This window comes from Humulus lupulus, chromosome 6, assembly GCF_963169125.1.
Source record: "Humulus lupulus chromosome 6, drHumLupu1.1, whole genome shotgun sequence".
Taxonomy (NCBI): domain Eukaryota; kingdom Viridiplantae; phylum Streptophyta; class Magnoliopsida; order Rosales; family Cannabaceae; genus Humulus; species Humulus lupulus.
In genome coordinates this window covers 221,040,558-221,112,646 of record NC_084798.1, presented here as the reverse complement: position 1 = coordinate 221,112,646, position 72,089 = coordinate 221,040,558, and the positions used below count along the sequence as shown (strand labels likewise).

Below are 72,089 nucleotides of genomic sequence, written 5' to 3'. Positions count from 1 at the left end.
CGACCATGATCAGCATCAGAGTATGCACGCAGCTCCAAGGAAGAAGTGGAGGGAAACAAAAGGCTTTGAAAGATAGTACCCCGAAGATACCTCAAAATGCGAAGAACAGCTGCCCAGTGAACAGTAGTAGGAGAGGCAACAAATTGACTAACAATGTGAACAGCATATGCAATGTCGGGGCGAGTGATAGTGAGATAAACCAAACTGCCAACAATAGTGCGATACAAAGTAGGATCATGCAAGGGAGTGCCATCAGAAGGAGAATACTGAACATTGAGCTCAAAAGGAGTGGCAACTACTTTTGTATCTGTAAGACGAGCACGGTCAATAATGTCAGAAGTGTATTTTGACTGAGAAAGAAGATAGCCTTTTGGGGAGAAGGCAACTTCAATACCCAGAAAATACCGAAGAGGCCCCAAATCCTTCATCTCAAACTGAGAAGCTAATTGAGACTTTAACACTGCAATTCCATCTAAATCATCACCAGTAATGATCATATCATCAACATATAAGGAAAGGAGAATACGACCTGCATTGGTACACTTAACAAATAGTGCTGAGTCATGATTACTTGAGAGAAACCCAAGAGAAGTAACAACATTGGAGAACTTCTCAAACCATGCTCGAGGAGCCTGTTTGAGACCATACAGAGCTTTCTTAAGCTTACAAACTTCTCCATGATTGTGAGGGACCCCAGGAGGAGGAACCATGTAGACCTCTTCATGTAAATCGCCATTCAAGAAAGCATTCTTAACATCCAACTGAGATATATTCCACTGACGAGCAGATGCAACTGCTATAAGAGCACGGACAGTAGTCATTTTTGCAACAGGAGCAAAAGTTTCCTCAAAATCCATACCATACTGTTGAGAAAATCCCTTAGCTACCAATCTAGCTTTGTAGCGTTCAACAGACCCATCAGACTTGGTCTTGATTTTATAGACCCAACGAGAACCAATTGTATGTTTACCAGGAGGTAAAGATACCAAATCCCAAGTATCTATCTTGTGCAAAGCTGAAAGTTCCTCATTCATAGCATGCTGCCAAAGAGGGTCAGTAACTGCTTCTTTATAGGATAAAGGCTCAGAGAGACAATGAATAGACGCTAAAAACGAAGTGAAAGGGATAGAATAAGACGAATAAACAAAATGTGGTAGTTTAGTAGACTTACGAGTGCGCTGAGGATAGCGAGGAGGATCTACAGTATCAGAAGGATCTAGAACAGCTGTAGGCGGAGGTGTTTCAGAAATGTCAGCCTGCGAAATACCAGTATCAATAGCTCGAGACCTGCGAGAGTAATGACGTGGAAAGGGGACTATAGGACCAGGAGAAGATTCAGACTCTACAATTTGAGGAACTTGAGGAGAAGAGGTACTTGTATGCTCACAAAAAGGATCAATATGAATAAGATCTGATTTGGTCAAGTTGTGAGTAGTGCCAGGAATAGAAAAGAAGGGTATATGCTCAAGAAAAACAACATGGCGAGATACATATAATTTTTGAGAAGTTGGATCAAAACAACGATATCCTTTTTGGCCATCACCATAACCAAGGAACACACAAAGTGCAGAGCGTGATGACAGTTTTGTACGCTCTACACTAGGACGAAGAACAAAGCAAGTAGAACCAAAGACTCTCAAAGAAGAATAATCAGGAATATGTCCATATAGTTTTTCAAAAGGGGACAAACCTGAAGTGATTGAAGATGGAATCTTATTAATAAGGTTGACTGCAGTGAGAACTGCTTCTCCCCAAAACTGACTAGGCACAGATGAGGACAACAAAAGAGAACGAGCAGTTTCAATAATGTGTCTATGCTTTCTTTCAGCAACACCATTTTGTTCAGGGGTATCTGTACAAGAAGTTTGATACACAGTTCCATCTAAAGCAAGCAAATTACAGAATTTATTTGAAGTATATTCACCACCTTGATCACATCTAAAACATTTAATAACAGAAGCATGTTGAGTTTTTACATAAGCTCGAAAACGATCATAAATATCATAGAAATCAGAACGACATTTCATTAGAAAAACCCAACAAAATCGAGTGTGATCATCAACAAAAGAGACATAATATCTAGACCCTCCTTTTGTAGCAATAGGAGAGGGTCCCCACACATCAGAATGAACTAAGTCAAAAGGTGCAACAGAACATGAAGTACTTTTACTGAAAGGTAAAGCAGAAAATTTTGCAAGTTTACAACCACTACAATCAGAAATATCATGAACTTGCAAATCTCCTAAGGTTCCTGTAGAAGCTAAGAATCTTAAACGGGAAGCTGAAACATGACCAAGGCGAGAGTGCCATAAATAAAAACTAGACGATGATGGAGACAATCGAAAGGAAGACAGATCAACACTAGGAGCTGCAAATACTGGTAATTTCAGCTCATCCAAAACATATAAACCCCCCCGCCTACGGCCGGTCCCAATCAGCTTCTGAGACTGCGGATCCTGCACATGACAAGAAGTAGAAGAAAAAGACACTGAGTAACCAGAATCACACAATTGACCAACAGATACAAGGTTTAGTGAAAGCTTAGGAATATGGTAAACATTAGGAAGCGATAAATGATGACTGACAACAGAACCAACACCTGCTAATGGCATAGGAGTACCATCAGCAGTCATGACAGGCACAGATGATGCAGGACACAAGGAAACAAAAGATTTCGAATGTGGAGACATATGGTGCGAGGCTCCAGAATCTAAAATCCATGTAGAGGATGTCATACCTGAAGAGCTAGTAAGGGGCTGACCTACCGAAGAAGAGGCGGACATGGCATGTGGCTGCATGGTAAGAAACTTCTGAAACTGTTATGAGAGGGCAGCAAGAACAGGATTGGAAGATGAGGCCCCAAAATCATACGAGTCAGATGGAGGTACAGTAGCAGCGGCATTAAATTGCGGAGGACGGTATGGTCGAGGTTGTGAGTGGTTGCCAAACTGTGGTTGGCTACCATAATGAGGCGGTTGATTACCGAATTGAGGAGGTCTGAGTTGATGTCTTTGTTGCTGAGGTGCACGATTTACTAATTTAGGACACTGAGCCTTCCAGTGACCTTTTTGTTTGCAAAAGCTGCATTCATCAACTCCAACCTTTGTGTGAGGTTTATTCTCATGGTGAGTAAAGTGTCGAGGAGGAACTACCAAAACAGAGGGACTGGGTGCTGGGAGGATGCCTTTTCCTGCTTGAGACTTAAGACGAATTTCATCTGCCAATAGTTCACTAACTACTGAATCAACCGAAGGAAGTGGAGAACGATGCAAAATAGAGCCACGGAGTCCCTCAAAGTCATCACGAAGTGCCATCAAAAACTGAACCAATCGTTGTTCCTCCCTACGAGCAATATATGGTGCAAAAGCTCGTAATTCTGCAGATTCAGTAAGGGCCAATTGATCCCATAGATCTGTCATAACTGAATAGAACTCTTGAATACTCATATCTTTCTGTTCAAGAGCTCTAATATCTGATTCTAATTGATATTGCTTTGCAAAGTTAGACTGAGTATACAGCCTTGCAAGATGGTCCCAAACTTCCTTCGCTGTTTCATACTTGGCTAGTTGGGTACCTATGGAGTGTTCTACAGAGTTGTTTATCCAAGTAATAATTTTTGAATTATCCACTTCCCAATTTTCTAGCAAAGTTGCATAATCCGCTTTGTCATTTGTTGGTTTAACCAAAGTTCCAGAAACATAACCCCACATCTTTTTCCCTTTCAAATTTTTTTTCATCACATAGTTCCAATAAGAATAATTCTTTCCATCTAACCTCACACTAATGGATTGAAGGGAATCATCTCTATTACTTGCCATTTCAGAAACAAATTTCCAAATGCTATCTCAGACAAAAGTTCCCAAATTCTGCAATCTGACAAAACCCTAAAATTTCAGAATGAACACGAAAATCACATACCGAGTTACTGCAAAGATGCTTCGACCCAATTTGCTGCAATACGAAGGAGACCCAAGCCAAAAAAAATTCAATTCCATAAACCCTTCTCTGATACCATGATAATTATGCAAAGACACAATCCATACACACACACAAATGAGAGATAGCAAAAAGATGAAGAGAGAAAAGGGAGGCTAGAATGTATTGCAAAAATAGAGAGAATGTATTCTAGGTTACAAAACTAATAAGCCAAGCCTTTTATATAAGGCAAAAGATATAAAATAACAATAATTAAGAAAAGACTAAAATGCCCTCAAATAATAACTCTAACAGTATAATAGACATATTAATGGCTTTGCTGCAATTCTTGATGAAGTAGAAGCTGCAGAAATTCGTAGTAAGCATTTTATTTTTGTTGTTATTATGTTAACTAATTTTTAAGAATTGATTTAACTATATGCAATGTTGATTATTACAGAGCATCCAAATGTGATATCGGTTTTCCTAAGCAAAGAAGGGAAACCAGCCACAACTCGTTCATGGAAGTTTCTTGGATTGGAAAGATATAACGAAGTCGTTCCTTCTAAATCTATTTGGAACAAGGCACACTTTGGTGAAGATGTAATTATTGGAAACTTGGACACTGGTACTTTCTCTCTCTCTCTAAATATATATATAGGCAATAAATTTAATCCCATTTTAGTAAAAAAAAAATGGAATGCCTATATTAATGTACTTTAGAGGCTTGGTTTGAAGTGTTTATTCTTTCAATGATTAACAAAATCAGCTCCATAAATATATATATATTCTTTTTTTTTTTAATTTTTGAATTTTTTTCCTTTTCTTTATTTTCTAGATAATTAATTTTAAATGTGGTGAGAGTTGGTTGGTATAGGTGTTTGGCCTGAATCAAAAAGCTTTAGCGAGTACGAAGGAATTGGACCTATCCCATCAAGGTGGCGTGGAAGTTGTCAACAAACCATTGGAGATAAAATTCATTGCAATAGGTTGATGCTCTTATTTCTACTTTTTATTTTTTTTCTTTTTCATATACATATTTCTATGAATTGTATTTCATATACATATACATATATATATATGTATATGATTTGTTTTGGGATTAAGGGTAGAAAAACATTGACATAAAACCAATAATTATTAGTTATATAGTCCAGCATACTTAAGGGATGCATTTGGGTTAAAGTAGTCTAAATCTTTAATTTTTTTAATCAAAATAACATATGATTTCACAACTACGTTATGCATAAATTTATTTATTTTGTCAGGCAGGCATGAAAGTTTTGATAGCTTAATACATACATATATAAACACATATATATATATACATATTCTATAGATTATTTTACTTGCTCTCCAATTTCCACCATAGGAAGCTAATAGGAGCAAAGTACTTTAGCAAAGGCATTCTGACACAACTAAAGATGTCCAACGCCTCTATACCTAAGGAAAACTTTTTCACTAGTCGAGACACAAATGGACATGGGACTCATACTCTTTCCACATCTGGGGGTAGCTTTGTCCCCAGAGCAAATATTTTGGGATTTGGAAATGGTACCGCTAAGGGTGGTTCTCCAAAAGCTCGTGTGGCTACTTACAAAGTCTTATGGCCAGGGAGCAACGAGGCCGACATTCTGGCAGGATTCGAGCATGCCAGGGAGTTGTGGATGGTGCGGTTCTTATCTCACACTTTTGGGATCATGTAGTATTTGATACTGGTGCATCTCATTCTTGTATATCATTAATGTTTGCTAGCATGTTGGGTTTGAGTTGGGAAACTTTTAGTCCTACATTGCAGTTGAGTGTACCTGGGAGGGCATGGTGAAGTATCAACCATCTGCAAATTGGTTGTATTGTGTTTGAATGGCATAATTTATTAGGAAACCTGATGGTGTTACCTATAGGACAATTTGATGTGATTCTTGGCATGGATTGGTTGTCTAAGTACCAAGCCCTTGTTGATTGCTCACGCAAAAGGGTGACTCAACTCCAAGTGGAGATTTCATTGTATATCGATCCAACATAAATGCAGTAAGGCATAATCCTATCCTTAAGGCATGTTTAGGTGGGAAAAGAAACTTAGAGTGTTATGGGAGTCTGTTTGCAATTGAGGATGAGTCTAGGCCTCTAAACAAGTTTCCTTGGATATCAGTGGTTAGTGGCTTTCGAGATATGTTTCCTGAGGATTTGCCAGGACTACCACCTGATAGAGAGACCAAGTTTTGCATTGATTTGATTCCCAGGACTCCACCATTTTCTACTACCCCTTATCGTATGGCACCTGCAGAGTTGGATGAATTGAAGAAGCAATTGGATGAGCTAATGAATAAGGTGCATCAGGAACAGTACTTCCCCATGGGGAGCTCCAGTTTTGTTTGCCAAGAAATCGGATGGATCCTTGTGATTGTGCATCGATTATAAGAAATTAATTCTGATGACAATTAAGAACAAGTATCCATTGCCAATGATATATGAGTTGTTTGATCAGCTCAAATGTTCAAAGTGTTTTGCCAAGATTGACTTAAGCTCAGGCTATCATCAATTGAGGATTTAGGAAGAGGATATTCCTAAAACTAATTTCAAAACGCGTTATGGACACTTTGAGTTTTTGGTGATGCCATTTGGGTTAACGAATGCACCTTTAACATGGACCTTATGAATAGAATCTTTAGACCCTATTTGGATAAGTTTGTGGTTATTTTTATTGATGACCTTTTAGTGTATTCCAAGACACCTGAGGACCATACAGAACATTAAACAGTTGTGTTGCAAACTTTGAGGGACCATCAATTATATGCTAAGAAAGAAGAATGTGACTTTTGGAGGACTGAGGTCAAATTCTTAGGGCATGTAAAATATCAAGAGGACATTACTGTGAATTCATGCGAAGATAGATTCTATCTTACAGTGGGAAAAATCGAAGAACCTTACTTAGATTCGAAGTTTTCTTGGGTTAGTAGGTTACTATCGTCGCTTTGTGGAGAATTTTTCTCGAATTTCTATGCCTTTGAAAAAGCTAACAAGAAAGGATTTAAAGTTCGTGTGGGATGACAGTTGTGAAGAAGCTTTTAGAGAACTTAAGCCAAGATTGACTACGACGACTATTCGCTGTGCCTAATAGTGATGAACCGTTTGTGGTATTTACTGATGCTTCTGGTAGTATTGGTTTAGGTGGAGTTCTCATGCCAAATGGCAAGGTTGTTGCCTATCTTTCACGCCAATATAAGACACATGAGAAGAACTACCCCACACATGACTTGGAACTTGCAGCAGTGATTTTTGCCTTGAAAATGTGGAGATGCTACTTATATGGGGAAAATTTTGAATTATAATCTGATCATAAGAGTTTAAAGTATATCTTTACTTAAAAAGATTTGAATTTGAGGCAAAGAAGAAGGGTCGAGTAGAGGGCAAATTATGATTTCACTTTGAAATATCCTCATGGAAAAGCAAATGCGGTTTCTACACAGTGCTACTTCAACAAGTTAAGCAATGTCAGTGGCAAGATGAGAAATTGAGACTTATCTAGAATCGAATCTAAAACGGTGAGCAATTAGATGGATGGACAGTAAATGCTGAAGAATTCGTATACCATAAGGGAAGAATAGTCGTTGCAAATATCCCTGATCTTAGAGAGTCTGTTATGATTGAGGCCCATAGGTCTAAGGTTGTTGTACATCCTGGAAACACAAAGATGTACCAAGATTTGAAAAGACAATATTGTTGGGAAAGTATGAAGAGAGGTGTGGCTAACTTTGTAGCTAAGTGTATGGTTTGCCAACAGGTTAAATCTAAGCACCAGAGACCTTCAAGGTTGCTTCAACCTGTACCTATACCAGAATGGAAGTGGGATGAGATCACGATGGACTTTGGATGGGATTACCATTAACACCATTAAAGCATGACACTGTCCCGTTGGTTGTCGAACATTTGACCAAATCTGCTCATTTCATTCAAATTAGGAAGGATTGTAAGGTTTCTGAACTAACTCGACTTTATGTGGGTAATATACTTCGACTGCATGGGCTGCTTTCCAGCATTGTTTCTGAGAGAGATCCTCAATTTATATCAAGGTTTTTGAGAGCATTGCATGAAGCTTTAGGAAAAATTTAACTTGAGCACCGCTCACCACCCTCAGACAGATGGACAATTTGAGAGGGCTATCCGAACTATGGAGGACATGCTTCGTTCTTGTATTTTGGATTTTGGATTTCGTTCAAAGTTGTCAGAAGAGTTATGCTGATCTCCTCTAATGAGAAGTTGAGTTTGAGGTTGGTGACTATGTCTTCTTGAAAGTTGCTCCCATGCTTGGTGTGACGAGATTTGGAGTGAAGGGTAAGCTAGTCCTGAGGTATATTGGACCTTTCGAGGTTATCGAGAGGGATGGGGAGGTCGCTTATCGATTAAACTTACCAGCGCGGTTGGGGCATGTTCAAATTGTGTTCCATTTGTCGATGCTGAGGAAGTATACTCTAGACCCATCGCACATCATTGAGTACGAGGCTATCCCTCTTTAAGAGGACGTGACATGTGAAGAACAACCTATCAGAATCCTAGCGAGATAGTTAAAGGTGATAAGGGATAGAGGAATTCTCGTAGTCAAGGTCTTATGGCAGAACCAAAGAGAAGACGAGGTTATTGGAGAGTCAGAGTCGGAAAATTTCGGGACAAAATTTGTTTAAGGAGGGAAGAATGTAATGACTGAGAAAAAAATATATATAAATGGGTGGGACCCACTTAAGTGAAAAGAGTCTTTTTTTTCTTTTCTTTTCCTTTTCCTTTTCCTTCTTTTCTTTCTCTTTCCCCGATTGCCCTCTCTCTCTTCTTTTTCTCTTCTTTCTCTCTTCTCTCCACGACAACACACCACCACCACTAAGACCCAACCTCCGGAAACCACCATTTTCGGCATACGGCGGCTCATTGGATTCACCTTGCTCCGGCGACCTCAACCACCAAGCGGCACTGCCCAACTCGCCGTAAGTTGTTCGGAATAGTCAGTCAAAGTTTTGGTCCGTCAATTTTGACTGTGTTTTCCGGCCAAATCCGACCACCACCTGGCAAGTGGTTGGTACCTTTGGAACCAGCATGAAGAGAGGAACAAAACCCACTAATTCATTCCGGTCAACTCGCTGTTTTTCTCCGGCAAGATTTTGGGTATCTCCGCCCTTTGGAAGCGTTTTTCGGCGACACCGGAGGTCATTTGGGCGGAGGAGCTTTACTTTCGTGATGTACTCATCGAGAGGATGGTTTTGATATATGCCATGCATATATTCGTCGACGTTTCCAGTACCGCCACCAACCGCTATAGTGCACCGCTTGGGTGAGCTTCCGGAACTTGAAATTTTAAATATGGTCATATTATATGTCATTGGACACGATTTTGAATAAGGAATACTATGATGATAATCGTTTGTTCATTTGGTGCACGTAGGAAAAACGTGATATTAAAATCGGACTAAATCATTCTAAGATCATCGATAAGCTTAGGAGCGTTGCTTTGGGTTCGAATTAAATTCTAAAGAGGTAGGGACTCAACTAGACTATTGGACTTATTTTACTCTTATTAAATTGCATCCAACATATTCCAGTTTCGACATTTATAAAATGTTTGCAAAATTGAAAACTTAACATTACGTCGCCCTTGATATTGTCGCCCCTAAAACTGATTTTTGTTGTAGTGTGATTTACTTCTAGCCACAAACACTTTAGTAACAATATAAACATTTTTTTTTCATTTTAGGCTTGTGTATCTTAAGTTTTAACCGACACTACATACTTTAGAAGATACTTTTTAAACATTATGGTACAATTATTCCATATCAATCAATTTAATTGATTCAATTATAAACAATTTAGGTGAACAAAGAGTCTTGGAGCCATATCTCAAATTAAAGTGACAAGGAATCTAAATAATTACTTTAATTCTATTTAACGTTAATTGAGTCCTGTCAAAAAAATCAAAATGCTTCGCACATCATCACTTTATCGAAAACCCTACACTTATAAATATATGTGCTACAAAAATACAGCACACAAATTAAAATTTGTCCCTCTTTTATTTTTGTCAATAAAAAAATATCCTTCTTATATGTATATATATATTATTTAACTGACATTAATTAAACTTTCCTATAGTTAGAAAATAAAATTTAATGTCAGTTTAAAAAATATACTTATAATAAGATGAATAATAAATAAATAAAAAATATGGGTAACGATCCATATTAATTTTTCTTTATCACTTGATACACTAAAATTTAAGCTATATATGTTTTTTGTGTTTGGATTCTCATCATTTCAAATATATATCACATATCTTCAAAGTCACATTTTTGGCACATAGTATTTTCTGTAGTTTTTCTTGGTACTTTTCCCTAGGGCTAGTATTCCATGTCCCACTATCCAAAAGAAAGTACTGGATCAGTAAATATTAATTCCACAAAATTAAATTATTGATGTACTATAGTTATAATGGAAATACAGTGTCATATTCTGTCTATAAATGTAGTTAATTGTTTCACTACTACAAAACTGGGTTATTCTGACACTCAACCACGACAGTCAATTCTGTTGACTGTCGTAATTGTTTAGCGGGACTCTACGCCGACAGTTATAGTGTTTAACTGTCGGCGTAACTATCCCTACGCCGGCATAAGCAAGTACGATGTTAGTCGACTGTCGTCATTGCTCAATAGCGACAATTAAAAACTGTCGGGAAAACCCATTTTTATAGTAGTGCTTTGTCTATAAATTAATTAGCAAGAATTCATCACTTAAAAGCTTCAACATCTTAGAGTCATTGATGATTTGGGTGTATTATTGTTTAGTTTTTTTATCTTTTCAAATATTTACCAGCTAATATTATGCTGGAGTGATCCCTAGTAAAGTTTATAATTTAGCTAGTTCCGAGGTATAACCTTGTGAACTTTTTTTCTTCTTAGCTTCTTTAACATTTTGAGTTTTTCGTGATATGTGGCTTCTTTGGTGTTTAATTATTTTGGCAATGAGTTCTTGAAGGAGAATTTTATATTTTTATCAATCATGCTCTGTGGCTTCTTATTATTATTTATGATGTTAGTGTTATTCTTTATCTTTTATTTTCTTTGAAATTATTTGGGGAAATTTTCTTTGTTCTAATTTTCTGCTAGAATTTGTGAAACTTTCTCAAGTTATTCATTGATATAGTTTTATAAACCATCAAATTTGTCTTGTTGCTATTCTAATTATATATAGAAAAAATATATACATCACCCCAAGGTCTGAGTTATAGCATATCTATTCATTATTTTTCATTTTTATAGAGTGAAATAGATAATTATCATATCATATATATATATATATATATCTATATTTATCAGGTTTAATATTTAGTTGGACAATATATGCTGCATTTGCATTGGAACTTTGGTGAACTCTTCAAATCTCAGCGCCATTATGGGCTCCAAGACAAGCAACAAACAAAATATTCTTGAAGGCAACACAATGACCGATTTATCTATGTCTGAAATGAATTTCTTGTTTTATGCTCTCTATATGTATAATACATCATATCAATGAGAATGAACTGATAGGTTGATTTACTTTGCAACTCCGTTGCATGCTCTTCCTAATCGACTTAGCATATTTAATTGTATACTAAATTATCATCATATGCAAAAGAAAAAAATTGCAAGCTGAATTATTTATTTTAGTTTTGGTTTGACTTTAATAATGTTTATTCTGTATCGTAAGCTAAAAACTCTACTTGGATATTTAGGAGAACTAAGACAATTATATAAGAGAACCAAGGCAACAAGAAATTATTCTTTAAGTTGTTGGGTATTATTATCTTTTTGCTTGTAAGAATTATGTACATTGAGGATTTGATGTATTATTTACATTGAGAATAATGAATTTTTATTGAGAATTATTTAGTCTCATAGGGATTTGATGTATTATTTACATTTCAATTGTATGAATAAATGTTGTATGTATATGAATTTTTATTATGATAAATATGATTTTTTTACAAGTTATGGTAATAACAATTAATTATGTGAGTAATTTTTTTATTTAAATTTATATCAAACTCCAATTGTTAAAATTTTTATAGTCTTAAAAATATATATATTGAAATATTATTATTTATATATATAAATTTAATGTTACGACGACATTTACTAACTGTCGGCGTTGCCAGGAACGCCGACATCTTTTACCTGTCAACGTTGCCAGCAACGGTGACACATATTAACTGTCGGCGTTGCCAGTAATGGTGACACCTATTAACTGTCGACGTAGCCAGCAACGACGACACTTATTAACTGTCGGCGTAGCTACTTCTACGCCAGCATAAGCAAATACGACAGTTATTCGACTTTCGTCATTGTTCAATAGCGACAGTTAAAAACTCTCAGGAAAGCCCGTTTTTGTAGTAGTGCACGTTGAATGAGACATCATTTTCCACATCATATATTGATTGGTGGGTTAAAGTGAAAGTGAAAAAACATATGTACATCTTTTAATGTTTTCTGTGGCTTTTAAAAACAAATAATTGATTGGAGCATTTTGTGTGAAGATTATATTGGTGGATTTTTGTTATCATTTTCATTATTATTGTCAATTTGTGAGTGTGGTTTTGCCTTTTCCCACGATGTTGAATCCATTTATTTCATAGAATTTTTTTAAAGTGAAGATATATATATATATATAGTTGAAATATAATTATGTTTTTGACAAAACCATTTAAAATTTATAAGTAACCTTGTCGTGGTACAATCACCACCTTTGAATTTTAAAAACTGTATCATCCTAACCATTATTTTAAATCATAAAATTATTTAAATGTTGAAATTTTAAATTAGTATTAAAGTGTCAACAATAAATTAAATTATAAAAATGTTAATTAATAATTTTCTACTTAGACTGTAATCACGTATTATGTATTTTAATGAATAATTAATTTAATTTTTTAATTTTATATATAATTTTAATTCTTAAACAAAAGTGTAAATATAATTTTTATTATTATTTATAACTATTAGAGAAATTAGTTAGAATGATTACTTTTTTTTTTAAGTAATTTTGTACTCTGACCTACTTTTGATAATTTTCTATAAAATAGCATCTATCTAAAAATTCAATTAGTTATCGTTCAGTTGACCCTTATTATTATTATCATTATTATTAAGTTCTTAACGTAAAGGTTTTTTTTTTCTATTCAATTTTCTCTAAAATAATTTCGTACTATAGCTATGGAAATATTGTAGTGAAAAACACTTACTATCATATAATTATTTTTTTATATGAGTACGGACTAGTAACCAATAATAGCATCATCACGGGTACATTCTTAGTGATAATAGTTAGGGTTATTAGGGTAAGAATAATAATAATTGAGAAATTACACAAAATTATTATTTACCAATAAAAAGATCGACAGATAGAAAGCAATTGAATTTCATTCCCATTAACACAATATTCTTTTTTCATGACCACACACACACTAGCTAGCCGTACGTAGATATTGTAATGTGGGGCACCAATGATAGAAATATCACAAAAAGTAGATTCTTAAATTGCTTAATTAATTATACTTTGTTTGAATTAAATAATAAATCAAGATGATTCCTCTTTTTACATTGATTATCACTTTATCTAAAACAAATTGTAGAATTGTTATGGACCATACAAAACTGAAATTCCGTTTTTAGTAATTACCAAATTAATTAAACCATGAATTAATTAAAATGCAGAATGGTAATTAATTGTTTACACAGAAAGCAGTTCTGTCGGAACAGAATCCGAACTTGTCACGACAGAACTGAACACAATAAATAGACAGTGCAAAAATTAAAGAACACATCGAATTTTTACAAGGTTCAGAAACCCTTCCGGATAACCTACTCCTTGGGGCCACGCCCAGAGAATAAACCAATTAGTAAAGAAACAAAGTGTACAAAAGCATTGACTTAAACAATATAAGACTCCATCTTAAACTATTGCCGCAATCTTGTTGTACTCTTCTCTACGAATCTGGTTTGATGAAACGCTGATTCTCTTGAACTCCCTTCAAAGAATAGCGAGTGCACACTTCCTCCCGAAGTGAGACTTGGATAGAATCCTCTCCCGAAGATCCTTATAAACACGTTCACAATAGACACTATCTGTTTATAATGGACTAGATAGATATCCGCAAGTACACTCAGCACTCTCGCAAAGATTAAGGTGAACAAACTTAATCTCTACAAAATAACCCACTCTTCAAAATAACATAATGTTTACAAATATTCCAAATGGAAGAGGTGAGAAATCCAAAGGCCTTGGCAAGGAATTTATAGGCAGGGAAATCGTCCAAGGCCATCATATTCTGGTATCTTTGAAATCAATTTGCGAATTCCTTTGATTTAGGAAAACAGCCAGCCAGATGGATTCTGTGTCGACAGAAAAGGAAATTGATGAGTCAGCAACGTAATCAGTTTTATCTGGCAGAACGAACATGGTTGTTTCTTTTGACCATGTTTATTTTCGACACATTCTTTATTTCCGAAATAGACATAATCCCATATAATCCCTGAAAATAATCTCAAGATATTTGCACAGTATATTTTTACCAAAAATTGATTATTTGAGATAAATAAGGCAACAAATATATTCACACTTAAAGATCTTTTCACATTACCAAACCAGCTGAAAATATTGCCAATAAAACCGAAAATCAATATGGAGGTATGCTACTGATTTTTCTTTAAACAATTAAAATATTTTGTCTAAATTAAAGTTTAGCCAAAAAAGGATTTTACAAAACATTAAGCTTAATCATATATAGACATGCACTGTTTCAATTATGGTACCTAAAACCCTAATTTGCAATGTTGAATTCTAATACAATAATATACTTCAATTACTTAAAGATTAAAAGAAATATAATAAAGCCATAATATAAAGGAGTATGTCAGTTGCCCCATTAGCAATGTTTCCCCTATTCAGACTCATTGACCATGAAACAACTTTCTACTTATAGGAATAGAAAGTTTTCAGTAGGTGAATGCATAAAGTAGGGGTGAACATTTGACCCGAAAAACTCGAAAACCCGCTCGATCTGTAACCCGAAAACTCATTTTTTGGGAAAACCCGAAAGATTCAGGTTAAATCCGACCTTAATCCCAAAAAAAAAGTCGGGTCGGGTTCAGGTTTGAATTGTGTTAAACTTGGGTTCGGGTTCAAACCCGAAATCCGAAAAAATGGTATTTTTGAATAAAAGTGTAAAAAAATGGTATTTTTGCAAAATTTGGCTTTTCGGCCCAAAACCCATTAGCCCCAGCCCAACCCAAAATCAAACCCGAAATCTGAAAAAAAAAATGGTAGTTTTGAAAAAAATATATAAAAAAAGTGGTATTTTTGCAAAATTTGGCTTTTCTGCCCAAAACACAAATGGTCCAGCCCAACCCGAACCCGAGTAAAACCGAAAACTCGAAAATTTTGGATCAGTTTCGGTACCATTTTTCTCAACCCAAAACCTGTAAAACCCGGACCCGATGAACCCGAAACTTGAAGATCCGACCTGTGTGCACCCCTAGCTTAAAGTATATAAGACATGAAGTATATATATTGAAATTCCGTTTTTTATGATTACCAACTTAATTATTCAAATTAAATAATTAATTGTTGAACTGTTACAGAAATGTTTAAACAGATACAAAGACTGTTTGAACAGAAACCAGATATGTTTAAACAGTTTGTGACGAGAAGATAAAAACGAACATAAAGTAAAGAACACACGAATTTTTACGTAGTATCAGCAATCTTTGCAGATTGCTACTAGTCCACGAGGCCACGCCCAGAGAATGAAATTTATTAGAAGAATATCTAAACGATTACAAAACCAAATTGACTTATACAAATAAAGACTCCCTCTTGAATTTGTCGCAACTGTTGTAATCTAAACTCCTAATCAAATTTCTGAAGTGCTAAGATCTTGAACTCCCTTCAAATCATAACACTTGCACTTTTCCTCCCGAAAAGTGACTCACGAACAAGACTTCTCCCGAAGCTTGATGACCAATGTCCAAGTGTGTTCAACTTGCACAATTAACACAAAGAAAACAATACAGAAGTACACTGTAATAAACCACTAAGAACTTGCTGGACTCAAGTTATTCACATAATAAAAAGTCTCTCTAAAACTTGAAAAATATTTGGAAAATAATACACCAAGAGAGATGATCAAAAACCAACGACCTAAGGATGATTATATACATTTTAGAATCCCTTTAGGTCGTGAAAAACCAACATGTTTGAAGCTAGTTTTCAGTACTGTAAACTATTCAAAATATTCTAAAAATCGCGCCGATGGTCTAAATAGATATAATATACACGATCATAAAAAATGCGCAAAAAACTATTCAAAGATCGAGAATAGTGAAAGTTCTACCAATAAGACTTAAATATTCACTATATTTATATACAACAAATATTATATGTGTTAGGATATTCCATATTATTTCTCATTAAGGTAAACTATTTGCGGCAAAAATACAAGATAGCAACAAGGAACCATTGTTGGACTGGAATATGAAAAAAGCAACACCGTTTGAATATGGTTCAGGCCATATCCAACCAAATCGAGCTATGGACCCTGGACTTGTGTATGATATAAGTATTGATGATTATCTGAACTTTTTATGTGCTCATGGCTATGATGAAAAATTGCTTAAAAAATTCTCCAAGAAACCACATAAATGTCTTACCTCATTCAACCTAGCCAACTTCAACTATCCTTCCATTGTGGTTACTAGTCTAAGTTCAAAATCAATGATAGTTACTAGAAAAGTTAAAAATGTGGGTCCTCCAAGTACTTCCAAAGCATATGTGAGGGCTCCAATTGGAGTTTCTATTTACGTTAAGCCTGCAAGCTTGAAATTTAGCAAAATTGGTGAGGAAAAGAAGTTGTCTTCACAACAAAAGACAATTAAAATAAGATAAGATTATAAAATCAATTTGATGAGGTTAAGTCAAACTAAATACATATACTTTAAAGATCTCTGCAATATTACTTAAAAATCAGTTACCAAAACTACTATCGAACCCTTATTAATTAATCAACAAGTACATTTCTTGGCAAGAAAATATCTATTGAGATAATAACCCTCCTCAAAATCCATTCAACAAGTAAAAAGTTCGTGTAACCATAAAAATTATAAGAATTTTTAAATTGCAAAACTAATAACAAATAATGGTATGACAATGTGTTGCTTACTCGAGCTCGTTGAAACAATGAGCCTTTCAATAATCCAAGAATTTTTTAAATTGCATTAATTGTGGCGGTTGGACAAATTTGCTGATTGTAGCCTATGAAGACATAGGCTACGATCAAAGAGTGAGCGACACAAAACTACTCAAAAGTTGAGTTGTGCCGCAACACTTTCAACATGGAAATGACTAAAGAATATGCTATATATATATTACTTATTTTATATCTACTAAAAGAGTTAATATGAAATGAGAGTTATACACACTAGCAAAATACTTCAATTTATATCTACTAAAAGATTATATATATATATTTAAATTTAGGGCGTCTTGGTACAATGATTTATTTTTTAAAGTTATTTTGTACTCTAGTCTAGTTTTAATAATTATTTGTAAATAGTCTCTCATAATTTAGACAGATTGTCGAAAATTTTGACAAGTGGTCGAAAAATTTAAATAGTCAGTTGAAAATTTTAGACAAATGACCGAAAAATTTAGATAACTAGTCGAATTTTAGACAAATGTTATTTTGCAAAAAATTATCAAAAATAGACCAGAATACAAAATTACTTAAAAAAAAAAATTATTTTCACCCATTTATTTATTGATTTTAATGACTAGTTGAACAATTAAAGCAAATCACTTTTAATCGAGTCCACTAATACAATAATATATGTTTTGACCGATTATCTTACACGTTATACACACTAGCCATGTAGAGCACATGTGAAATGATTACTTTTGTCTCTTTCTAAGTATTATTATCTATTCATCAATTATTAATAGTTAGGGATAAGGAATCTTGAGGTGACCAAAAGATGTATTTATTGGACTCGTGTCTTTTCGTAATAATTATATATACAGCTCCAATTCCATTGGGTTTCACAGTAATTCTAGTGTTTAAATCTAGGCTCGTAAATTGCTTAATTTTTATATTTTTATCCAAATGTCTTAAATTAAGAGTATTTTTAATAGAGTGTTAAGAATGTGGTGCATTATTATATTTAGCAAATTATCACTCTAATAATGTTGTAAAAATTATGTTAAATTTGACATATAATACTAAAAATTATATCAAATTTAGCACATGAACTAACTATTATATTTTATTTATCATATTGACATTAATTTATTAATTGAAGATTAATTACTACTTTTTTATAATAAAAATTTGAAAAAACAATTATTTTTTGTATATTATTAATAAATATTAAATGAACTATTAATTTTGTTTAATTAATTTTTATCTTGTGCGTTGTAACACAATTATAAATATTAAGCAAAATATAATATTAACTTATTTTTTTGTGTCAAAATCAGTACAAAATTTACATCTTGTATTAAAAATATTCTAATAATAGTGGTCACTATCCGAATCATTATAGACATCCACTAGCTAGCCAGCTACCACACTATAGTAAGTGTACTAATAATAAGGAGTGAGCCTTTGTCCACTCTTTCATATTCTTATCATGGTTGTCATCACTATCAAAATAACAATTTTCACACCGGAGTTAATTCTAAAAAAAAAAGAGGTGAAATAACCGAATGTGTTTTTTTCAATTGTGTGTTTTTTTTTTTAAATAGAAGCTTGTTTGAAGAGCATTAAGAGAAGGAAATTGACAAAATTCAGGAGAGAATTCCTTGTGGCTATTATGAATGCTGTTGTTTATTGTATTTTGGAAGCAAGGAATGTTAGTTTGTGGGAGCAAAAAGTCTATACTGTAAATAATATAGTCAAAAAGATTAAATATGATGTTTGTAATATGTTTTCTCATTTTAAAAGAGAGAAAACAAGTAAAGTAGATAGAGATTGGTATGAGACTTTGAGCTCTAGTTATGGAGCTCTTTGATTATTGTTGTAAAGAGTTGTAAAGAGATTGTTGAGCAATAAAAGTTTTACTCATTTCTCAGAAAAAAAAATTATGAAAATATTTTCATTGTAATTTTCCCCTGAATGTTTTGCCCCCTCATTGAAACCAATTTCCAAAATAAAGTGTTGGAGTAAATTATATTCCACAAAAGCAATTGCTTTATCTCTGCTTCAAAGAAAATATAAAACTACGTCATTACATTGTAGTAGTGTTGTTTCTGCTTCTCTTCTTTCAATATGTTGTGACTAATAATTGTTACTAAAGAGTACTTTTTAAAAATAAGAGATAATTTTTTGTTGGGACTAAAAATAGTATTTAGTCATACAAATATATGTTGTGACTAAAAAGTTGTCACTAAAAGGTATATTTATTTACCGTGAAAGTAATATATATATAGATATATTTTTTATATCATAATACCAACAATATAAAAAGATAAGATTACATGAGAGGTGACAAAAGTCTAAGATGATCGTTTATGATAGTAAGAATGTAGGTTTAGTTATATAATTTTTAATATTTATTTTTAATTTAAACAATTTATTAATATAACATAAAACTCTTTTTTTTTCAGGCCAAGAAAAAAAGAAGATATACATACAATACACACAATATCAATTCTGTTGTATTTTAAATTAAAGGAAGAAAAAATGAATTTGTAATTCCCAATCAAGTGGTGAATTATAAAAGCAATAAATTTTTTTATCACATTAATACAATATTCTGAATATTTTTTTTTCTTTTACCTCGTTCATCGGAAAGATAGGGACATCTAAAGTGACAAGGAATCCTATTAATTTACTTAGTCAATAATAGAAGTAAGAGTAATGTAGGACCTTCTTTCGATTACAAGTAGTGATGCACATGAGGCAGGGAATTGGCGGGAAGTGCTCCCCCGTCCCTGTCCTCATTTATATTTTTAATCCTGTCTCCGCCTTATGCCCTCTTATTTCTTGTCGAAGGCGAGGTGGGGTATCCTCTATTGGGGCGGGGAATCCCCACATAAAATCTTATTTATTTAAAAAATAAATTTTAAAATAAAAATAGTAAATTATATGTAAATTAAAATATTACACAATATTTATTATTTAAAATATTAAACATTATTCAAAATAAAATTTAAAATATTAAAAAAATTACTACTATACTATAATAACACATAAAAATATATATAAAATACATATATATATATTATAAAAATGTATAAAAATTACAACAAGTCCTATCAGAACGGAGAGTGCTAAGATGCAAAATATGCATCTCTAATTACAAGATGCAAAATATGTAATTTTCTTATCTATAAATATGGAAAAACTATGGCAGCCTACTCTCCAATTCCATCTATGCTTTAAAGAAAAACTATGGCCCCACAATGTAGTAGTGTTGTTTCATCTTCTCTTCTCTCAATATTTCTTATTTTCATTTTGCTTCAATCACCGGTGGAAGCCCTTAAAAAGGCAGGCATATAAGTATATACAAATATGCATTTTTATATATATACATATATATTTTCATTTTGCTTCTATTTTCTGAAGTTTTTCTTATATGTATATATGCAGCCTTATATTGTCTACTTGGGAACACATTCACATGGTGTGAACCCTTCCTCAGAAGATCTTGAAAGGGCCACAAATTCTCATTACAGCCTTCTTGGATCATACTTAGGAAGGTAATAATAATTCATTCTCACACAATATTTTATTTTATTTTTAATTTTAGGAATGTAAATAGGGCAGATTTTTCTCACCATTTCTGAAAAAGATTTTCGGGCAAGTCTAGACAAACACAAATTTAAAAAAAAAAAAATATATCTAATTGGTTCTTTCTTAATGAATGCATAATTCTTGTGCAGTGAGGAAAAAGCAAAAGATGCAATCTTTTACTCTTATAATAGACATATAAATGGATTTGCTGCAATTCTTGATGAGACAGAAGTTGCAGAGATTCAAAGTAAGCTTTTTTTTTACTCAATGTGATGCAAAATATATGAACTCTATTGTTTTGTTGTATATCTAATAATATTAATTATTACATATAGAGCATCCAGATGTGGTATCAGTTTTCTTGAGCAAAGGAAAGAAATTCCACACAACTCATTCATGGGAATTTCTTAGATTGGAAAAAAATGGTGGTGCTGTCTCTTATCAATCAATTTGGAACAAAGCTAGATTCGGTGAAGATGTAATTATTGCAAACTTGGATAGTGGTAAATATTTACTAATTTATATTTTGATGCTTCATTAACTCATTATCAAATAAACTATAGCCACTGATCTATCATCTCACTAGCTAACTCTTATATATATTATATATAATGATTGTTATATATATATATAGTAATAGATGACAATAATCTGTGTTTTTTAAGGATAGTAAGTGTTGGTTTGGTAGGTGTTTGGCCTGAATCTAAGAGCTTTCATGAGTTTGAAGGAATCGGACCTATTCCATCAAAATGGCATGGAGGTTGTCAACCAGTCATCAAGGATAAAGTCCACTGTAATAGGTTGGTCCACATTCTTTTTTTTATATATATATATATATATATGGTTGAATGAAAAATAAAATTTAAAAAAAAAAGTAAATTTTTTACATAAAAACTCAATATTTTTACTTTGATGTAGTTATATACTTTTTTTTTTTTTTTGGCAAAAATACACAATCTTACTAAACTAGTGATTATGTTACTATCTCATCCGTTTTTCTCTATTAATTACTGACTTGCAGGAGCTAGAACACGTGCTAGTTCCTCATTGATACGGGCCAATTAGAGTGGGAAATCCATACCACCATATACATGCTTATCATTTAAAGAAATAGCTAATTATTTTGAGACTTAAGTGCACTTTTTTTCATACCAAAATTTTGTTGAATAATACTTTTTTATTTTCCACAATACATAATAAAGTAATTAAGAAAAAAATAAGAAATGAATTGCTACGACATATCTATATGGAAGGACAATTTTGTTGATGCATATCAAATATATATATGCTTCTTGCACTTACATTTCTTAACCTGTAAATGGTGAGATTTAAATCTTTCTCTTCCCAATGAAGAGGTGAATGAGCCAAATTTAAATTTCTAAACATGTCACTGTACATTTTTTAAATTAAATAATCTCTTCTCTGTTTTCCAATCTCTAGGAAGCTAATAGGAGCAAAGTACTTTAGCAAGGGCTATATGGCACTTCTAAAGACTCTCAACACTTCTTCTCTTCAAACTTATATACGCAAGGCAAACTTTTTCACCAGTCGAGACTTTAATGGGCATGGGACTCATACTCTTTCCACGGCTGGTGGTAGTTTCGTCTTTGGAGCAAATGTGCTCGGCAATGGGAATGGCACAGCCAAGGGTGGATCCCCCAAAGCCCGTGTCGCCGCTTACAAGATTGGTGGTTGGCTGCAAACTGAAGATGCACCTGCTTACACCGATGCTGATGTTATGGCTGGCTTTGATGCTGCAATAAGTGATGGTGTGGACATAATCTCGGCCTCTATTGGTAGTGATGAACCTATTGAGTTTTTCGAAGATGTGATTTCAATAGGGAGCTTTCATGCCGTTATGAATAACATTGTTGTGGTTGCCTCGGCTGGCAACGAAGGACATGATCAAAAGACTGTAACTAATGCATCACCATGGACCATAACCGTGGCAGCTAGCACAGTCGACCGTGAGTTCAGCAGTTATGTATCTCTTGGCAATAAAAAACACCTTGAGGTACGTAAAACGCCCTGAAGTATCTCAAACTTTTGATATGAAAACAAATATAATTAAGTGTTCATTTTTTGATATAATCACAGGGAGCAAGTCTTTCTTCACGCGGCTTGCCATCTCAAAAGTTTTATCCATTGACCTATGGGTTAGTATAAAAAATAAGAGTAATGATACGTGTATAACATTACACACAGTGATATGGCAGTTTAGCCTAGCCAATCACATTTATAAAAACAGTTTGTATGTAATTTTGATAGAAAAATTAATCATGTACAGATCAATATTTAATTGTTGTATGTGTGTTTCTCCAGGGAGTTCTGCAAGCCTAAATCCAAAGAATGTAAATGGGACTATTTTGGTTTGTTATGTTGGGGATGAGACTTCAAAACTTGAAAAGGGCCACCAGGCATTTCTTGCAGGTGCTGTTGGAATAATTCTAGTTAATCATCCCTTAATTGGGAATGAAACAGATCCTGAGGCTCATGTGCTCCCTGCATCTCATCTCAATGCTATTCAAGGAAATTTAGTGATCGAATACCTCAAAACTACCAAGTACAAACAAATAATCTTAAAAGCTGTATTTCTTTGTAGATTTTATATCAAAGACAATAAATTTAATTTGACATAATAATTATGATACTTTTGTGATTCTAGGGCTCCCATGGCTTACATGACTCGACCAAAAACTGGAGTTGGAGTTAAGCCAGCTCCAGCCATGGCTTCATTCTCATCGAGAGGACCTAATGTTATTCAGCCAGCTGTGCTTAAGGTCTACTTTGAAAATTTTCTTATTTAGATTTTACTATTTTTGTATAAAGAAATGTTAACCAATTTTCTCCATTGCACATACAGCCGGATATCACAGCACCAGGAGTCTATATTATTGCTGCATATAGTGGAGCTGTTGGACCAACTGATGAAATATTTGATAAGCGTCGAGTCCAATTCAACACAATTTCAGGTACTTCAATGTCATGCCCTCATGTTTCTGGGATCGTTGGCCTTCTCAAAACTCTTCATCCAGATTGGAGTCCAGCTGCAATTCATTCAGCTATAATGACAACAGGTATATTTATTCACATATGCCCAAATATAATGGATAATTTTTATATAGGAGTTTCACTTTAAGTCCTACCGGTGGGGCTCAGTGTTATCGACTCTTGAACAGTTTTCGGCAAAAAAATTTTTTTATGACCGTGTATATTGTAGTTGTTTAGAGCTTCCTGCAATTTATTCAGAAAATTCTGAATAGTTTACAGTACCAAAAACTAGGTTCAAATATGTTTTCCACGCGTATAAAAAAAAATTAGTTACGCGTGCAATAATATGTTTGAACTTAGTTTTCGGTACTGTAAATAATTTGGAATTTTCTATAAATTTACAGGATACTCTAAATAGCTACAATATACGCGGTAAAAAAAAAAAGTCGCGCCAAAAACTGTTCACAGGTTGAGAACACTGAGAGCTCCATCGGTAGGACTCAAAGTGATGCTAATCTATATATACATCAATATTTGACAAATGCTGGTACTATTCTTTACTTCTCACTGAGCTAATCTATTTGCAGCAAGAGTTAGAGATAACAACAATGAACCGATGTTGGATTGGAACATGAAAAAAGCAACACCCTTTGAATATGGTTCAGGCCACATTCAACCAAACCGAGCTATGGATCCTGGACTTGTGTATGAAAGAACTATTGACGATTACATGAACTTTTTATGTGCCCATGGCTACAATGAAACAATGCTTAAGAAATTTTATAAGAAACCGTATAAATGTCCCAAATCATTCACTCTAGGAAATTTCAACTACCCTTCCATTACAGTTACAGATCTAAGTTCACAATCAACAACAATCATTACTAGAAAAGTTAAGAATGTTGGCCCACCAGGCACCTACAAAGCATATGTGAGAACCCCAGCTGGAGTTTCTGTTTATGTTAAGCCCACAACATTACAATTTAGCAAAATTGGTGAAGAAAAGAATTTTGAGATCATTTTGAAGCCAAAAATTGTTGGACAACCTAAAGATTATGTGTTTGGACAATTGAAATGGACAGACGGGAAGCGCTATGTTAGGAGTCCTATAGTAGTCAAGTACTAAAAGGAGTCAGAAATTAGTATGGCAGATTAAAATGTAAAATATTTATTTTATTCAAGCACATTCATCGAGAAAGTATGTATGCATTGTCTGTCATATGAATTTAGTATAATTATGTGTTTATATATTTTTGGACCATGTGTTTTGTCTCATTATGTGTTTGGACCATTTATTTTGACAAATTACTTTTTTAATCCTATATTTTGTAAAATTATTAAAATAGAATCCTAAACCCGATTTTGGTCAATGATTTCTCAACTAAAATCACAAATAATTTACTAAACTAATAATTCAGAATAAAAATAAAATCATTCTGCTTAAAAACTGTGTTGTTATATTCAATTTTTTCTTTATTAAAATTGAGTTTATGGTTCTATTTTAACCATTTTACAAAACATAGGGTCCAAAAAGTAATTTATCAAAACATATTGTCCAAACAGATAATGAGACAAAACACAGATTCTAAAAAAATATAAATCCTATAATTATTCAGAATATTCATTAATAGAAATTCCAAGAATATAATTGGAGTTATTTAATTAATGTGATCAAATAGTATTCGAAATATATCTAACTGTTGTCTCAGGTTGTTGGATTGAGATTCCTTGTTATTGTACTACCAAACAATTTGTTGGAGTTTTACATCGGCCTTATATCAGTACTAGATATAAGTAATTCAATTCGTTTAATTTTATTTGTAGAATTTATTAATTATTTTTATTAAATTTGTATTATAATCATATAAATTTCAAATAAATAAATAATATTATATATAAAATATTGACATAAACATATTAAATAAAAAATAAAATCAAAATATTGTTTATGATTTTTTTTAAAATATATATAATATGATAATATTTTCAAACATAAATGATCATTTTTATAATAAAAATAAAAATGATGTATTATATATTATTATTATGATATTTTATAATATTTAAATTATATTAATAATATTTAAATATATTAATATTATATAATATTATTAAAATAAGATTTAAATTATATTATTATAATTATTAAATATCTAGTTTTGTATTATATATTAATATAATAATGATATTTTATAATATTTTTTAATTTATATTAATATAATTAATAAAAATATTTTTTTAGTTAGTTTTAAATGTATATTCATTAAATATTTAGAATATTCTGTTAAAGTTAACAAAATAAATCGTTTGAAAATTAACTTTTAGACCTCATGTTTTGTCAAAAGATCAAAAGTATGAAGAAATATATTATTTATTATTATAGATATTTTTTATTGACATATATTATAATTATTAGTAGAATAAAAAAAATTATAAAATAGATAGAGTTTCTTCCTTAATTAATTAATAGCAATAAACTAAAAATATATAATAATTATAATTGATTGTTAAAAAATATATAATAATTTGTAAAAATATCTCTAAAAAAAGTAGAATAATTTATATATATATATAAGTAGAAAAAAAAAACATTAGAAAAATTTAGGAAATAGATTAAGTAGTTTGTAGAGATTTTAGAGTACCACATTAACTCCTTGTAGCTCTCATTTATATAAATACTTGATACAAGTAATGTGCAATGCACATTTGCTTAGTTTTATTTATAGAATTTATTAATTATTTTTATTAAATTTGTATCATAGTCATATAAATTTCAAATAAATAAATAATATTATATATAAAATATTGACATAAACATATTAAATGAAAAATAAAATCAAAAAATTGTTTATGATTTAAAAAAATATATATATAATATGATAACCTTTTTAAACATAAATGATCATTTTTTATAATAAAAATACAAATAAAAATTACGTATTATATATTATTATTATGATATTTTATAATATTTAAATTTATATTAATATTAAATATTATTATAATAATATTTTATAATATTTGAATTCATATTAATATAATTAGTAAAAAATTAGGATTATATAATATTATTATAATAATATTTAAATTATATTAATATTATTATTAAATATCTAATCTTGTATTATATATTATTATAATAATGATATTTTATAACATTTGAATTTGAATTTGATTTTGAATTAATATAATTATTATATATGTAGTCTTATATTGAATATTATTATAATTGTGATATTTTATAATATTTTTGAATTTATATTAATATAATTAATAAATATCTATTTTTAGTTAGTTTTAAAAGTATATTTCATTAAATATTTATAATATTCCGTTAAAATTACTAAAACAAATTGTTAAAACCAAAAAATTTTGTTATCTACACATTTTTTATATAGAAGAGATATATATATTAGGGGTGTTCATTAAATTCAATCCACATTATATTGCTCATAATTTATTTGATATGCACTAAGTGTAAATTCTAAATTTCAGATCCATTCAAATCCACCGTAGTGCAGATTGAATTGGTTATTTTAGTGTATTTTTTTAATATTAAATTATTTAATTATTTTCTCTAAAATACATACATTTTTTTCTCATAACCAATTAATCACATAAATATTAAAATAAAATATTCATATTAAATTTAAATATCACAAATAAACAAACTCCAATTGCATATAACATCAAGCTCTTTAAGGCTTCAATCTCTAGCAACAAAATAAATATATATGTAAAACAAGCACATCAATACAATTATTTAAAATATCATATATTAATTTTTAAAAATATTAATATATTATTTTTGAATATTTAAAATGTTAATTATATATATAATTCTTTAAATATATATATATATAAATAGATGCCGATTAGATTGCATCAATTACTTTTACAAGTGAAAGTGCATCCAATACTCACAAATACGAATATCCGTACTTTGTCTCAGTGATAATAGATAGGGTTATTAGGGTAAAAATAATAATAATTGAGAAATTACACAAAATTATTATTTACCAATAAAAAGATCGACAGATAGAAAGCAATTGAATTTTATTCCCATTAACACAATATTCTTTTTTCATGACCACACACACTAGCTAGCCGTACGTAGATATTGCAATGTTGGGTACCAATGATAAAAATATCACAAAAAGTAGATTCTTAAATTGCTTAATTAATTATGCTTCGTTCGAATTAAATAATAAATCAAGATGATTCCTCTTTTTACATTAATTATCACTTTATCTAAAACAAATTGTAGAATCGTTATGGACCATACAAAACATTAAGCTTAATCATATATAGACATGCACTGTTTCAATTATGGTACCTAAAACCCTAATTTGCAATGTTGAATTCTAATACCATAATATACTTCAATTATTTAAAGAAGTTTCCCCTATTCAGACTCATTGACCATGAAACAGTTAACTTTCTACGTACAAGAATAGAAAGTTTTCAGCAGGTGAATGCATAAAGTATATAAGACATGAAGAATATATATATATGTATATATATATAAATATATGTATAAAGTTGAATTAATGTACTTTTCTTCTGCTTCAAGATCTTATAATATTAATTACTTTACGCGACAATTAGGGATGGAATTATATAAATAGGGAACGATTACAATGTATCTTTTTTTTGCAACATCGGTACATCTTTTTCTATTTTCGGTACCTGGATAGATATAGTCTCAAAAAATTTTATATGACGGTGTACATTGTAGGTATTTAGAATATCCTGTAAATTTTCAAAAAATTTTGAATAGTTTACGAAGCCGAAAACAGAGTTCAAACTGTCAAATTTCACACGCGTACTCAAAAAAACAGGCACGCGTGCAACAAACAGTTTAGACTCTATTTCGGTACAATAATTTATTCAGAAATTTTTGATAATTTGTAGGATGTTCTAGATAGCTATAATGTACACCATCATATAAAAAAATTTGGGATTGTATATAACTATTCAGGTGCCGAAATAGAAAAAAAATGCACCAGTGTTGCAAAAAAAAAAGATGTGTTGTAGTCGCACCATATATAAATATATTTATATATATTAGCTAGGTTTCGAAAAAGAAATGATTAATTACTGTGAAAGACATTTATCAACAATTTTCCAGATAACCTTATGGATTGATTGTGTAATTAAAAAATAAAACACTTAATAATTTAAACAAAAGCTATAGAATTTAAAAAAGTTCTTAGTTAAATATATTTGCTGACTAATAATTGCAGTTAATAGTGTGTATTTAATAGTTAATCACTTGATTGTCGGAGTATTTTTGTCATGACTTAAATGTTAAGATCAAACTTACTTAAATCATGCTAACACTGACTAAAAAAAATTCACAATTTATCACTAATGCCTAGTTTTAGTTATAATAAATTGTAACTTTTATAACTGATTTACTTCTAGCCACAAACATTTTAGTAACGATATAAACAATTTTTTCATTTTAGGCTTGTGTATATCTTAAGTTTCAACCGACACTACATACTTTAGATGATGAAGAAATGAAAGCAATTAACATACTTTTAAACATTATGGTACAATTATTCCATATCAATCAATTTAATTGATTCAATTATAAACAGTTTAGGTGAACAAAGAGTCTTGGACCCATATCTCAAATTAAAGTGACAAGGAATCTAATAAATAATTACTTTAATTCTATTATTTAACGTTAATTGAGTCCTGTCAAAAAATCAAAATGCATCGCACATCATCACTTTATCTAAAACCCTACACTTATAAATATATGTGCTACAAAAATACAGCACACAAATTAAAAAATTTTCCCCTTTTATTTTTGTCAATAAAAAATATCATTCTTATATGTATATATATATTATTTAACTGACATTAATTAAACTTTCCTATAGTTAGAAAATAAAATTTAATGTCAGTTTAAAAAATATACTTATAATAAGATGAATAATAAATAAAAAAAATATATGGGTAATGATCCATATTAATTTTTCTTTATCACTTGATACACTAAAATTCAAGCTATATATGTTTTTTGTGTTTGGATTCTCATCATTTCAAATATATATCACATATCTTCAAAGTCACATTTTTGGCACATAGTATTTTCTGTAGTTTTTCTTGGTACTTTTCCCTAGGCCTAGTATTCCATGTCCCACTATCCAAAAGAAAGTACTGGATCAGTAAATATTAATTCCACAAAATTAAATTATTGATGTACTATAGTTATAATGGAAATACAGTGTCATATTCTGTCTATAAATGTAGTTAATTGCTTCACCACTACAAAACTGGACTATTCTGACACTCAACCACGACAGTCAATTCTGTTGACTGTCGTAATTGTTTAGCGGGACTCTACGCCGACAGTTAAAGTGTTTAACTGTCGGCGTAACTATCCCTACGCCGGCATAAGCAAGTACGACGTTAGTCGACTATCGTCATTGCTCAATAGCGACAATTAAAAACTGTCGGGAAAACTCATTTTTGTAGCAGTGCTTTGTCTATAAATTAATTAGCAAGAATTCATCACTTAAAAGCTTCATCATCTCAGAGTCATTGATGATTTGGGTGTATTATTGTTTAGTTTTTTTTATCTTTTCAAATATTTACCAGCTAATATTATGCTGGAGTGATCCCTAGTAAAGTTTATAGTTTAGCTAGTTCCGAGGTATAACCTTGTGAACTTTTTTTGTTCTTAGCTTCTTAAACATTTTGAGTTTTTCGTGATATGGCTTCTTTGGTGTTTAATTATTTTGGCAATGAGTTCTTGAAGGAGAATATTATATTTTTATCAATCATGCTCTGTGGGTTCTTATTATTATTTATGATGTTAGTGTTATTCTTTATCTTTTATTTTCTTTGAAATTATTTGGGGAAATTTTCTTTGTTCTAATTTTCTGCTAGAATTTGTGAAACTTTCTCAAGTTATTCATTGATATAGTTTTATAAACCATCAAAGTTGTCTTGTTGCTATTCTAATTATATATAGAAAAAATATATACATCACCCCAAGGTCTGAGTTATAACATATCTATTCATTATTTTTCATTTTTATATAGTTAAATAGATAATTATCATATCATATATATATATATATATCTATATTTATCAGGTTTAATATTTAGTTGGACAATATATGCTGCAGGAACTTTGGTGAACTCTTCAAATCTCAGCGCCATTATGGGCTCCAAGACAAGCAACAAACAAAATATTCTTGAAGGCAACACAATGACCGATTTATCTATGTCTGAAATGAATTTCTTGTTTTATGCACTCTATATGTATAATACATCATATCAATGAGAATGAACTGATAGGTTGATTTACTTTGCAACTCCGTTGCATGCTCTTCCTAATCGACTTAGCATATTTAATTGTATACTAAATTATCATCATATGCAAAAGAAAAAAAAAATTGCAAGCTGAATTATTTATTTTAGTTTTGGTTTGACTTTAATAATGTTTATTCTGTATTGTAGGCTAAAAACTCTACTTGGATATTTAGGAGAACTAAGACAATTATATAAGAGAACCAAGGCAACAAGAAATTATTATTTAAGTTGTTGGGTATTATTATCTTTTTGCTTGTAAGAATTATGTACATTGAGGATTTGATGTATTATTTACATTGAGAATAATGAATTTTTATTGAGAATTATTTAGTCTCATAGGGATTTGATGTATTATTTACATTTCAATTGTATGAATAAATGTTGTATGTATATGAATTTTTATTATGATAAATATGATTTTTTTACAAGTTATGGTAATAACAATTAATTATGTGAGTAATTTTTTTATTTAAATTTATATCAAACTCCAATTGTTAAAAATTTTATAGTTTTAAAAATATATATATTGAAATATTATTATTTATATATATAAATTTAATGTTACGACGACATTTACTAACTGTCGGCGTTGCCAGGAACGCCGACATCTTTTACCTGTCAGCGTTGCCAGCAACGGTGACACATATTAACTGTCGGCGTTGCCAGTAATGGTGACACCTATTAACTGTCGACGTAGCCAGCAACGACGACACTTATTAACTGTCGGCGTAGCTACTTCTACGCCAGCATAAGCAAATACGACAGTTATTCGACTTTCGTCATTGTTCAATAGCGACAGTTAAAAACTCTCAGGAAAGCCCGTTTTTGTAGTAGTGCACGTTGAATGAGACATCATTTTCCACATCATATATTGATTGGTGGGTTAAAGTGAAAGTGAAAAAACATATGTACATCTTTTAATGTTTTCTGTGGCTTTTAAAAACAAATAATTGATTGGAGCATTTTGTGTGAAGATTATATTGGTGGATTTTTGTTATCATTTTCATTAGTATTGTCAATTTGTGAGTGTGGTTTTGCCTTTTCCCACGATGTTGAATCCATTTATTTCATAGAATTTTTTTAAAGTGAAGATATATATATATAGTTGAAATATAATTATGTTTTTGACAAAACCATTTAAAATTTATAAGTAACCTTGTCGTGGTACAATCACCACCTTTGAATTTTAAAAACTGTATCATCCTAACCATTATTTTAAATCATAAAATTATTTAAATGTTGAAATTTTAAATTAGTATTAAAGTGTCAACAATAAATTAAATTATAAAAATGTTAATTAATAATTTTCTACTTAGACTGTAATCACGTATTATGTATTTTAATGAATAATTAATTTAATTTTTTAATTTTATATATAATTTTAATTCTTAAACAAAAGTGTAAATATAATTTTTATTATTATTTATAACTATTAGAGAAATTAGTTAGAATGATTACTTTTTTTTTTTAAGTGATTTTGTACTCTGACCTACTTTTGATAATTTTCTATAAAATAGCATCTATCTAAAAATTCAATTAGTTATCGTTCAGTTGACCCTTATTATTATTATCATTATTATTAAGTTCTTAACGTAAAGGTTTTTTTTTTCTTTTCAATTTTCTCTAAAATAATTTCGTACTATAGCTATGGAAATATTGTAGTGAAAAACACTTACTATCATATAATTATTTTTTTATATGAGTACGGACTAGTAACCAATAATAGCATCATCACGGGTACATTCTTAGTGATAATAGTTAGGGTTATTAGGGTAAAAATAATAATAATTGAGAAATTACACAAAATTATTATTTACCAATAAAAAGATCGACAGATAGAAAGCAATTGAATTTCATTCCCATTAACACAATATTCTTTTTTCATGACCACACACACACTAGCTAGCCGTACGTAGATATTGTAATGTGGGGCACCAATGATAGAAATATCACAAAAAGTAGATTCTTAAATTGCTTAATTAATTATACTTTGTTTGAATTAAATAATAAATCAAGATGATTCCTCTTTTTACGTTGATTATCACTTTATCTAAAACAAATTGTAGAATTGTTATGGACCATACAAAACTGAAATTCCGTTTTTAGTAATTACCAAATTAATTAAACCATGAATTAATTAAAATGCAGAATGGTAATTAATTGTTTACACAGAAAGCAGTTCTGTCGGAACAGAATCCGAACTTGTCACGACAGAACTGAACACAATAAATAGACAGTGCAAAAATTAAAGAACACATCGAATTTTTACAAGGTTCAGAAACCCTTCCGGATAACCTACTCCTTGGGGCCACGCCCAGAGAATAAACCAATTAGTAAATAAACAAAGTGTACAAAAGCATTGACTTAAACAATATAAGACTCCATCTTAAACTATTGCCGCAATCTTGTTGTACTCTTCTCTACGAATCTGGTTTGATGAAACGCTGATTCTCTTGAACTCCCTTCAAAGAATAGCGAGTGCACACTTCCTCCCGAAGTGAGACTTGGATAGAATCCTCTCCCGAAGATCCTTATAAACACGTTCACAATAGACACTATCTGTTTATAATGGACTAGATAGATATCCAACAGTACACTCAGCACTCTCACAAAGATTAAGGTGAACAAACTTAATCTCTACAAATAAACACACTCTTCAAAATAACATAATGTTTACAAATATTCCAAATGGAAGAGGTGAGAAATCCAAAGGCCTTGGCAAGGAATTTATAGGCAGGGAAATCGTCCAAGGCCATCATATTCTGGTATCTTTGAAATCAATTTGCGAATTCCTTTGATTTAGGAAAACAGCCAGCCAGATGGATTCTGTGTCGACAGAAAAGGAAATTGATGAGTCAGCAACGTAATCAGTTTTATCTGGCAGAACGAACATGGTTGTTTCTTTTGACCATGTTTATTTTCGACACATTCTTTATTTCCGAAATAGACATAATCCCATATAATCCCTGAAAATAATCTCAAGATATTTGCACAGTATATTTTTACCAAAAATTGATTATTTGAGATAAATAAGGCAACAAATATATTCACACTTAAAGATCTTTTCACATTACCAAACCAGCTGAAAATATTGCCAATAAAACCGAAAATCAATATGGAGGTATGCTACTGATTTTTCTTTAAACAATTAAAATATTTTGTCTAAATTAAAGTTTAGCCAAAAAAGGATTTTACAAAACATTAAGCTTAATCATATATAGACATGCACTGTTTCAATTATGGTACCTAAAACCCTAATTTGCAATGTTGAATTCTAATACCATAATATACTTCAATTACTTAAAGATTAAAAGAAATATAATAAAGCCATAATATATATATTAGGGGTGTACATTAAATTCAATCCACATTATATTGCTCATAATTTATTTGATGTGCAATAAGTGTAAATTCTAAATTTCTAATCCATTCAAATCCGCCATAGTGCGGATTGAATTGGTTATTTTAGTGCATTTTTTTAATATTAAATTATTTAATCATTTTCTCTAAAGTATACATACATTTTTTTCTCATAACCAATTAATCACGTAAATATTAAAATAAAGTATTCTTATTAAATTTAAATATCACAAATAAACAAATTCCAATTGCATATAACATTAAGCTCTTTAAGGCTTCAATCTCTAGCAACAAAATAAATATATATGTAAAGCAAGCACATTAATACAATTATTTAAAATATCATATATTAATTTTTTAAAATATTAATATATTATTTTTGAATATTTAAAATGTTAATTATATATTTATAATTCTTTAAATATATATATATATATATAGATGTTGATTAGATTGCATCAATTACTTTTACAAGTAAAAGTGCATCCAATCCTCACCAATGCGAATATCCGTACTTTACCTTAGTGATAATAGTTAGGGTTATTAGTGTAAAATTAATAATAATTGAGAAATTACACAAAAATTATTATTTACCAATAAAAAGATCGACAGATAGAAAGCAATTGAATTTTATTCCCATTATCACAATATTCTTTTTTCATGACCACACACACTAGCCGTACTTAGATATTGTAATGTGGGGTACCAATGATATAAATATCACAAAAAGTAGATTCTTAAATTGCTTAATTAATTATACTTTGTTTGAATTAAATAATAAATCAAGATGATTCCTCTTTTTACATTAATTATCACTTTATCTAAAACAAATTGTAGAATCGTTATGGACCATACAAAATATTAAGCTTAATCATATATAGACATGCACTGTTTCAATTATGGTCTAAATAGATATAATATACACGATCATAAAAAATGCGCAAAAAACTATTCAAAGATCGAGAATAGTGAAAGCTCTACCAATAAGACTTAAATATTCACTATATTTATATACAACAAATATTATATGTGTTAGGATATTCCATATTATTTCTCATTAAGGTAAACTATTTGCGGCAAAAATACAAGATAGCAACAAGGAACCATTGTTGGACTGGAATATGAAAAAAGCAACACCGTTTGAATATGGTTCAGGCCATATCCAACCAAATCGAGCTATGGACCCTGGACTTGTGTATGATATAAGTATTGATGATTATCTGAACTTTTTATGTGCTCATGGCTATGATGAAAAATTGCTTAAAAAATTCTCCAAGAGACCACATAAATGTCTTACCTCATTCAACCTAGCCAACTTCAACTATCCTTCCATTGTGGTTACTAGTCTAAGTTCAAAATCAATGATAGTTACTAGAAAAGTTAAAAATGTGGGTCCTCCAAGTACTTCCAAAGCATATGTGAGGGCTCCAATTGGAGTTTCTATTTACGTTAAGCCTGCAAGCTTGAAATTTAGCAAAATTGGTGAGGAAAAGAAGTTGTCTTCACAACAAAAGACAATTAAAATAAGATAAGATTATAAAATCAATTTGATGAGGTTAAGTCAAACTAAATACATATACTTTAAAGATCTCTGCAATATTACTTAAAAATCAGTTACCAAAACTACTATCGAACCCTTATTAATTAATCAACAAGTACATTTCTTGGCAAGAAAATATCTATTGAGATAATAACCCTCCTCAAAATCCATTCAACAAGTAAAAAGTTCGTGTAACCATAAAAATTATAAGAATTTTTAAATTGCAAAACTAATAACAAATAATGGTATGACAATGTGTTGCTTACTCGAGCTCGTTGAAACAATGAGCCTTTCAATAATCCAAGAATTTTTTAAATTGCATTAATTGTGGCGGTTGGAAAAATTTGCTGATTGTAGCCTATGAAGACATAGGCTACGATCAAAGAGTGAGCGACACAAAACTACTCAAAAGTTGAGTTGTGCCGCAACACTTTCAACATGGAAATGACTAAAGAATATGCTATATATATATTACTTATTTTATATCTACTAAAAGAGTTAATATGAAATGAGAGTCATACACACTAGCAAAATACTTCAATTTATATCTACTAAAAGATTATATATATATTTAAATTTAGGGTGTCTTGGTACAATGATTTATTTTTTAAAGTTATTTTGCACTCTAGTCTAGTTTTAATAATTATTTGTAAATAGTCTCTCATAATTTAGACAGATTGTCGAAAATTTTGACAAGTGGTCGAAAAATTTAAATAGTCAGTTGAAAATTTTAGACAAATGACCGAAAAATTTAGATAACTAGTCGAATTTTAGACAAATGTTATTTTGCAAAAAATTATCAAAAATAGACCAGAATACAAAATTACTTAAAAAAAAAATTATTTTCACCCATTTATTTATTGATTTTAATGACTAGTTGAACAATTAAAGCAAATCACTTTTAATCGAGTCCACTAATACAATAATATATGTTTTGACCGATTATCTTACACGTTATACACACTAGCCATGTAGAGCACATGTGAAATGATTACTTTTGTCTCTTTCTAAGTATTATTATCTATTCGTCAATTATTTATAGTTAGGGATAAGGAATCTGAGGTTGAGGTGACCAAAAGATGTATTTATTGGACTCGTGTCTTTTCGTAATAATTGTATATATATAGCTCGAATTCCATTGGGTTTCACAGTAATTCTAGTGTTTAAATCTAGGCTCGTAAATTGCTTAATTTTTATTTTTTTAATCCAAATGTCTTAAATTAAGAGTATTTTTAATAGAGTGTTAAGAAGATAGTGAATTATTATATTTAGCAAATTATCACTCTACTAATATTGTAAAAATTATGTCAAATTTGACACATAATACTAAAAGTTATATTAAATTTAGAACATGAACCAAATGTCACTTTTTTATTTATTATATTAACATTAATTTATTAATTAACGATTAATTACTACTTTTTTACAATAAAAATTGAAAAAATAATTATATTTTGTATATTATTAATAAAAATTAAATTAATTATTTACTTTTTTTAAGTTAAATTTGATACAAAATTTACACTATTAAAAATATTTATCAAATTTAAGTTAAATTTGTATTAAAAATATTCTAATAGTAGTGGTCACTATCCGAATCATTATAGACATCTACTAGCTAGCTAGCTACCACACTATAGTAAGTGTACTAAGAGTGAGCCTTTGTCCACTCTTTCATATTCTTATCATGTTTGTCATCACTATCAAAATAACAATTTTTATACGGAGTTAATTATTAAAAAAAAATAGAGGTGAAATAACCGAATGTGTTTTCTTCAATTGTAAAATAAAAAAATTACTGACTTGCACAAGTGGTGAATTATAAATAAAATGAATTTGTAATTCCCAATCAAGTGGTGAATTATAAAAGCAACAATTTTTTTTTCTCACATTAATACAATATGCTGTATTTTTTTTTCTTTTACCTCGTTCATTGGAATTGGAATGATAGGGACATCTAAAGTGACAAGGATTCCTATTAATTTACTTAGTCAATAATAGAAGTAAGAGTAATGTAGGACCTTCTATCGATTACAAGTAGTGATGTACACGGGGTAGGGAATTAGCGGGGAGTGCTCCCTCCGTCTCTGTCTCCTTTTTCATTTATATTTTTAATCCTGTCCCTGCCTTATTTATGTTTATTTCCCGTTGGGGGCGAGGTGGGGTATCTCCTATTGGGGCGGGGAATCCCCACATGGAATCTTATTTATTTAAAAAAATAAATTTTAAAACAAAAATAGTAAATTATGTGTAAATTAAAATATTGCACAATATTTATTATTTAAAATATTAAACATTATTCTAAATAAAATTTAAAATATTAAAAAAGTTATTACTGTACTACAATAACACATACATATAAATATTACAAAAATATATAAAAATTTAAATAAGCCCTGTCAGAGCAGGGAGTGCTAATCCTGTCCCCGCCCCATTCCTCATTTAGACGAAGATTCTCCATCCCATCAAGGACGGATCCCCCATGGCCTTCCTCATGGGGAAGATATACATCTCTAATTACAAGATGCAAAATATGTAATTTTCTTATCTATAAATATGGAAAAACTATGGCAGCCTACTCTCCAATTCCATCTATGCTTAAAAGAAAAACTATGGCCCCACATTGTAGTAGTGTTGTTTCATCTTCTCTTCTCTCAATATTTCTTATTTTCATTTTGCTTCAATCACCGGTGGAAGCCCTTAAAAAGGCAGGCATATAAATATATACAAATATACATATTTATATATATATACATATATTTTCATTTTGCTTCTTTTTTCTGAAGTTTTTCTTATATGTATATATGCAGCCTTATATTGTCTACTTGGGAACACATTCACATGGTGTGAACCCTTCCTCAGAAGATCTTGAAAGGGCCACAAATTCTCATTACAGCCTTCTTGGATCATACTTAGGAAGGTAATAATTAATAATTCAATCTCATACATTATTTTATTTTATTTTTAATTTTAATAATGTAAATGAGGCGGGTTTTCCTCACCATTCCTGAAAAAGATTTTCAGGCGAGTCTAGGCAAACACAAATAATTTTTTTTTTTATTTAATTGGATTCTTTCTTAATAAATGCATAATTCTTGTGCAGTGAGGAAAAAGCAAAAGATGCAATCTTTTACTCTTATAATAGACATATTAATGGATTTGCTGCAATTCTTGATGAGACAGAAGTTGCACAGATTCAAAGTAAGCTTTTTTTTTACTCAATGTGATGCAAAATATATGAACTCTATTGTTTTGTTGTATATCTAATAATATTAATTATTACATATAGAGCATCCAGATGTGGTATCAGTTTTCTTGAGCAAAGGAAAGAAATTCCACACAACTCATTCATGGGAATTTCTTAGATTGGAAAAAAATGGTGGTGCTGTCTCTTATCAATCAATTTGGAACAAAGCTAGATTCGGTGAAGATGTAATTATTGCAAACTTGGATAGTGGTAAATATTTACTAATTTAAATATTGATGCTTTATTAACTCATTATCAAATAAGCTATAGCCACTTATAGATCATCTCACTAACTAACTCTTATACATATTATATATAATGATTTATATATATATATAAATATATGTAGTAATAGATGAGTATAGTGTTGTGTTTTTTAAGGGTAGTAAAGTAAATGTTGGTTTGGTAGGTGTTTGGCCTGAATCTAAGAGCTTTCATGAGTTTGAAGGAATTGGACCTATTCCATCAAAGTGGCATGGAGGTTGTCAACCAGTCATCAAAGATAAAGTCTACTGTAATAGGTTGGTCCACAATTTTTTTTTTTATATATATATATATGGTTGAATGAAAAATAAAATAAAAAAAAAACTCAATATTTTTACTTTGCTGTAGTTATATACTTATTTTTTGTGACAAAAATATACAATGTTACCAAACTAGTGATTATGTTACTATCTCAACCGTTTTTCTTTATTAATTACTGACTTGCACGAGTCAGTCAGGACACGTGCTAGTACCTCTAAATGGTGAGATTTAAATCTTTCTCTTCCCAATGAAGAGGTGAATGAGCCAAATTTAAATTTCTAAACATGTCACTGTACATTTTTTAAATTAAATAATCTCTTCTCTGTTTTCCAATCTCTAGGAAGCTAATAGGAGCAAAGTACTTTAGCAAGGGCTATATGGCACTTCTAAAGACTCTCAACACTTCTTCTCTTCAAACTTATATACGCAAGGCAAACTTTTTCACCAGTCGAGACTTTAATGGGCATGGGACTCATACTCTTTCCACGGCTGGTGGTAGTTTCGTCTTTGGAGCAAATGTGCTCGGCAATGGGAATGGCACAGCCAAGGGTGGATCCCCCAAAGCCCGTGTGGCCGCTTACAAGATTGGTGGTTGGCTACAAACTGAAGATGCACCAGCTTACACCGATGCTGATGTTATGGCTGGCTTTGATGCTGCAATAAGTGATGGTGTGGACATAATCTCGGCCTCTATTGGTAGTGATGAACCTATTGAGTTTTTCGAAGATGTGATTTCAATAGGGAGTTTTCATGCGGTTATGAATAACATTGTTGTGGTTGCCTCGGCTGGCAACGAAGGACATGATCCAAAGACTGTAACTAATGCATCACCATGGACCATAACCGTGGCAGCTAGCACAGTCGACCGTGAGTTCAGCAGTTATGTATCTCTTGGCAATAAAAAACACCTTGAGGTTCGTAAAACGCCCTGAAGTATCTCAAACTTTTGATATGAAAACAAATATAATTAAGTGTTCATTTTTTGATATAATCACAGGGAGCAAGTCTTTCTTCACGCGGCTTGCCATCTCAAAAGTTTTATCCATTGACCTATGGGTTAGTATAAAAAATAAGAGTAATAATACGTGCACCTAAAATATACACTCAAACATTACACACAGTGATGTGGCAGTTTAGCCTAGCCAATGACATTTATAAAAACATGACCCACTGTTTTAAAAAGTAGTGACAGGTCACTGTATGTTTGTGTGTTTTCCAGGGAATTCTGCAAGCCTAAAAGCCTAAATCCAAAGAATGTAAATGGGACTATTTTGGTTTGTTATGTTGGGGATGAGACTTCAACACTTGAAAAGGGCCACCAAGCATTTCTTGCAGGTGCTGTTGGAATGATTCTAGTTAATCATCCCTTAATTGGGAATGAAACATATCCTGAGGCTCATGTGCTCCCTGCATCTCATCTCAATGCTATTCAAGGAAATTTAGTGATTGAATACCTCAAAACTACCAAGTACAAACAAATAACCTCAAAAGCTTTATTTCTTTGTAGATTTTATATCAAAGACAATAAATTTAATTTGACATAATAATTATGATACTTTTGTGATTCTAGGGCTCCCATGGCTTACATGACTCGACCAAAAACTGGAGTTGGAGTTAAGCCAGCTCCAGCCATGGCTTCATTCTCATCGAGAGGACCTAATGTTATTCAGCCAGCTGTGCTTAAGGTCTACTTTGAAAATTTTCTTATTTAGATTTTACTATTTTTGTATAAAGAAATGTTAACCAATTTTCTCCATTGCACATACAGCCGGATATCACAGCACCAGGAGTCTATATTATTGCTGCATATAGTGGAGCTGTTGGACCAACTGATGAAATATTTGATAAGCGTCGAGTCCAATTCAACACAATTTCAGGTACTTCAATGTCATGCCCTCATGTTTCTGGGATCGTTGGCCTTCTCAAAACTCTTCATCCAGATTGGAGTCCAGCTGCAATTCATTCAGCTATAATGACAACAGGTATATTTATTCACATATGCCCAAATATAATGGATAATTTTTATATAGGAGTTTCACTTTAAGTCCTACCGGTGGGGCTCAGTGTTATCGACTCTTGAACAGTTTTCGGCAAATTTTTTTTTTTTATGACCGTGTATATTGTAGTTGTTTAGAGCTTCCTGCAATTTATTCAGAAAATTCTGAATAGTTTACAGTACCAAAAACTAGGTTCAAATATGTTTTCCACGCGTATAAAAAAAAATTAGTTACGCGTGCAATAATATGTTTGAACTTAGTTTTCGGTACTGTAAATAATTTGGATTTTTCTATAAATTTACAGGATACTCTAAATAGCTACAATATACGCGGCAAAAAAAAAATCGCGCCAAAAACTGTTCAAAGGTCGAGAACACTGAGAGCTCCATCGGTAGGACTCAAAGTGATGCTAATCTATATATATATATGAATATTTGACAAATACTGGTATTATTCTTTACTTCTCATCGAGCTAATCTATTTGCAGCAAGAGTTAGAGATAACAACAATGAACCGATGTTGGATTGGAACATGAAAAAAGCAACACCCTTTGAATATGGTTCAGGCCACATTCAACCAAACCGAGCTATGGATCCTGGACTTGTGTATGAAAGAACTATTGACGATTACATGAACTTTTTATGTGCCCATGGCTACAATGAAACAATGCTTAAGAAATTTTATAAGAAACCGTATAAATGTCCCAAATCATTCACTCTAGGCAATTTCAACTACCCTTCCATTACAGTTACAGATCTAAGTTCACAATCAACAACAATCATTACTAGAAAAGTTAAGAATGTTGGCCCACCAGGCACCTACAAAGCATATGTGAGAGCCCCAGCTGGAGTTTCTGTTTATGTTAAGCCCACAACATTAGAATTTAGCAAAATTGGTGAAGAAAAGAAATTCGAGATTATTTTGAAGCCAAAATTGTTGGACAACCTAAAGATTATGTGTTTGGACAATTGAAATGGACAGACGGGAAGCGCTATGTTAGGAGTCCTATAGTAGTCAAGTACTAAAAGGAGTCAGAAATTAGTATGGCAGATTAAAATGTAAAATATTTATTTTATTCAAGCACATTCATCGAGAAAGTATGTATGCATTGTCTGTCATATGAATTTAGTATAATTACGTGTTTATATATTTTTGGACCATGTGTTTTGTCTCATTATGTGTTTAGACTATTTATTTTGACAAATTACTTTTTGAATCCTATATTTTGTAAAATTGTTAAAATAGAATCCTCAATCCGATTTTGGTCAATGATTTCTCAACTAAAATCACAAATAATTTACTAAACTAACAATTCAGAACAAAAATAAAATCATTCTCCTTAAAAACTATGTTGTTATATTAAATTTTTTCTTTATTAAAAATGAGTTTAGGGTTCTATTTCAACCATTTTACAAAACATAGGGTCTAAAAAGTAATTTGTCAAAACACAGGATTCAAATAAGTAATTAGACAAAACACAAGGTCCAAAAACGTATAAACTCTATAATTATTCATAATACGAATATTCATTAATAGAAATTCCAAGAATATAATTGGAGTAGTTATTTAATTAATGTGATAAAATAGTATTTGGAATATATCTAACTATTATCTCATGTTGTTGGATTGAGATTCCTTGTTATTGTACTACCAAACAATTTGTTGGAGTTTTACTTTGGCCTTATATCAGCACTAGATACAAGCAATTCAATTCAGTGTTTAGTTTTATTTATAGAATTTATTAATTATTTTTATTAAATTTGTATCATAGTCATATAAATTTCAAATAAATAAATAATATTATATATATAATATTGACATAAACATATTAAATGAAAAATAAAATCAAAATATTGTTTATGATTTTTTTTAAATATATATATATAATATGATAACATTTTTAAACATAAATGATCATTTTTTATAATAAAAATTAAAATTAAAATAAAAATTATGTATTATATATTATTATTATGATATTTTATAATATTTAAATTTATATTAATAATATTTAAATATATTAATATTATATAATATTATTATAATAATATTTAAATTATATTAATATAATTATTAAATATCTAGTCTTGTATTATATATTATTATAATAATGATATTTTATAACATTTGAATTTGAATTAATATAATTATTATATATGTAGTCTTATATTGATTATTATTATTATAATAATGATATTTTATAATATTTTTTAATTTATATTAATATAATTAATAAATATCTATTTTTAGTTGGTTTTAAAAGTATATTCATTAAATATTTAGAACATTCTGTTAAAGTTAACAAAATAAATCGTTTGAAAATTAACTTTTAAACCTCATGTTTTGTCAAAAGATCAAAAGTATGAAGAGATATATTATTTATTATTATAGATATTTTTTATTGACATATATTATAATTATTAGTAGAATAAAAAAAATTATAAAATAGATAGAGTTTCTCCCGTAATTAATTAATAACAATAAACTTAAAATATATAATAATTATAATCGATTGTTAAAAAATATATAATAATTTGTAAAAATATCTCTAAAAAAAGTAGAATAATTTTTTTATATATATATGTAGAAAAAAACATTAGAAAAATTTAGGAAATAGATTAAGTAGTTTGGAGAGATTTTAGAGTGCCACATTAACTCCTTGTAGCTCTCCTTTATATAAATACTTGATACAAGTAATGTGTAATACACGTTTGCTTAGTTTTATTTATAGAATTTATTAATTATTTTTATTAAATTTGTATCATAGTCATATAAATTTCAAATAAATAAACAATATTATATATAAAATATTGACATAAACATATTAAATGAAAAATAAAATCAAAACATTGTTTATGATTTTTTAAAATATATATATACAATATGATAACTTTTTTAAACATAAATGATCATTTTTTATAATAAAAATACAAATAAAAATTACGTATTATATATTATTATTATGATATTTTATAATATTTAAATTTATATTAATATTAAATATTATTATAATAATAATATTTTATAATATTTGAATTCATATTAATATAATTAGTAAAAAATTAGGATTATATAATATTATTATAATAATATTTAAATTATATTAATATAATTATTAAATATCTAGTCTTGTATTATACATTATTATAATAATGATATTTTATAACATTTGAATTTTGAATTAATATAATTATTATATATGTAGTCTTATATTAAATATTATTATAATAGTGATATTTTATAATATTTTTGAATTTATATTAATATAATTAATAAATATATATTTTTAGTTAGTTTTAAATGTATATTTTATTAAATATTTATAATATTCCGTTAAAGTTAACAAAATAAATTGTTAAAACCAATTTTTTTTTTTATTTACACACTTTTTATATAGAAGATATATATATATATATATATTGGGGGTGTACATTAAATTCAATCCACATTATATTGCTCATAATTTATTTGATCTGCAATAAGTGTAAATTCTAAATTTCTAATCCATTCAAATCCGCCATAGTGCGGATTGAATTGGTTATTTTAGTGCATTTTTTTAATATTAAATTATTTAATCATTTTCTCTAAAATACATACATTTTTTTTCTCATAACCAATTAATCACATAAATATTAAAATAAAGTATTCTTATTAAATTTAAATATCACAAATAAACAAATTCCAATTGCATATAAAATCAAGCTCCTTAAGGCTTCAATCTCTAGCAACAAAATAAATATATATGTAAAGCAAGCACATTAATACAATTATTTAAAATATCATATATTAATTTTTTAAAATATTAATATATTATTTTTGAATATTTAAAATGTTAATTATATATTTATAATTCTTTAAATATATATATATATATATATGATTGCATCAATTACTTTTACAAGTAAAAGTGCATCCAATCCTCACCAATGCGAATATCCGTACTTTACCTTAGTGATAATAGTTAGGGTTATTAGTGTAAAATTAATAATAATTGAGAAATTACACAAAAATTATTATTTACCAATAAAAAGATCGACAGATAGAAAGCAATTGAATTTTATTCCCATTATCACAATATTCTTTTTTCATTACCACACACACTAGCCGTACTTAGATATTGTAATGTGGGGTACCAATGATATAAATATCACAAAAAGTAGATTCTTAAATTGCTTAATTAATTATACTTTGTTTGAATTAAATAATAAATCAAGATGATTCCTCTTTTTACATTAATTATCACTTTATCTAAAACAAATTGTAGAATCGTTATGGACCATACAAAACAGTAAGCTTAATCATATATAGACATGCACTGTTTCAATTATGGTACCTAAAACCCTAATTTGCAATGTTGAATTCTAATACCATAATATACTTCAATTATTTAAAGATTAATTTTTTTTTAATAAAGCCATAATATAAAAGAGTATGTCAGTTGCCCCATTAGCAATGTTTCCCCTATTCAGACTCATTGACCATGAAACAACTTTCTACTTACAAGAATAGAAAGTTTTCAGTAGGTGAATGCATAAAGTAGGGGTGAACATTTGACTCGAAAAACCCGCAAACCCGCCTGATTCGTAACTCGAAAACTCGTTTTTTGGAAAAACTCGTCGGATTCGGGTTAAATCTGACCCGAATCCGATAAAAGTTGGGTCGGGTTCGGGTTTAAAATTTGTTAAATTCAGGTTCGGGTTCAAACCCGAAATTCGAAAAATGGTATTTTTGAAAAAAAAAATGGTATTTTGCAGAATTTAGCTTTTCGGCCCAAAACCCATTAGCCTCAGCCCAACCCAAAATCAAACCCGAAATCTGAAAAAATGGTATTTTTGAAAAAAATGTAAAAAAATGGTAGTTTTGCAAATTTTGGCTTTTCAGATCAAAACACAAATGGTCCAGCCCAACCCGAATCAAACCCGAACCCGAACCCAAGTAAAACCCGAATCACGAAACCGGAAAATTTCAGATCGGTTTCGGTACCATTTTTCTCAACCCGAAATCCGTAAAACCCGAACCCGATGAACCCGAAACCCGAAAATCCGACCTATGTGCACCCCTAGCATAAAGTATATAAGACATGAAGTATATATATATGTATAAAGTTGAATTAATGTACTTTTCTTCTGCTTCAAGATCTTGTAATATATATTACTTTACGCGACAATTAGGGATGGAATTATATAAATATATATATATATTAGCTAGGTTTCGAAAAAGAAATGATTAATTACTGTGAAAGACATTTATCAACAATTTTCCACATAACCTTATGGATTGATTGTGTAATTAAAAAATAAAACACTTAATAATTTAAACAAAAGCTATAGATTTTAAAAGAGTTCTTAGTTAAATATATTTCCTGACTAATAATTGCAGTTAATAATAGTGTGTATTTAATAGTTAATAACTTGGAGCTCACGCGTATCTGAGGTAGGCTTATGACATGGTGGAATGAGATTTTATAGAGGAGATGTTAAGTGCTTTAAGGTTTCCTGAGCATTTAGTAAAGCTTATCATGATTTGTGTTCGAACACCCAGATTTTCTATACTGCTAAATGGCTCAATGCAAGGATATTTTCCACCACAAAGAGGACTCAGGCAAGGAGATCCCATGTCACCTCTACTCTTCGTGTTAGGAATGGAATATCTCACTCGTATCTTGAGGAAAATAGGTAACAAACCAGAATTTCAATATCATGAAAGGTGTGCCCAACTCAAGTTACATCACTTATGTTTTGCGGATGATGTCCTATTATTTTGACATGGTGATTTTAAATCAATCTATCTGTTATTACAAAGACTCAAGTTATTTTATCAGACTTCTGGTTTGCATCCTAATGAAGCCAAATCGGCTATATATTGCTGTGGAATGAGTACCATGGAAGTTCAAAAAATCATGGATATTTCTGGTTTTGGGAGAAGTAAGTTACCATTTAGATATCTAGGCATCCCAATTAGTTCAAAAAAAATATCAGCTGAAGAGTGTGAAATGTTAGTGGAGAAAATGACTCTTCGAATTAGAACTTGGAGCTCTAGAAATCTCTCGTATGCAGGTAGAGTTGTTTTAATTAATTCAGTTTTTCTCACAATCAGTTCATACTGGTCTCAGATCATGATTTTGCCCAAAGGAGTGCTACAAAAAATAAATGCTATTTGCCGAGCCTTTTTATGGAAAGCAGAGTCCAAGTTCTTGGGACCTGGCTTGGTTGGTTGGGAAACACTCTGTAAATCAAAAAGGGAGGGTGGATTGGGATTTAGAAATGTCCTAGAGTGGAATAAAGAAGCGATAGGGAACTATATATGGGCTGTGGCAACAAAACAGGACAATCTTTGGATCAAGTGGGTTCACCATGTATACTTGGGTACAGCTGACTGGTGGAGTTATGAAGCTCCATCAGCAAGTAGCTGGTACTGGAAGCAAATTGTCAATGTCAAAAATAGCTTCAAACAGTTGGTGGATACTCAGGAATTTCAGTCTGAAGCATACCAGATAAAAAAAGGCTATCGATTTTTATGTCCAATACAGAGCAAGGTCATATGGCATCATCTGGTTTGGGATAACACAGCGGTACCAAAACATAGATTTCTGTTTTGGATAATCATGTGTGGAAGACTGCCAGTTAGAGAGAGGTTACAGAAGTTTCATATATGTCAAGAGGTGGAATGTGTAGTGTGTGAAGCTGATGTAGAGAGCATACAACATCTTCTCTTTGAATGCACGTACAGCAGTAGAGTATTAACAGAAGTAAAGAATTGGCTAAAATGGAGGACACCAGCTACTTCGATCCATGGATTGATGAGCAATATAAGGCATAGCAGCATAGCAAGTTCAAGAAAGGCGTGCTCACAGTCACTCTGGCTGCTATGTGCTATCAGCTCTGGCTAAATAGGAATGAAGTGTTATGGCAACTTAAATGTAAATAGGCAGTTTTACTTGTACAAAATATTAAAAATGTGGTCAAATATAGGATAAAAGGCATCACAGGCAAAGGCTTCACAACTAGTGATTTGAATTGGCTGGATCAATTGTAATTCGAACATCAAAGTTCAGGCCTTTTTTGAGGTGCTGGTAGGATGTAAATATGTTTGGTCTAATATGTTTGGCAGGATGTAACTTGATTGTCGGAGTATTTTTGTCATGACTTAAATGTTAAGATCAAACTTATTACTTAAATCATGCTAACACTGACTAAAAAAAATTCACAACTTATTACTAATGCCTAGTTTTAGTTATAATAAATTGTAACTTTTATAACTGATTTACTTCTAGCCACAAACATTTTAGTAACGATATAAACAATTTTTTCATTTTAGGCTTGTGTATATCTTAAGTTTTAACCGACACTACATACTTTAGATGATGAAGAAAAATGAAAGCAATTAACATACTTTTTAAACATTATGGTACAATTATTCCATATCAATCAATTTAATTGATTCAATTATAAACAGTTTAGGTGAACAAAGAGTCTTGGACCCATATCTCAAATTAAAGTGACAAGGAATCTAATAAATAATTACTTTAATTCTATTATTTAACGTTAATTGAGTCCTGTCAAAAAATCAAAATGCATCGCACATCATCACTTTATCTAAAACCCTACACTTATAAATATATGTGCCACAAAAATACAGCACACAAATTAAAATTTGTCCCCCTTTTATTTTTGTCAATAAAAAATATCCTTCTTATATGTATATATATATATATATATTATTTAACTGACATTAATTAAACTTTCCTATAGTTAGAAAATAAAATTTAATGCCAGTTTAATAAATATACTTATAATAAGATGAATAATAAATAAATAAAAAAAATATGTGTAATGATCCATATTAATTTTTCTTTATCACTTGAGACACTAAAATTCAAGCTATATATCTTTTTAGTGTTTGGATTCTCATCACATTTCAAATATATATCACATATCTTCAAAGTCAGATTTTTGGCACAAGAATATTTTCTGTAGTTTTACCTTGGTACTTTTCCCTAGGCCTAGTATTCCATGTCCCACTATCCAAAAGAAAGTACTGGATCAGTAAATATTAATTCCACAAAATTAAATTATTGATGTACTATAGTTATAATGGAAAGTCTATAGATGTAGTTAATTGCTTTGTCTATAAATAGAGTTGAAACCAAAGCCTTCTCTACAATTCCATAGCTCTCCTTCAAAGGAATAATATGGCACCACATTGTAGTAGTGCTGTTTCTTCTTCTCTTCTTTCAATATTTTTTATTTTCATTTTGCTTCAATCACCGGACGTGGAAGCCATTAAAAAGGCAAGAATATAATTCATATATACATATATATATATAGGGAGCGACTACAACGCATCCCTTTTTTTTGCAACACATGTGCATCATTTTTCTATTTCGGCACCTGAAGTTATAATCCCAAAATAATTTATATGAATGTGTGTATTATAGCTATCCAGGTGCCGAAAATAGAAAAAGGATGCACCAGTGTTACAAAAAAAAAGATGCGTTGTAGTCGTTCCATGTAAATATATTAAATCTGTTATATTTTTCTCTCTTCTATTCAATCAATCTGAAGATTTATGTTACAATATGTGTATGCATGCAGCCATATATTGTGTACATGGGAACACATTCGCATGGTCTGAACCCTTCCTCAGATGATCTTGAAAGGGCCACAAATTCTCATTACAACCTTCTTGGATCATACCTAGGAAGGTAATAATCATATCTCATACATCTTTTCTCTTTTTATTTTCCTCATAAAATGAAAATATAATTCTTTAATTTTCTTGTGCAGTGAGGAAAAAGCCAAAGATGCCATCTTTTACTCGTATAATAAATATATTAATGGATTTGCTGCAATTCTTGATGAGGCAGAAGCTGCAGAAATTCAAAGTAAGTCATTTGTCTTTTCTTTTCATGCAGCAGACAACATATTACGTAGGGGTACACATGAGTTGGATTTTTGGGTTTCGGGTTCGGTTTTTACGGGTTTCGGGTTGAGAAAAATGGTACCAAAACCGATCCGAAATTTTCGGGTTCGGTTTCGGGTTTAATTCGGGTTGGACTGGGCCATCTGTGTTTTGGGCTGAAAAGCCAAATTTTACAAAAATACCATTTTTTTACACTTTTTTTCAAGAATACCATTTTTTAAATATAATTTTTTTTTAAATTTTGGGTTGGGCTGGGCCAATTGGGTTTTGGGCCGAAAAGCCAAATTTTGCAAAAATACTATTTTTTTACACTTTTTTTCAAAAATACCATTTTTTTTGGATTTCGGGTTTGAACCCGAACTCGAGTTTTAACAAATTTCAATCCCGAACCCGACCTGAATTTTTTCGGGTTCGGGTCGGATTTAATCCAAATCCAAAGGGTTTTCCCAAAAAAAAAAAACAAGTTTTCGGATTACGGATCGGGCGGGTTTGCGGGTTTGGCGGGTCAAATGTTCACGTGTTCTACTTTTAAATATTTCAAACAATTGTTTTTTTTTTAAATATACAATTGGTTTAATTATATATAATAATAATAATTAATACAGAGCATCCAGATGTGGTATCAATTTTCTTGAGCAAAGGAGTGAAATTGCACACGACTCGTTCATGGGAATTTCTTAGATTGGAAGGAAATGACGAAGTCGTTGCTTCTCAATCTATTTGGACCAAAGCACGCTTTGGTGAAGATGTAATTATTGGAAATTTGGACGGTGGTATATATTTCGCTTACTCGTCTATTCTCTTTATATATGTATATATATTAGCAAGACAAAAATATATTATCTTAATTATAACTATACTTTATTTTGTTCTTATACTATAATAATGGCATAATTGGTCCCTAATAAAATTATAGTTTTCATTTTTATTTTTAAATTTTTACAGAAAATACTTAATTTTGTTAAAATATTACATTTTTATGGTTAAATATTTTTTATATCAAGTTTACGATTTTGAGTAAATTTTTTCATTTTTATGTTTAGTTGTTCTGGTAAATAATGTATTTTTGTATTTTGTTTTAAGTTTATTTTAGTATGATGCAGTGAGTGGTTTTTAAGTTTTTTTTCTTAAGACCATGTTTTTATAATTATATGAAATTTTGAAAATTGTATTTTTAAAAATTTGAGTAAATATTTTTTTTAAAAAAATTAAGAACAATAAAAAATTAACTTTCTAGTAACAGAGATTTATAGACAAGATTACAATGTAATTAGTTTGGGCGGGTTGTTTTTATTGCCTCTGTTTGCACGGTTTTTGTGGGGTTATTGCCTTGTTTAGGTGTATTGGTTGGTTGATTAATGAAGCTCATTTCCTTCTTGATAAAAAAAAACTAAAAAATTATGTATTTAAGAAAAAATATTCCTTTTATTTTTAAGAGGGGTGAGAGTTTGTTTATAGGTGTTTGGCCTGAATCAAAAAGCTTTAGTGAGTACGAAGGGATTGGGCCTATTCCATCAAAGTGGCGTGGAAGTTGTCAACCAGTCATTGATGATAAAATCCATTGTAATAGGTTCGTCCTTTTATCTTCACTTTCTGTTATTATTACTAAGAATGTTTTTCACATGGAGTTTGTTTTCTGTCCTAGGGTATAAAATCTATACACTACATGAGAGCATTTATTAAACTTTATTATATATAGAAAATTTCAGCAGAAGAAAATTGTGTTCTAATTTCACAAAATTCACAAAATGACGACTAAAATATCTAATATTTTTAAAATATTGTACTTTTATACTCATTTCTTTGCGGTAAATATATTCAATATCTTCAAATGTTGCACTTTTATATCTAAACTTTTTTTTTTTGCAGTAAATATATCCAATATTTTTAAAATGTTACAATTTTATACTTACTTTTTTAATTATTTTGACAAATAATAAGAAAGTAAAAGAAAAATATAGGATTTTAGTTATTTTTAAAATTTTAAATTATTTTCACTTTCAAAATAATAAAAGAAATAAGATTCTTAAAATTAATCAAAATAATTACAACTTACATTTTTGCTTTACTTCTTTTCTTTCAAAAACTTATGTTAAATTGATGAAAATATATAAGTTTTTAATTATTTTAAATCATTTTAATAAAATATTTATTATTGTTTAATTTAAAATTTAAAAAATAATTAAAATCCTATATTTTTCCGCCACTTTCTTATTATTTATCAAAATAAAAAAAATAAGAGTATAAAAGTGCAACATTTTAAGAACATGGAGTATATTTACCGGGAAAAAAAGTTTAGATATAAAAGTGCAACATTTTGAAGACATTGAGTATATTATTTACTGCCAAAAAAACGGTTAGGTATAAAAGTACAATATTTTGAAAACGTATTTTAGCCACCATTTACTCTTTTTTAAATTCTATACAATTAACTTTTTTTCTTTTGTATCAAACATGAGATAAAGTTTTGATAACTTAATATGTATGTATAATTGTATAGATGTGTAATATTTTATTCATGTGAAATTTATGTATAGTGCATGCTAGTAACAAATTGTAACATTCTCATCCATATATTCCTTACTATTGTAATAAGCAAAAAATGTAACCAAATGCCTTTATTCATTTATAGTATTAAAAAATTACTACTTTTCTCCATGACAAAAATCATGAGACTCCATCAATATTCTTACACTTATTCCATGTGGGACACCATAGTCTAATATGATTACAAGTGACCCATTTTTTTTAGCTTACTTTTTTTTTTTTTTGGATCTCAAGTGTTTTTTCGCACTATGCGGATCTCATGCGACTTGGCTCACTCTTTGGATCGGTGTAGATCGAATGCCCGCTAAGGAATTGACTATTGATACCATGACAAGAATCATGAAGCTCCATCTAAAAACCAATTGGTGATTAGTGGAGTTACACATGTTCTTATTAATGGTTCAATATTCTTACACTTATTCCATGTGGGACACCATAGTCTAATACTCAATTTTCCATTTGTTAGGAAGCTGATAGGAGCAAAGTACTTTAATAAAGGTTATCTTGCATATCTAAAGACCGTCAACGCCTCTACACTCAACAAAAACTTTTTCACTAGTCGGGATGACTATAATGGGCATGGGACTCATACTCTTTCCACAGCTGGGGGAAGCTTTGTCCCTGGTGCAAATATGTTCGGCAATGCAAACGGCACTGCAAAGGGTGGCTCTCCCAAAGCCCGCGTCGCCGCTTACAAAGTTTGTTGGACTCCAATCAATGGCATACCGTGCGTTGATGCTGACATTATGGCAGGATTTGACGAGGCAATAAGTGATGGTGTTGACGTGCTTTCCATCTCTCTTGGTGGTCACCCTCAAGAATTTTTTGAGGACGCAATCTCAATTGGGGGTTTTCATGCTATTATGAATAATATTGTTGTGGTTGTCTCAGCTGGCAACAATGGACCTGATCCTGAGACTGTGAGTAAAGTGTCACCGTGGTTATTAACTGTGGCAGCTAGTACAATCGACCGTGACTTCAATAGTTATGTAACTCTTGGAAACAAGAAGCAACTTAAGGTAAAAATAATTTATAAGTCTATCAAAGTTTGATTTCATGTTTTGTAATAAAAGTTTCGTATGGTAGGGATCAAGCCTTTCCTCAAGTACCTTGCCATCTAAAAAATTTTATCCGTTGATCAGCGGGTCAAAAGCTGCTAAAGTAGATCCTTTATCTGCGTAAGTATAAATAATATTAACAATAATCTTGTTGGAAAAAATCATACTGGTATTATTATTATTTAATAGTTGTATATATATTTTATTCAGTCAAAAATGTTTGCCGAAAAGCCTTGATCCAAAGAAAGTAAAGGGGAAGATCTTGATTTGTTATGTTGGGGATGGAAGTTCACCCCTTGAAAAGGGTCACCAAGCTTTTATTGCGGGTGCTGTAGGAGTGGTTCTAATTAATGATATCTTGCTTAATGACAATGATCCCGATCCTCATCTTCTTCCTTCATCTCATCTCAATGGCACTCAAGGAAAATTTGTATACGAGTATCTCAACAGTACTAGGTAGTGACTTATTTCCTTGTATGTTTCTTTTCTTTATCTTTTTTTTTTTACAACAAGATAATATTTTTAGCTTCACTTTAACTCATGATACTTTTGAGACTACTTCAGAAACCCTAAAGCTTACATAACTCGGACAAAAACTGAAGTAGAAGTAAAGCCATCCCCAATCATGGCTTCATTTTCATCCAGAGGACCTAATGTCATTGAGCCAGCTTTGCTCAAGGTCTACCTTCCAAGCTCTTTTTTTTCTTTTTTCTTTTTTGGTTTAATGATATGTTAAATAACTTTCTCCATATTATCACCTTTACAGCCGGATGTCACAGCACCAGGAGTGAATATTCTTGCAGCGTTTCCTGAAGCTTTCGGCCCAAGTGATCAACTACCATTTGATAAACGTCGGGTCCAATTTAACATAATGTCAGGAACTTCAATGGCATGTCCTCATGTTTCAGGGATTGTTGGTCTTCTCAAAACCCTTCACCCAAATTGGAGTCCTGCCATCATTCATTCGGCGATCATGACAACAGGTTAATTTTACATATACATACATATGTATATTCCACAAATACTTGTCTTATAAAATTCTTTATCTCTCATTAAAGTTATAATTATTTACAGCTAGAATACAAGATAGCAACAAGGGACCACTGTTGGACTGGAATAGAAAAAAAGCAACACCTTTTCAATATGGTTCAGGCCATATCCAACCAAATCGAGCAATGGACCCTGGGCTTGTCTATGACACAACTATTGATGATTATTTAAACTTTTTATGTGCTCACGGCTATGATGAAACAATGCTGAAAACATTTACCAAGAAGCCATATAAATGCCCCACCTCATTCAATATAGCCAACTTCAACTACCCTTCGATTGTGATTACCAATCTTAGTTCACCGTCTGTGATAGTTACTAGAATAATTAAGAATGTTGGTGCCCCAGGCACTTACAAGGCTTATGTAAGGGCCCCAATTGGAGTTTCTATATATGTTAAACCTACCAGCTTGACTTTTGGCAAAATTGGTGAGGAAAAGAAATTTGAGATTATTTTGAAGCCAAAGGTTGCCAAGAAGACTGAAGACTATGTGTTTGGACAACTTAAATGGTCAGATGGGAAACACTATGTCCGGAGTCCTATAGTAGTCAAGTACTAGAAGATATATAATAAAGTAGTATAACTTAATATCATGTACAATATTTTGAAGATTAGATTCAAGGGTATTTATATTTATAATACATGTTTTTTTTGTCATTTTCGTTTTATGTAATATTATTGAAGAGTGAAAAGTTCTTTCAGTAATAAAAAAGTTAGATCATCATTGTTATTTACTTCTTTATTTTAGTTTTATTCAAGTAGTCTTTGGGAATATATCCAATCCTTCTCATCTCCAATTGATGGTAAGAGATGATGTGACTACATTTTGAGCAAACACAATATCATCAACATAAATTTGAGCAATAATAATGTCATAACTTACATTTTTTTATGAACAATATTTTATCTACACCACCTTTTCTACACCCACGTAACACCAAGAACTAAGTTAATCTTTCATACCAAGCTTAAAGAGCTTGTTTCAATCCATACAGAGCCTTTTTCAACCTTAAAACATGATCAAGGAAGTAGGGATCTTCAAATCCTTAGGCTGTTCCACAAAACTTCTTTATTAAAAAGGCGAATTTAACATCCATTTGGTATAAACGATAACATATATAGGCAACAACCAAATCAAGTCTGGCTATAGGTGCAAATATTTCATCAAAATCTACCCCCTATACTTGAGTGTATCCCTGAGCCACCAACCTACCTAGCCACGTTTCCATCTATTATAACAAACTCATTAGATTTGTTTTTAAAAATCCATTTGGTAACTATGACATTAGTATGATTAGGCCTAGGTACAAGACTATATACATTATTTCTAGTGAATTGTTCTAACTCTTCTTTCATTGCTTTAATCCAATATTCATCATTCAAGGCCTCTTTCACAATTTTTGGCTCAAGATTGGAGATGAAACACTCAAATTGAACAAGATTGACATACCTTATTTCGGTGACCATACTTTCCTCAATATTACCTAGAATTAAGTCAGAAATATGATTCTTTTTTTACTCTGGTGGAGGGTTTCTTCTGAATAGGGTCAAAGATGATTTCTGGAATTTCTCATTTTGTTCGTTCAGATGTTATTGTAACAAATTCCATTTCTGGTGCAACAATTTCCAAAGCTACTGGAAAAAGTTCCACTACTATCACAACAGGGGTTTCTTCTTTTTCTTCCAAGAACCTTTCAATTTTCTCTTTGGAATATTCTGAGGAATCTTTTAAATCATCAAAAACCACATTAGGAGACTCCATAACAGTTTTAGTTTTCATGTTATAAACACGACAGGCTCTACTGTTATTGGAATAACCCAAAAACACTCCACAATCATTTTTAGCATCGAATTTACAAGTATTTTCTCGATCCCTAATAATATAACATATACAACCAAACACATGAAAATAACTTACGTTAGGTCTCTTACCTTTCCAAATTTCATAAGGTGTTTTATACATGGACGTAAGAACACACAGTTGATTATATAGGATGCAATGTTAATTGCCTCTGCCCACAATATTTTTGAAAGTTTTTTGCTATTAAACATTACCTTTGTCATTTCCTGAAGGGTATGATTTTTTCTTTCAGCAATTCCATTCTATTTAGGAGTTTTGGAAGTTAAAAATTCATGAGCTATGCCAAGAGATTTACTGGATTCATCACAAATTAACAACATTCTCAAATTTTTTACCATGGTCACTTCTAATTCTCACAATTTTCCCTATGTTGCACTCTTAATTTAGAACACAGAGTTTTAAAAGAATCAGAGGTATCTAATTTATATTTTAAGAAGTCAACTCCATGTAAAGTGAGAAAAATCATCAACACACACACAAAGATATATACCTTTTCCATCAATAATTTCCACCTGGATTGAACCCATAAGATCTATGTGCAACAATTCTAGAACTTTTGAAGTGTGAATGTCAGTTATACCTTTATGAGAGACTTTCAATTGCTTTCCCAATTGGGATGGTTCACACTTACTAGTGGATTCCTTACCCAATTTAGGTAATCCACGAACAAGATCTGCACTTGCTATTTTTTTTCAAACTTTCGTAATTTATATGACAAAGTTTTTTATGCCATAATAAGTTTGTCAGATTACTTGTGGTTGAGTGACAAGAGAGTGTTGGTTAAGTGTGTAGCAATTGTCAACAGATCTAAACCCTTTCAAAACACATTTACCATTTTGATTTACAACTTGACAATCATTACAAGAGAAATTTACACGGAATCCTTAGTCACAAATTTGACTTATACTAATAAGATTAGCTTTCAGACCTTCAACAAGCAACATATTTTTCAATTTGGGTAACCCTAAAAATTCAGGGTACTTTTCCAAGGATATTACCATCCATACCATCGCCAAAAGTTAATGCACCACATTTTTTAGGTTTGAAATTGATAAGTAAGCTTTCAACACCTATCATATGTCTAGAACATCTACTATCAAAGCATCAAGAGTTAGATGGATGAGTTTTTAGACAAGTAATAGTAATAAAACAATTTAATTCATTTTTTCTAACCCAAAATTTCTTGGGCAGGGTGTTTTTTTTTTCAAACAATTGTTTTGACTTTCCAAAATGATGATTAAAATAATTTGATTTGAGAATGTGACCTTTCACACCACATGACAAAAAGGATTAAATGTCATGAATTTGTTGTTTTGAGAAACAACTTTCATACCTACCTAATTCCCAAGAGTTGGGACAAATTGCGAAGTTGATTCCTCATGAACCTGTGTTGATAGCATAGATTTCCCAGTTTAGGAAACCAAGGCAATTTTTCAATTTTTAATATCCATTGCTTTACATTTAGGATTCGTTCCACTAGATCTTAATCCAGCATTGTTTATTTTACCTGCATTTTGAATAACTTCAAAAATAGTGGATCCAAATGTAAGAATTTTTACCATTTTTTCCATAAGCTCAAGGTCTTTTGACAATCACTTAATTTCATCATTTTTTAACAATTATCTCACACTTGTAAGTGGCTTATTTTTCTTTAAAGTATTGGCACCCTCAAATTGAATATGACCAAAACCATCACATTCCCTGCATTTCACACACCTTTTACTAGAATCAAATAATTTAGAAAAATTATTACTTTTTTAAGGTTTAAACATGGTCTTCTAGTTAGTTATCTTTTCCATGTATTTTTTAGTTTTTTTATTAACAAGGCGATTTCATCATCCCCTTCATCATCTGAATTTACCTTTTTTTCTTTGGAAACTTTCAATGCAATGGATATTTCTTTTTGAGCACTTAGTTTCTCCTTTTGTAAGATTTGTTGGTTAAGTTCAAACGTTCGGAGAGAGCCCATCAATTCTCTTACTTTAATGGTTTCTAGGTCCTTTGCCTCCTCAATTATAGTGAGTTTTGTTTGAAACATGTCAGGAAAAACTCTAACAATTTTCCTAACAAGAGTGTTGTTATCCAATTAACTTTTTACCCAAAGCAAAATATTCGTTAGCAATATCAAACTATCTCCCATAAAATTCAGTGAGAGAGTTTCAGATTCAATTTCAGTCATTTTGAGATTTTCAAATCATGTGGTTAGCATTACAAGCCTGGAGCACTTGACATCACTAGTTCCTTCAAATTGAATTTGAAGAATTTGTCAACCCTGTTTGGTCGACTCACAAGATGAAATTAACATTGTATATTCTTCACTGACAACATTAAAAATAGCATGCAAAGTTTTATTATATATTACAACTTGAACATTTATCTTCCACATCAGTCAATTCAAGTTCAGATTTTATCTTTGTTCTATCAGACGCAACATCTATTTCAACAAGTTAAGACCAGCAAGTTAAGATTGATCTACAGACTTTTCGTCTTGAAATTTGATAAGAGCCTTCATCCTTACCTTCTAGTAGAGATAGTTATAGTCATTCTGTAATGGAGGATGGGTTATGGAACCCGAACCCCCTTCTACAAAGAAATTCATATGACAAGGTACAAGACAAATGGAATGTCACAGGATCGCACTAAGAGTTTAGTAACCAGCTCTAATACCAATTGAAATTCCAATTTATATAATTACTAAGTCATTAAACAAACATAACTTAAATATATGTGGAAGTGACTTTAAATTGTTTGTGCAAATTGTGAATCTACAGGAGCAACTTTGAGAGTTGTCTGATGAGATTATCAAAACAACAATAAAATGTGCAAAATTGAAATTGACACATAAGAATTTTACATGGCTTTATGTTCATCTTCAAGAGCTGGCTTGAGTCTTCTATGAATTATGGGAACTTGCTTTAGTGGTTGCTGATGATTAATAGGTGTCACCTCTGCAAGCAATATGGGTGCAGCGGTTTGAATGGTTATTGGGGTCACTGGCAGAGGCGGATTGGTAATAGAGGCTACTTTAATGTATTGAGTTATTCGCCCATTTTGCATGAGTGTTTGGATCTGTCTGTACAAACTTTTACACTCGACTATTGTGTGGCCGTGATCTTTATAAAAGATGCAATATATATTTTTTGTCTCTTCTGTTAGCTGGGGACTAGATTTTGAATGGGGTCCGCCAAATTTGGCGATCTTTATTTTCTTTATAGATCTTTTTTTTAGGAGTGTTGAACTCAAAATCTGAATAGCGCGGCGGTCCGTCTCCGTTCTTGGATCTTTTGGAGTCCTTTTATTGGCTAAAATTGGTTGACTTCCGCTTGTCCTTTTTGGTTGGTGGAGAAGGGTTATTAACAGCTAGGACTGAAATCACTGCCAGCTTCTTCTGTGCGTGTTCTCGTGCTTCTAGGACGCGAAAGACTCCTCCAACTCTAATTTTTATGTCATTGAGGTTGTACGATGGGGTCATAGTGAGGTTCTCGTACAACAGCGATTCAACTTGCACATGCTTTTGATGAACAAATTGGCAACGATGACAGTGTCAATGTTGTGTAGTAAATCGATAATAGGTTGAAGTTATGCTTTTGGATGTTCATTCTCACCTTTCTCAATGTGATATAGATCTCCCATAGTTTTAATTAGGTGCTTCTCGGTCGACGTTGTATAGTTGCAAGAACTGCTTTCTAAAATCGCCAAAGCCATTGATAGAACATTGGATGTAGTTTTCTGAACCATAGAAGCGCAAGACTAGGGAACGTAGTGGAAAAGACCTTGTAGTGAATGGCCTCATTATTGACTTTTAGGGACATTTTTTGTTGAAATTGAAAGATATGATCCAAGGGATCACCTTTCTCGTTGAAGGCTGACCGACAGTGTTGGTATGACGAAGTCTTTGGGCTTTGGCTCTTGCACGATCTAGTTTGTAAACAGAGTTTTGTCAGCTATCCTTATAGCTAGATCTACAATGTCCATCTAATAGGAGGATCTCCCTTTTGAGAACTTTTGCAAGAATTCTTTCATCATCCCCCTTTTCCAACCTTCCGGGAGTGGGTTTCCCTGGTGGGTGTAATCTTTGTACTGCTCATGATTCTTGAAAGCATTTCTGTCTTCATTCTCGGCACGTTCAGTCATTACAACAAATTTGATATACAATGACTCCCTACAATGTCTTACACCATTGGTGTAAGACATTAAAACTTATCAGGGGTTTTAAATGTCTAATGGTGTAAGACATTGAAAATTTTTATTAATGACTACAATTGGAAGACATTAAAAATGGTGGAAGACGTTGGAAATAGGCTGAGAAGTGGCCATGGGGACATCCAACGTCTCCCACTGGGAGACGTGGGACACGTGGCATCTCCCAGTGGGAGACGTTGGATGTACCCCCGTATACATCCAACGTCTCCCACTGGGAGACGTGCCACGTGTCCCACATCTCCCACACTACAAGAAAATGGGGTCTTTACCTACCAATTGTAAGTGTAGGTAAAACTAGCCTAATGGTGGGTAATATGGTTTACCTACAAATATTGAATTGGTAGAGATTGGTAGGTAAAGATTAGTGGGGAAAGAGTCTTTACCTACACTTATTAACATTGGTAGGTAAAAGAATCAGTGGACCCCACTAAGTTATAAATCAATTGATGAGTCATCAGATGACGTGTTTGATGACATGGCATCCTACGTGTATGCTGACATGGTTTCTATAGTTTTATGTGCTGATGACATGGCATCCTATGTGGCATCATATGTGGCATCCTACGTGGCATCATATATGGCATCCTACGTGGTGTCATTTTATTAGCCCACATAGCATTATTTTATTGGTCTGTTACACAATTTATATTTTGTTGAAATTTAATGGTTATGTGTAGGTAAAAGATAATAACAGTTATTTATAAATGTTCTATATTATAAATAAACTAGAAAATAACCATACAAGAATAAAATGTTTAATGCTAAAATTCTTTATAATGTTCAATACTAAAATAAGTCATAAAGTTATCATTTTAAGGTTACCCCTACCAAAATAAAAAAAACTTCATAAAGTTCATTCCTTAGTAAATTAATGTAAATAAACTAAGAATCATCTTGTGACTCCCGAACTGAAAAAGATGGCGACTCTCTTAAATTTGCATTTGTAGCTTGGTCTGTTGGAGGTGGTGGAGGCGGTGCCATCAAATTGTTATGACGAAGTATATCCACAACCACACTAAGTTGTTCGTTAGTAGCATTAAGGCGGGAAGTTGTATCATTAAGTCGTTCAACTAACTCTTCATAAGTTGGTTGGTTACCCACAATATTTTCACGATGTGAAGTAGAAGTTGTGACACTAGGTGACCGCCCCCACCCTCGCAAGTATACCGAATCACGTTCAAGTACACGCTCCATAATCTCTTTATCAGACAGTTCTTCTGGAGGATGTTGACCCCTTAACTCCATCATTTTATCCTAATAATATATTTAATTAATTATTAGTAAGAAATATAATAAATAAAAATTTAAATTACTTACATATAATGGCTCGAGCTCTATTCCAGTCCATCCTTTCTCAGCATCATAATGCTTTAGACGCCATGTCTCAATTTGACCGGTAGGAGAAGTTAACACCATTCCACGTCGAATGTGATGTCGTGGTGTGGAGACTGAACCATTTTTTGACTCCCATTTCCTCTTTGATCGATTGGTAGTATTCTTTAATGCTCTTTCCTGAAGAAATAAATCCAAATAAAATTTATTAGAAATTTTTTTACACAACCTTTTCTTTTGAACAACACAATGTCTATTTATTACGAACTTTATTGAACAGTTTAACACTAAAATCTGTAAATCAAAGACAAAACAAAATACTAGAAAGAGTAGATGTTGTTTATGTAGGGCCAAATACTAGAAAGAGTAGATGATGCCAAAATAATAACATTAGCTTTCATTTTTTCATTCAAACATTTAACCAAACACCTTAACTACATCAACTACATAGTTAGAAAAAACTTCATTCCCACAACCAAAATGAAATAAACACAACAACTGATTGGGTATCACAGTCAAAGAAAGACAGAAATTTCAACAAAGAGGTCATCTATAGCCAATACAATATTTCAAAATTAAGCAGTAGTTCGACATTTGTGGACAATCTTGGAAACATACAACAATATAAATTCAATAAAACAGAAAAAATATCAAAAAGCTAGATGTTAAGGACAATAGTAATATGCAAATAGTATGTCCGGTCTCTTGTTCCTATCATAATAGCAATATTATGATAAAAAATGTTACCTTAAATTCAGAAGAACACCAACGATCACACAAAATCATCCAATCTTCTTGATGTTCTTCTTTTAAGTCTGGATGACGTTTGCTCTTGGCCATCTCAAGATCATTTTCTCCTCCAATTTATTTGAAATATAAGTGCAGCTTGTACTTATGACCCTTCCAAGCTTTTCTCATTTGCTCATCAATGCATTTTTTAGTTGTCTCATCATTCAAGTTGATGTCAAAATGTTCCTATAACATAAAACAATATTAATTATAAATATTACAAATATAAATGTAATATTGTGAAATGACTTACCAAAAGATAGTGTCGCAATGGAGCTCTCACATCTTCAGGGACCATTCTCCACTCTTTATAATGAAATGTACCATGATTCCGAATATTGAATCCAATCTCATTATTAAATTTCTCAGCATTAGTACAAATTGGTTGACGACACTCCGCATTAAAAGTCACTGACAACTTTCCAGTTGATGATGCCTTAGCTATAGTTGTAGTTGTCAAGCCGCGAGTAACTCCACGTGGCTTAAAGGAAGATGTTTGTCCTACAATACAATATAATCTTAATTAAAATAAATAGAAATTTAAAGAAATGAACATGAAAGACATTAAATTTACCATATGGAACTTGGGAAGATTGATTATCATCTTCGGTATCAAAATGGGTCGTCACATTGACTTGTTCACCCTGTACAGTAGGGTGTGTGGAGCCTTGAGGGTGTTCTCTCTCTACATTAGATTGTGTGGTGGTTCTAGGTCGTTGACTTAGTGCCATAGATCGAGTGGTGTGACAAACTTGTTGATTCTCTAAACTCGACCGAGTAGTGCGAATTACCTGTGTAGGTGGAGCAGGAGGATCAATGACTGGTTCAACTTGTTGATTCTCTATACTCGACCGAGTAGTGCGAACAACTTGTGAAGGTGGAGCAAGAAGATCAATGACTGGTTCAACTTGTTGACTTTGAGTAGTAGATCGAGTGGTGCGACGACCAAGTGCCATGACTAAAATTCTGTGAAATAAAACAAAGGAAATGATTAGTAAATAAATATTTACAAATATTAAGAAACTAACTATGAATTAAGAATATGGATGTCTATATATCTTGTTTCATCTCAGTTTTTGCAAACCTTAGTTTCTGTACTTGTATTTCTGTTTGTGTACAGGGTGCTTGGCTAGTTGGCTAGTTGGGGAAGAACATTTGTAGACAAATTTCACGAGGCACTAACTGATCAATGACAAGATGACTAACTATGAATTAAGAATCTGCATCATCATCACATTATGATTCTGTAGAACTTTTAGTGTCATCACTTGAGAGAAATGTTTCATTATTACAGAATATATTTCCTTCATCAAAATCTTCATCTAAGTCACTATCCTTGTCAACATTTTGATTTTGGTTTAAAAATAAATCAACAACAAGTTGGTCTGAAAGAGTTACAGAAGGAACATCTAATCGAACTAAAGATGAACTTTCAATGAAATACTCAGTTGGTTGAAAAGGTGGAAATTGAAATGATTCTTCTTCTTGAAACACATCATTATTTACTGCCTCTTCCATAATTTCAGGAATGTCATAAATAGATCGATGATTTACTTTTTGAACAATCCGCCAATTTGAACCACGCTTCATATCAAGCAAATAGAAAACTTGTTGTGCTTGAGTTGCCAAGATAAATGGTTCATTAGAATACCAATCAGTAGATGTATTGATGGAAGTCAAATTATGATCCACAACAATTGATCTACCTTTTGGATTGGAGTTATACCACTTACAACGAAATAAGAACACCTTCCGATCTAAAACGAATGACAACTGCAAAATCTCAATCAAGACACCATATTATAGGATATTAATATTGTCATGATCACCTTCAGTGCAAATTCCAGAACATTGTGTCTTAAGAGTATCGTCACGCTCTTTACATCGAAATCGAACACCATTTACAATACAACTTTGGTAGGTGTTGTGCCGTTCAAGTGGACCTTGAGATAAATAGTACAAATCATCATTGGCAAGAGGTGATTTTTGAACTCACATTTGAGACACCTATAGTATGAAAAAATTTGAATTATGATGAATGATGTCACAACTTAAGAATTTAGTAAGAAACAATTAATGATAATCTCTTACTTTATTCTTAAACCAAGAAGGAAATTGTTCTTTGTGCTATAAGGCAACTTCTGAATCTGAAAGACCTTTTTCTTCCAACAACTTTATATGATCACTACATTCAAATTCATTTCTATGAATAAGTAAATGATATTTTGTTGATATAATTTAGAAGAAGAAAAGAAATTGTTACTTACTCGATAAAATCTTGGATATCATCTACAGAATTGTTCAATATATACCATTGAACGACTTTTCTCCAATTTTGAAGCAATTTGATAGTAGATGCCCCAAATGGACGAACATTGGAGTTGAAAACATCTAACTTATGATTTGGAGAAGGTATATCCCAATTACGCTCGGGTCTTGTGAATCTTGTCTCTATGTTAGAAACATATCTTGACAAGAAAGTTACAACATCATCTACAACAAAAGCTTCCGCTATTGAACCATCAGGCCGAGACATGTTTCTCACATATTTCTTGTACAAATCCATATGGCGTTCTGTCCCAAACATCCATCTCGAAGCAACTGGACCACCTAATAACACTTGATCGGGTAGGTGAACACAGAGATGAACCATTTTGGTAAAAAATGATGGGGGGAATATCTTTTCCAACTTGCACAAAATTATTACAATTCCATCTCTCAATTGTTCTATGTCAGAAATTTGTAATGTTTTTGCACAAATTTTTTGAAAGAATTGGCAGAGTTCAATCAAAGTACCACGAATGTTGTCTGTCAGAAAAGGAAGTAATGCAGCTGGTAATATCTTATGAAGTAAAACATGCCAATCATGAGTTTTCATTCCTCTTAGTTTGTCATTATCTGTTGCACATCGACTAATATTCGAAGCATATCCATCTGGTAATCTAACACTTTGAATGAATTTACAAAAATCTTTGCATTCTTCTCTCGTCAAAGTGTAACTAGCATAAGGTTTTTCAAGCTTGTTATTAGAAGGGTCCTTCTTCAGCCAAAGCTCTTCACGAATATTAAGATTTTGCAAATCCTTACGAGCTTTTAAATTGTCTTTCGATTTACCTTCAATGTCTAAAAGTGTTCCAATAATGTTATCACATACATTTTTCTCTATATGCATCACATCAAGATTGTGACGCAGCAAGAGCTTTGACCAGTATGACAATTCAAACAAAACACTTCTTTTACACCAATTCAGCTCTTTCTCTCCACGCTTACGTTTTCTAGAAGAATTACTTGGTGCTTTACCAGGGGTATGAATAGGAATTTCTTCCAATTGCTTTAAAATGTCATCACCAGTAAAAGTTCTAGGAGGGCAACGTAATTCAGTAGATCCATCATATTCTTTACTTTTTCTCCAAGAATGGTTTCTTTTCAAATAACATCGATGTCCCATGAAACATTGTTTGTCAGTAATTCTTCTAGATCTTGTATCTTCAAGACAAACAGGACATGCTAATTTACCAGTAGTTCTCCACCCAGACAAGTATGCATAAGCGGGAAAATCACTAATTGTCCACAAGACTGCAGCTCGAAGTTTAAACATGCATTGACCATATTGACCAAATCATATGCATTGACTCCATCCCATAACTCTTTAAGATCTTCAATTAATGGCTTCAAGAACACATCATAATCTTTTCCAGGAGATTTAGGACCTGGAATTAACAAAGACATGAGATAGTTTGTTCCATTAGGAGACCCGAGGTGGCATATTGTACGAAATTAATATCACTGGCCACAAACTATAGGTTGATGTCATATTAGACAAAGGGTTAAACCCATCTGACGCCAACCCCATTCGTACACTCCTGGAATCAGCTGCAAAATCAAGATAAACATTGTTGAAATGCTTCCAAGCATCCCCATCAGCAGGATGACGTAAAATCCCAGCTTCATTTTTCCGTACCTCTTTATGCCATCACATATCTTTAGAAGTGTGCTTCGAACTAACCAATCGCTTAAGTCGTGCCTTGATTGGGAATCATCTAAGTCGTTTATGTGCGATTTGATTTCGTACATAACGACTAGACTTGCATACAGGACATGACACTGCATTTGCATTCTCACCATAAAACAATGCACAATCGTATTGACAAACATCAATTTGCTCATAGCCTAAGCCCACCTCACAAAGAAGCTTCCTCGTCTGGTAATAATTCCCTGGGCACTGATTACCCTCGGGCAATATCTCTCTCAAACACTCCAAAAGACCGTCGAATGATTTATCTGTCCATTTGTTAAGAACTTTGAGATTCATCAACTTCACCATCACGCTTAAGACAGAGAAACCTTTACAATTATTGTACAAAGGCTTATGAAGTGACTCAAACAATGCATCATACTTGTCATCCACATTAAGTGGAGATTCATCATTGAAGTCACTAGTTGGACCAATGTCAAAATACTTACTACCAATAGCATCATGAAGACCTGCCGCCAAATCATCACGTTGATCTGAATCTTCAACATTATCCTCGGTATCGAATAATCCTTCATCTTCTACTTCCTCTGCTTGCTCACCATGGTGATACCACCTTGTGTAAGTACTAAGAAATCCATGAGTGATCAAGTGCACCTTTATCACATGCATGTATTGTGATTTCTTATTCACGCATCGACAACAAGGGCATAGAACCATCCCATTAGAGGCCATGGAGTGTCTTGCAACACTAATGAATTCATTCATTCCAGCAGCATATTCTGCTGAAAGTTTATTTGGAATATTTATCCAATGACGATCCATGAACCAACAAAATGGTGTCCCTTGTTGTAGTTGGTAGAGCTGATGATGAACCCAAATTCTAGAAAGAAGACAGAGGAGAACAAGAGCAAGAAAAAGAAAAAGAAAGGATGGTAAATATTAAAGATTTTTCTCTTTTGTAGATTATTATAATTGGAATAGGAAAATAAGAAATAAGAGAGAGTGGGAGATTGATTTGGGGGAAGTGAAATGAAAAAGGAAAGGCTAAAAAGGATGAGGAAAACAATGAAAATTCTGGCGTGATAGCCTTTCATTTGAGGATTCTGTAAAAACAAACAAAGATGATACAAAAAATAGACTAAACCAGTAAAACTACATTCAAATAGACTTAGAAATAAAGAAATTTAAATAAAAGGTTCAGCTACTTGGAGCAGCTAAACAGTTGAGTTCTCATAGGGCTGTTTTGGCAATTATATTTACTTGTGAATGGACAATAGAGTGAAATTTGTTATGGAACATGGTCATATTTTAGTCACAGGGGCACTAGAAGTTGTCGGGATTACTTTTAATAAGAGATTTTCATACTAGACGCAATTCCTACATAAGAAAAGTAGAAATAATTAAGGTAATTAAACAACAGATGATCATGAAATTATTCACTTTTTAAAATTAAACCCCAGTTCTTTCTTCTCAATAATACATCACAACCCTGATTTTTTTATTTTTTTTGTTACAAAGACATGATGATGATCCCTGTTGTAAATGGTGAGAGTAGGAATTTCAAAACGTGATAAGATCAAAATTCAACAAGGCACAGAAAGGATGATACGAATGACCAATAAATTAATGCCTTAAATAATGTTTAGCATATATACCAAAATAATAATAAGAATCTCGATTTGATGATCACCATAGTTTCCAATCATCAAGTACAAACATTTCTCAAGAGCACTAGTACTAGTAATACTATATATATATAGTTCTAATATTGCTAGTGGCTAAGGGGGTTTGACAGAAGAGAGAGAGCATTTTTATAGGGTCTTTAAAAGTCTGAACCCACCAAGCAGGCCGCATGGCCACACTCTGCAGCGATATATGTAAAGAAAGGCTTTTGGAAAAGACTGTAAATGATGCATGAGCAAAAAGGAAGAGAGATAAAGGGTACTACATGCCATTGAAGGTGAGTCAGTAAACGTGGTTGTGTTCTGTACATAAGAAAACAAGAAAATCGATCTTTAACTTTGATTGTCTTGTTTTGCTACATGGAAAAGAGAGAGAGAAACCCCCCATCCATAGCTTGTAGTTGTAGATAGATATAGCTTAATTCAGTGCAACAGTAACCTGCACTCCATGCACACACACACACACACCACTCTTACCCTACTACTACTACTACTCTCACGGTACTAACACCACTTCATCTTACTCTGTTTTCACATGCCAAGCCAAGCCATCTCTCAATGTAATTGCCACCTGTTCATTAATTGTCTTCTTTGTTGGACTTCTACCCCTTAAAATATAAAAATAAAAGGTCACAAACCCAGTTTAACAAGCTTTTGATGACCTCTCCACCTGTGTTCCTTCTCATTTTGCCTATGTACTTCTGTTTTTTTTTTTAACTCCCAAGTGAAATGAAAATTCCTTCAGCTGCTCTAGTAAAACATGTACAGATCACCTAATACTCTTACAATCTCCAATTCAACTAAATTCACCCCATGAGGAAAAAGATAGTAAAGAAAGCAAAGATGTGTAGACAACAATGTAATCCATTATAGTCTTCGTCCTGCTCTAAGTCTCTACGTCGTCCAACAAAAACCTATAAAAGAAAGCTTACACATAAGTAGAAAAGAGAACCTACCCAAACAAAAACTCATAAATCATTTCATCTGTCCTTTATGTATGGAATATGTATTTGCTGTTAGCAGTATGTATAGACGACGATGGTGTAGACCTCGATGAGATCGTCTTGCCCCATTCAATTGAGCGGCTTGGGCATTTGGTTGAAATTATGGCATAAACCTACCAAAAGTCATATAAATAAAAAAAACAAATAAATAATATATAGGAGCAAGTTTGGTTGAAATTATGGCATAAACTTAAAATGCAATCTGATACGAGTATGGGCGTTTCTTCTCATAAACCTTCTAAGAATTTCTGGGCTAAAGGGGAGGACGAAAGAGGCACCCCGCTCATGCACATCTGGGTTTTTCTTCTCAGGTGGCGGTCGACGAGTATGGGTTCTTCTCTCATGTGAGGATGGGTGCTTCTTCTCAGGTGATGGTTAGCGTCGGGGCCTCGGGGGTACTCTCGCTGAGGACGGGCGCTTGTTCTCAAGCGATGGTCAACGTCGGGGCCTCCGGGGTACTTTCGCTGAGGATGGGCGCTTCTTCTCGATGGGGGCTTCTTCGACTGGTTTTCTAAGAGGGAGAGAGACCAGACCAGAGTATTTTTTTTGTCTGAAAGGGTTAAATGATAAAATATATATTATTATGATTTTGTTTTTACTGATAGTTAGAATTAATTTAATTTTAATTTTTGTTTTTGTAATGTTTATTTGTTTTTAAGATTTGTACCCTTTGTTAAAAATAATATGACATGTTAAAAATAAGTAAGATGACATGTAGGATATTTTTAACACATCATCACACAACTCGGCATCATTTTTATTAAAAATTAAAATAATAAGAGGGAAACATTGGCGCCGAATGCAAAAAAATTTCCCTCCAGTATATGTGTAGGGCAACACTCTTTACTTACCCATATTATTAGTAGATAATCATCCTTCTAAAATATTATAATATTGGCAATATTTACCTACCAATAAATCTTACGAATAAATATTGGTGGGTAAAAGTTCATTTTACCTACCAATATATATTGGTAGGTAAAGATCAGATTTCTTGTAGTGCCAGTGGGAGACGTTGGATGTCCCCCTGGCCATTTAATTAAATTTGGTCTTCTTCCTCCTCATAACAGCAAAGAGAGAGCATCATATACGAAAAGGGGGCTGCGATTTTAGGGTTTTCAAGGTTAGTTTTGTTTTAAATTTTTATGAATTTTAGATAATTATTTTGATAAAAAATCATAGGTTTAGCATTAGGATGAGTAATATACATGATTTTGTGTTAGTTTTACATTTTTATGCATTTTTTTCTATACATTGTTAGATTTATTAGTTTTTCCATGGAGGTTTTTTATAGATTTAAGATTTCATTGATTTTTTTTTTTAATTTAACCTATCACATTGTATAGATTTCATTATAATATATATGTTCATGATTTTTTTTAATTTTTATCATTATTTATTTCGAAATTTAGATATATTTTTGTATGTATATTTAAACTTTTTTTTTTAAATTCTAACTATTTTGTTATATATATATAGTTATGTTTAAATAAATTTATTAAATAATTTTAAAAATATAAATATATGAAAAAATTTATGTTTTTGTTGATTATTGAGATTTTAGGTTATGAAATATTTTATTGATTTTTTGTTTAGGTTATAATTAGTGGCTCATATTGGAGTTTTTTTTTTATTTGTTTACCAATCATTTACTTATTAGGAATTTAGTGATATTTGTTTAGTAATGTTTAACATATTAATTAATTTAATTTCGTAGGTTGTGATTTTGGTGGTGAGATTTTAGAGAGTATTTTGCATCAAAACTTCTGTATCAATCACACATTTGAGGTAATTAAGTTTCTAAAATTACAATAATAAGTTATATATTGCTAGATATTTAGTGATATTTTATTTATTATTTATTATTTATTAATTTAATTATATTGGTTTGTGGATTTAATAGCGAATTCGATTACTACTTGAAGTAATTTTGCTAGCTTTTGGATTA

General features: G+C 31.3%; 7 protein-coding genes and 1 pseudogene across 7 annotated transcripts; 5 read left to right on the top strand and 3 right to left on the bottom strand.

Annotated features, from left to right (window-relative positions):
• Positions 1-2,819: 2,819 nt before the first annotated feature.
• Positions 2,820-3,818, bottom strand: LOC133786158 (uncharacterized). Its single transcript, XM_062225368.1, has one exon. The coding sequence runs from the start codon at positions 3,816-3,818 to the stop codon at positions 2,820-2,822; it is 999 nt and encodes a 332-aa protein (XP_062081352.1).
• Positions 3,819-4,096: 278 nt separating this feature from the next.
• On the top strand, positions 4,097-7,804 carry LOC133786156 (subtilisin-like protease SBT3.11). Its single transcript, XM_062225367.1, has 7 exons — positions 4,097-4,120; positions 4,231-4,294; positions 4,376-4,543; positions 4,793-4,904; positions 5,288-5,585; positions 5,893-6,246; positions 7,514-7,804. The coding sequence occupies exons 1-7, from the start codon at positions 4,097-4,099 to the stop codon at positions 7,802-7,804; spliced, it is 1,311 nt and encodes a 436-aa protein (XP_062081351.1).
• A 12,561-nt stretch (positions 7,805-20,365) lies between these two features.
• On the top strand, positions 20,366-24,938 carry LOC133783471 (subtilisin-like protease SBT5.4). The gene is made up of 11 exons (XM_062223104.1): positions 20,366-20,476; positions 20,579-20,688; positions 20,872-20,969; positions 21,058-21,225; positions 21,411-21,522; positions 22,163-22,736; positions 22,820-22,878; positions 23,010-23,285; positions 23,388-23,502; positions 23,586-23,799; positions 24,301-24,938. The coding sequence occupies exons 1-11, from the start codon at positions 20,381-20,383 to the stop codon at positions 24,837-24,839; spliced, it is 2,361 nt and encodes a 786-aa protein (XP_062079088.1). The 5' UTR covers positions 20,366-20,380; the 3' UTR covers positions 24,840-24,938.
• Positions 24,939-38,498: 13,560 nt separating this feature from the next.
• LOC133783470 (subtilisin-like protease SBT5.4) lies at positions 38,499-42,865 on the top strand (annotated as a pseudogene).
• A 4,324-nt stretch (positions 42,866-47,189) lies between these two features.
• On the top strand, positions 47,190-48,605 carry LOC133786155 (uncharacterized). Its single transcript, XM_062225366.1, has 2 exons — positions 47,190-47,422; positions 47,519-48,605. The coding sequence occupies exons 1-2, from the start codon at positions 47,190-47,192 to the stop codon at positions 48,603-48,605; spliced, it is 1,320 nt and encodes a 439-aa protein (XP_062081350.1).
• A 1,720-nt stretch (positions 48,606-50,325) lies between these two features.
• On the top strand, positions 50,326-55,853 carry LOC133786154 (subtilisin-like protease SBT5.3). The gene is made up of 9 exons (XM_062225365.1): positions 50,326-50,420; positions 50,503-50,600; positions 52,097-52,208; positions 53,652-54,204; positions 54,272-54,363; positions 54,454-54,699; positions 54,808-54,922; positions 55,010-55,226; positions 55,318-55,853. Exons 1-9 carry the CDS (start codon positions 50,326-50,328, stop codon positions 55,851-55,853), a joined length of 2,064 nt encoding a protein of 687 aa, XP_062081349.1.
• A 6,257-nt stretch (positions 55,854-62,110) lies between these two features.
• LOC133786153 (uncharacterized) lies at positions 62,111-64,435 on the bottom strand. The gene is made up of 4 exons (XM_062225364.1): positions 64,054-64,435; positions 63,733-63,980; positions 63,438-63,665; positions 62,111-62,870 (listed from the first exon to the last, which is right to left on the bottom strand). The coding sequence occupies exons 1-3, from the start codon at positions 64,433-64,435 to the stop codon at positions 63,555-63,557; spliced, it is 741 nt and encodes a 246-aa protein (XP_062081348.1). The 3' UTR covers positions 62,111-62,870; positions 63,438-63,554.
• A 280-nt stretch (positions 64,436-64,715) lies between these two features.
• On the bottom strand, positions 64,716-68,277 carry LOC133786152 (uncharacterized). The gene is made up of 7 exons (XM_062225363.1): positions 67,573-68,277; positions 67,278-67,440; positions 67,076-67,189; positions 65,747-66,965; positions 65,571-65,651; positions 65,390-65,486; positions 64,716-65,252 (listed from the first exon to the last, which is right to left on the bottom strand). The coding sequence occupies exons 1-7, from the start codon at positions 68,275-68,277 to the stop codon at positions 64,716-64,718; spliced, it is 2,916 nt and encodes a 971-aa protein (XP_062081347.1).
• Positions 68,278-72,089: the final 3,812 nt, after the last annotated feature.

Coding starts and splice junctions, on each gene's coding strand:
- LOC133786158 (XM_062225368.1), bottom strand. CDS start 3,818: ATGGCAAGTAATAGAGATGATTCCCTTCAATCCATTAGTGTGAGGTTA.
- LOC133786156 (XM_062225367.1), top strand. CDS start 4,097: ATGTATTGCAAAAATAGAGAGAAT. Junction 5,586..5,892: donor ATGCCAGGGAGTTGTGGATG/GTGCGGTTCTTA, acceptor CTCACGCAAAAG/GGTGACTCAACTCCAAGTGG. Junction 6,247..7,513: donor TGGATGAGCTAATGAATAAG/GTGCATCAGGAA, acceptor GTATACCATAAG/GGAAGAATAGTCGTTGCAAA.
- LOC133783471 (XM_062223104.1), top strand. CDS start 20,381: ATGGCCCCACAATGTAGTAGTGTTGTTTCATCTTCTCTTCTCTCAATA. Junction 22,879..23,009: donor TTTTATCCATTGACCTATGG/GTTAGTATAAAA, acceptor AATCATGTACAG/ATCAATATTTAATTGTTGTA. Junction 23,800..24,300: donor TTCAGCTATAATGACAACAG/GTATATTTATTC, acceptor ATCTATTTGCAG/CAAGAGTTAGAGATAACAAC.
- LOC133786155 (XM_062225366.1), top strand. CDS start 47,190: ATGTTAAGTGCTTTAAGGTTTCCTGAGCATTTAGTAAAGCTTATCATG. Junction 47,423..47,518: donor GAATTTCAATATCATGAAAG/GTGTGCCCAACT, acceptor GTTATTACAAAG/ACTCAAGTTATTTTATCAGA.
- LOC133786154 (XM_062225365.1), top strand. CDS start 50,326: ATGGGAACACATTCGCATGGTCTGAACCCTTCCTCAGATGATCTTGAA. Junction 52,209..53,651: donor GATAAAATCCATTGTAATAG/GTTCGTCCTTTT, acceptor TCCATTTGTTAG/GAAGCTGATAGGAGCAAAGT. Junction 54,923..55,009: donor TTGAGCCAGCTTTGCTCAAG/GTCTACCTTCCA, acceptor TCACCTTTACAG/CCGGATGTCACAGCACCAGG.
- LOC133786153 (XM_062225364.1), bottom strand. CDS start 64,435: ATGGCACTTGGTCGTCGCACCACTCGATCTACTACTCAAAGTCAACAA. Junction 63,981..64,053: donor ATCTTCCCAAGTTCCATATG/GTAAATTTAATG, acceptor ATTGTATTGTAG/GACAAACATCTTCCTTTAAG. Junction 63,666..63,732: donor CATTGCGACACTATCTTTTG/GTAAGTCATTTC, acceptor TTTATGTTATAG/GAACATTTTGACATCAACTT.
- LOC133786152 (XM_062225363.1), bottom strand. CDS start 68,277: ATGGATCGTCATTGGATAAATATTCCAAATAAACTTTCAGCAGAATAT. Junction 67,190..67,277: donor TAATATGACATCAACCTATA/GTTTGTGGCCAG, acceptor TGTTAATTCCAG/GTCCTAAATCTCCTGGAAAA. Junction 66,966..67,075: donor GGTCAATATGGTCAATGCAT/GTTTAAACTTCG, acceptor TTTGTCTTGAAG/ATACAAGATCTAGAAGAATT.